The sequence below is a fragment of the Quercus robur genome, chromosome 3 (assembly GCF_932294415.1).
Source record: "Quercus robur chromosome 3, dhQueRobu3.1, whole genome shotgun sequence".
In the NCBI taxonomy this organism is placed as follows: Eukaryota; Viridiplantae; Streptophyta; class Magnoliopsida; order Fagales; family Fagaceae; genus Quercus; species Quercus robur.
The window spans coordinates 4150192-4205700 of NC_065536.1; the positions used below are offsets into that span (position 1 = coordinate 4150192).

Below are 55509 nucleotides of genomic sequence, written 5' to 3' on the forward strand. Positions count from 1 at the left end.
CACTATTTAGTATTAGAAGAATTAGCTTTGCAGAAGTATTAATCATATTTTTTAGTGGGGAGAAGTATTATTGTTATTTTTACTTTTTTCAGTCTCAGTATCAGAAATTATATATATATATATATATATATATAATCATGTGAAGCATTAATCATGTGATAAGTTTTCTTCTGCAAAAGTCTTAATCACGTGAAGCACGAGTATCGGCCTTATCTCTTTGAATCAGAATTATTCGATTCGGTATTAGTTTTCATCAAATAAATCAAAATAATTCAAGCTTTTCACTATTTAGTATTAGAAGAATTAGCTTTGTGGAAGTATTAATCATATTTTTTAGTGGAGAAAAGTATTATTGGAATTTTTACTTTTTTCAGTCTCAGTATCAGAAATTATATATATATATATATATATATAGAGGCTAATTGTAATTCTTGTAATTCTGTGGTGTATTAGACTTTGGTTAATGTGCCTATATAAAGGCCTCTCTATACAATTTTATGAGCGATTGAATAGAGTACAATGTGTCCAAGTTCAATGTTCATTGTAGCATGTATGGGTTAATTGTATTTCCCCCAAACTGTGGTGTAGTTTCCTTGAACTTTAAAATTGTTAATAAGAACTTTATCTCTACTGTTAGTATTTCCGTCAAACTTGATTCTAAAATAAAATTCCATCAAATTTAATGGAAAAGGTAAAAAAATTTATGGAAAATATGCGTAAAGAAATTTGATGAAAACGGTACAGGAAAAATCGTTTATTACCGATATTTGAAGAGAGATAGTATTTAGTTTTTTAGTTTAATTTATTCTGTACAAGACCTATGTTGATTTTTTATATGAAAACCGCAATTATATACTATTATAAGCAATGCAACATATATCATTTTATTATATTTTAATAATATTACAAAGAAGAACTATGATTTGAATCTTATTCTATACTAGTGTATAGTTTCGTAAATATGCATGAATACAATTAAAAACGATCATAATTATACATTTTTTTTATAAGAGATTCAAATTATACATAATATTCGTTTACAATTTTTTTAAATTATATATTACACTTTTTTAAACTCTCTGATTTTTCACCCAATAATTCATTTGTCACAAAAATTTTAAAAAAAAAAAAATAGACATGTGGCGCAAAATTGAACTTCAACTGAAATCCAATTTAAAATCTAATTGGATTTGGACCCTTTAATTTTTACATTCAATAATTCAATGGGTACAAAATTAAAAAATAAATAGGACACGTGACACAGAATTGAGAATCAAATTAAAATCTAATTGGATTTTTTCTAAAATTTGGCTATTAATATATATATAGATTTTTGTAACAGTCAAATTATAAAAATAACTAGAGAATAATTTTATTTAAATCGTATTAGAAAAAGTTTTTCTTATTATTAATTTCAAAACAATTTAAGAAATCATACGTTTAAAATACAATAAAAAAAATTAAAAAAGATCTAAAAGATCATCACAGTAATTTAGAAGGGGAAAGATATTTCATATATCCTTCAAACTAATTAATAAAAATAAATTCCATTGAATTTTAAAAAAAAATAAAGGAGAGAGAGAGAGAGAGAGAGAGAGAGAGAGAGAGAGAATGAAAAAGAGAAGATTGGCGCACGAAAACGAGAGGGAGGCAAATAAGAGAAGGGCATGTGAAATTGTGAATATAGTAAGGACGCGTGGTTCCCTCTCCCCTTGTCTGTGATTGCTTTTAAGCTCTTCTTCCCACTCACCTTCCAGTTCCAATTCCATTTGGAAAACCTTTTCCAATCCCATTTCTCTCTCTCTCTCTCTCTCTCTTTGATTCATTCTTCAATTTTCACAAACAAAACCTCCACAATTCTCAACCATCTCAAAAACCAAAACCTCCCAACAACAACAACAACAAGGTATACATATTACATACTAGTCTCATGTAATTTCCTCAATTCATGTTTCTTTTTTTTTCTTTTTTTTTTAATCTAAATAATTCTATCATCATAAAAAATCCGACAATATCAATGAATTACAAAACTCTGTTTTAAATTTCGGCCATATCATGTGACTTTTTCAAAACTTTTTGTATTCTACGAGTTTCTCGTGAAAGTTTCACACTGAAACCACAAAACTCTCGTGTTCATATTATCAATTTTCACAATTTTCTTTTTTTATCTGAACCACGAGTCTCTCGTGTTCATATTATCAATTTCCACAATTTTCTTTTTTCTTTTCTTATCTTGAGTATCATTACGAGACTCTTGATTTGAGTATCATTACAAGACTCTTGATTTGATTATATTTTTCTTTCAATCCACAGGTATATTGTGAAATTGTTTTCTTCAATGGAGTCGACGATCTCAAACCCGGATTTCAACATAGAAGAAGAAGAGTTGAAGCGAACGAAGCGTAGAAAAACCGAGACGCGAGATCCGGAATCGGATCCAAAACCCGAGACGATCAGATGGAGATCCGAATCGGAGCAACGAAACTACTCCACAAAGCTCGTCGAAGCTCTCCGCCAAGTCCGCCGCAATTCCTCCTCCTCCTCCTCCTCGCCGTCGTCAGCCAAGCTCTCCTCCTCCTCCTCCTCCGTAGGACGACACCGCGAGATCCGAGACGCGGCGAACCGAGTTCTCGCCGTATCGGCCAAAGGAAAAACCCGGTGGAGCCGGGCGATTCTAACGAGTCGACTCAGTTCGAAACTCGCCCACAACAACACGAAGCACAAGAAAGGAGCGAACAGAGCCGGCGCCAAGGTGACCGGCTGTAGCCGGTTGAGTAGGCCGGAGAAGAAGAGGTTACCGGCTGTGCAAAGGAAAGTGAAGGTTTTGGGCCGGTTAGTCCCCGGTTGCCGAAAAGTCTCGCTGCCAAACCTTCTAGAAGAAGCCACTGATTACATAGCGGCTTTGCAGATGCAAGTGCGAGCCATGACCAAAATCACTGAGATTCTAACCGGCGCTCCGGTTAACCGGCTCGGTACGAGCTGACTCTAAAATTAAAAACAAAAAAACAAAAAAAACGTTGTAAACAAAGGTGTTTTTTACCCTTTTTTTTTTAATTTTTAATTTTTTGTTTTTTTAAATCTTTGTTTCTTTTTTTTTTTTTTGGTGGATTTATAAATTCATGTATTTTATTGTATACATGACTTCTTCTTTCTTTTCTTTCTTTTGCGGTTACTCTATCTCTTTTTTCTCTTTTAAATTTTTTAATATTATTTAAAAAATATTTTATTCTTTGATTGAATTGAACATGGTACCTAATTTGATGCTATTTGGGATTTAGACAGGTAGGATAGGATGATGATTGATGGGTCAATAAGGGTTTGTTTGGAAAGTTTTGGGGTTGTGATAAGAGACACTATTGGTGCACACACAAAAAAAGAAAAAAAAAAATCAGTTTAATATTTGTTTCTTTATTTTCATGTTGTTAGTGGAAATGAATAAATTTGTTAAAGTTTATTTTTTGGGTTTAAAAGAAATTAATAACCGACATAAAATTTAGTTACTTTATTAAAAAATGAAAATGAATCTGTTGAAGATATACGTTGTTGGTTCAAAGCGACAAATAGACAAACAACACCAGATGATAATATTGTGTGTGTTTTAACTTTTTAACGTATATGGAAAAGAGGCTGAATTGTGCATGTTCACGTTATAAATTATATAAATCATAAAACAAAATTATAAAAGTTGAAAAAAAATTGAAAAAAAAAAGTATAAATAGTTCATCATTTTTGTGCTTGATTTCTGTATTTTGGAATATTCTTATGGAATTTGTGCTACATGGAACATAATCATTTTGGGTTCAAAGTTGTGCATGGCACCACGTCATAAGCGTTGTGTTTTTTTTTATAAACATTTTTAACATTTTGTGTGAGTGGGGAACGGACAGAATAAAACAAGTTGACATTATAAATTTGAAAAATTAGTAGACATGAAATTATAAAATTGAAAAAAATGTGTGAAAAGTATCCATAGTTCATTGGTTTTGTGGTTGATTTCATATTATAAAGAGACATTTTTACAGAATTTGGTGCAGTTGGAAAATAAATAATTTTTGGGGTTCAAGTGGTTTTAAGTGGGAAGAGAATAATGCGAAATAGTTGACGTTGTAAATTAAAAATTTTCACCAAACAAGGATTAAAAAAAAAAAAAAGTAAAAGAGAGTGCAAAAACTATTAACAATTCGTTGCTTTGTCCTTGGTGCCCATAGAATTAATGGATCTTTCTGCAGGATTTGGGACAATTGAAAAGTGAATTTTTTTTGGGGTCCAACTATGTTCATTGCCACATGCAAACAACACGTTGCCCTTTTTATTTATTCAAAGATACCTTGGCCTAAGTGGGAAATGGTGGAGTAAGAATTGATTGGCATTGTGAATTTCAAAAATCACTAAAAAAAACTATCAAAGTTAAGATAAATAACCAAAAAGAAAAGTGTCAAAGGAAGGGATTCAAGGTTGTCTCCATGTGAAAAGCACCACATGCATGTTCTTGAGCTCAAAATCTATGTATGTTTTACTTTTTCTCCTTTACCAATCCTTGTAGTTTTGTGTCAAAAGTGAATCTTATCCTTTCAGTCAAAACAAAGATCATTGTCCCTATCTTGCCAACCATATAACAATCTAAAAATTTATCCTCTACTATTTTCACTTGTATTGATTAGCTAAATTTTACTCTTACATTAAGTTTTTACTGATTCTTTTCTACTTCTACTAAAAAAAGACAAATAAAGTTGCTTTACCTATTTTTGATGGTAAAATGTTTCCTGATATGGTGTTGACAATTAGATTTTGATGTCTCATTGCTGCTTAAAAAGCATTTACAACATAACATGTTTTTGGTGTTTAAGACTTCCAAAGTCCTTTCTGTTTATTCCCCACTAGGGAAGGAACAAAGATTAGAGGGCAGGTGAATCTTCTGGCAAAAGATAATTCCTTCCTGAAATATTTATTGTCCCCTATTGCTTACAAGTAATCAAAATAAATGCATTCTGAGTTGTTGTAACTTGTAGTCCTAGAATAATTTGCACAAGATTGGAAAGAAAAGAAAAAGGAGGGGATGGTGAAAGTTAAGACTGAGATCCTTTGGTAGATTTGGATAAATTGAAAGATCTGAATTGGTAAGAAGTTATCCCCACATTTCCAAAAGTTAGCACATATAGGCCAAATTGGTCTAATGAAAGCCAGCCTCACATCATGTGCCTTAGAGGCCCTACAGTTTCAAGTGCACTGACCCTTAACCCCACCCTCCAACAATGGCATGCATGTGAGTATTGAAACCTTCACATGCTATTTTAAGAATAGGGAAATGCTTGGCTTTTGAAGAAGTTGTTGCTGCTGCTGCTTCCACATTGTTCTAAGAGTAGAACATTATAGGTCCTATCCAAGACAATGCAGTTTTGGGGACCCAAACCCCACCATCATAGAGGTAGAAAATTGAAAAAAAAAATGGTCACTCTAGGACAGTGCTTTTTTCCCCAATTTTAAGGGCTTACACGTGCACAACTAAGGGTAGCTACCCCATCTGTCAATTTTTATAAATCAAAGACAGATAGGTCTTGAGTGGCATCCCTATCAAAAGGGTTTTTTTTCTTTTCCTTTCAGCCAAAATTGGTCATGATTGTTGAAGCAATTTAAGGACCACATATGTTGTTTTGTTTTTAGGCACTGCCTATCTTGACATTATTTGTGGTGTGTTCTTCTTTCATTCATTTCTTCCTTTCAAACATGTACACCATAATTCCACACATGCATCCATGTGCCTTCATTTAACAAGCCATCTTTTCCTTTTTCCTGTTCTTTTGTTTTCCTTTTCTTGAATAAATCTACAGATGCACCCAAATAGTTTTTTTTAGGCCATGGGCATTGCTACAGTGGGAAATTTCCAAAAAAAAATGGTCCACTAGCCTAGTTTGTATGGGTTGGCTAGCCTCCATTGGAAGATATCATACAAGGAATGTTTCTTTCAAGGAACTTTTTACCCCTAGTTCATGATGGCACCCATTTTAAAGAAAATTTTCTGGACTTTAGGCCAAGTGCTCTTGCATTATTATGGTTTCAAAGGGTAAAAAGCAATAATAATTCTATAGTCATAACTTTTCTCACAAATGTTTTCATAATTGCAAAAGTGACGAGTTATTATTGGTAGATAATGAAATAATATCATTGAGGTGCTTATACGAAAATCAATAATAACTTATCAACTTAACAATATTGATAAAATGTCTTTTAGGCACCCCTTATGTTCTTTGGCCTCAAAGAAAATTGTCCATTTTTAGTCAAACTTTGAACCATACAAGGAATATTAGGTTGTCCTAGAAATGCCCTTTTTTTTTCATGGTTTTGTTTGTCAAAAAATTGGGATGAACCTTGGGATCAATTAAATGCGGTAACTGATTTCCTTACCCAAGTTTTTCAAGTACAAGTTTCATTCTCATCATCATGTCATGGTACTTAAATCTTTAATTGTGTCTTAAGCTGTTTATCTGTGGTACCCATGATGTTGACCTATCTATATGTTGGGGGTAGTATCAATAATTAGCAGAGGAGCCTTAGTCCATAAAGCACCATAATCTCATAATCTATCACATGACCCATATTTTGAACTTTTGTATGAATCCAAAGTTGAGATAATTAGATGATCAAGCTGTCAAGTAAGTTTGATATTTATGCCTTTTCTTTTAAGGTAGATTTTGGTCATTTATCTAATACTTACCTAGCAATTGCTATTAGATAACTAATAATTAAGGACTATTGAAGAGTAAACCACCAAAATTGCCATTAATTTCAAGTCTCAACCCCACCAACTACTAATGGTTTCTTGGAAGAAAATCTTAGGCTTTGCTTTTGACTTGTTTGAATCTATGATCTAGCATATTCTTGCCACCTTGTATAATAGCATTAGTCCTCATCAGCCACCACTTGCTTAGGCCTTAGGGGCAGGTACATTTTATGATTTCAATTGAGCCATGTTTGAACAGTTGAAACCTTTAAAAAAAATCTTTTTGAAGAATGTCTATATCTATTTACTGACAATAGTATATTAATGTCTGGTTCTTAGGTGCACAATTTAAAGCCCCCATGTTAAAATTTATGTCGGTCTTCTCTAACGTTAGTTTGGTTTTATATTCGTACATTGTTTATTGCTCTTCCAGGACATATAGATATAAAGTATACAAGACTTTAAGGTGGCCACCAGCAGTATCTTCCACACATTCAATTCCAGAGTTAGGATGCCTTTGATTTTTCTTACTATATATCTCTATGGCTAACCTTTAAAAAAAAAAAAATTTAATTTAAAGGGCATTTTGTGTGTGTGATAATTTTATAGTTATAACAAGGAGGGGAGATCTGAATTCTAGATGTTTTTGTAAAAAATACTAGAAGATGTCAACCAGTTGAGTTACAAAATTCTTGGCTTAAGGATATTGATTCTTGACATATACGGTATTTACAACCAAATGAGAGACAATAACTTAGACAATGTGAGGCACCAATCTTGTGTAGATACGATAGAATTTCAACTTCTTAGTTATGGTCTAATGAACCAAATTCCCATTGCGTTACAAAAATAGGTCAATAATTATCCTTCAGGGTGATGAGATAAGGACAAAGACTGTTCACACCAAAAAAAAAAAAGGGTACAAAGTCTTATTTGCATGTGATTTGATTGGAATTAACATCTGAAATTTGACCCCAAGGAAAAATTCTTTGGATTCTAGTGAGGCTGGTTCAAGACTTCAAGCTTTGGTTAAACCCATTTAAGAAAGGGTCTGCCCCATCGTATCCTTTCTTTTTAGGGAAATAGTGTCTATTTTGTTTTAATGTCTGTCTACTTGCTTCTAGGCTAAGGTCTCCACACAATTTATTTATTTATTTTTTGAGAAAAATCTCCACACAACTTAATATCCTGTTAACCCTTTTTTTTTAAGGGAAAAAAAAAGTCTTATCATGGAGTATGTATATGCCAAAATTGCTTCTCTTTCAAGTTTATAAACCACCAATATTAGCGTCAGCAGCCGATTTTTTTTATTTTTTTTATTTTACACTCAATTTTGTTATTAAATTCCAACACATGCATGTTCTAGGGTCACACGCCACGTGTCAATTTCTGAGTGGTACTTGAATCTGACAATGGCATCATGTGGCATCTTTATTGCACTTAAAGAAGCCAAGTCACATGTCACAATTTTTGATCAAGACTCGCATATTCCTCAGCAATAGCCCAATATTCTTAGTTTTCTTTAAAAAAATAGAAATTTTAAAATCTAAACCAATAATTAACATAACATATATACACTTGGAGGTGTTCTTCACACGTCCAACAATTTAGGTAGAGTTTCTCTTTGTTTAATTTAATATTATAAGCTTCTAGATGTGACTCACTAATAAATCAATAATCATCAAAATCACATTGTTTTGCTTGGAATTGAATGTTTCCATTCCACATATTTTGACTTTTTTTTTAATAGCTTTTTGATTGGTCAACAACCAAGGAAAGACTGTTGAATTCATTATTTTTCATCTTGGTAATGTTTAGATCTCACTTACCCAATAATATTAAGGGATTTAAAAATTTTCAGGGATATGGGGTTTTAATTTTATCATTAGGAAGACTAAACTTTGGTTTGGATTAGCCTTTGCATCCCTAATTTGATACAATTGAGATAGTGCTAAATAAAAAAGAGGCACAAAACGACAGCATAGAGATGATTTTTGAGTTGTCAAAGGCCCCTACAAAAGCATTGGTCACATTTGGGTTGGGCCCCAAGCAAACTTAGAGACAAAACTGTGTGTCAAATCAGGGTTTTGATAGTTTTAGCAACATTGTATGTGGTGCAATAAATAAATTAACCTCGTGGCAAAACCCAATAGCAAATTGTCCTCAATAATGAATCCCTTGTGACCCCAAAAGTAAAATGTTGACTCTCATACATCAAATTGTGTTGTTTTAGGGTCCCAATTGTCACTTGCCACACGTGGTTCCTTGGTGGCTTGGAAAAGGACCCCCAATGCGGCTTGACCAAGTTTACCAATTTTTTTGCTTAGATTCACAGCTTAACATGGCATGAGGACCTTCTATATATTTGCATTTCCATATTTAGCTTATATTTGACTTTTTTTTAAAGAGATAATTTCAACCGATAATTGTATAACGTATGGTCTTGATGATTACTTTTTTTCATCAAATCAAAACATCAATTAGTTTTTTTATGTAAGCGGAGATCAAATCGAACCCATATTTGAGTTCTTTTTACTTTGTTATTACTACATCAAATCGTTATTTCGGTTAATAGTCCAATTTGACAATTTCCATCATGTCTAGATTTTTTCAACTTAATTTTTAAGTAAAGTCATCTTAGTAAGAAAAATTATCTATAATGTAGCCGTTATATGCATTCACCTTCTTATAGTGTGTGGACCCTCACAACATGTAAACCTCATATAATTCCGTGGGTGGCTAATTGGCTACATACAATTGCCCCATAAGATATCCTTTCCTTCTAGTAAAATATGTCACTTGTTGACATTGAAGTCATAAAATGGACCAAAGCTCTCAAAAGCACGTGAAAGAGAGTTAAGATGTAAAGAAATTCATAGTTTTGATCCTCTCATATAGACTAAGACAAGTCGGAGTTGACTTTAAATTTTGAAACCATTTATGAAATTAAACGTGACAACTGGCAAGGATTAAGAACTAATCATCTTAAGTTTCTATATCAAATTTCGAATTGCGTTAAAGGGCACATAGTAAAAACATCACACCTGTACCACAAAACAATCTAATTATTTTAACATGCATTCATATCCATAGTCAAAGCTAAAGATTCTATATGTGTTAGTCGGTAAGAACTTTTCTCTGCAATTATTTTTTTTAGAGAGTTTCAACCTAAAACATCTGCTTCTGATGATAGTTTTTTATAATTAAACCAAGACACCAATAGATTTTTGGTGTAGGTGGGGAATTGGGGATTGAACCCTAAATTTTTTATTCAACTATTAAAGACTTTACCATTTGAGTTAATTAGAACCCACTTTTCTCAGCAATTATTAAGAAAAAATTGGAAAAGGCTGAATATTTTGGAAATCAATTCCATGTGTTTCTAAGGACTTTGTGACCCAGTGATATTAACTGGTATCTTCATAGGTAGAGTTTGAGTTTGAATCTCCCACATAATGTAAGGAAAAAAAAATACACTCCTTGTGTTTTTTTTTTTTTTTTTTTTTTTTTTTTTTTTTTGCTGAATACACTCCTTGTGTTTTGTTTGTCTTCTTCATCTCTGTTTGACAAGATTGTAGAGATATCTTCCCTAGCCCATGTTTTTAAATGGTTCTGGAAGATGTCTCCATAGACCAAGATTGATGTATAATACACCATCTTGGGCTGGATTTGAGATTGAGAAAATGCCAAACAGCAAGTCTGTCTTTAGGCTAACTTGGGCCTAGCCTGGTTTTCGGGTTTCATCTCTAACTTGGGCCGAGCGTGGTTTCAAATCCAGTAGCTGTATTTGTCTCTAATTTTTTTTTCCCATGTAATACCATTATACCAACACACACAAGATCCAATAATCACGATTCAATTTTTCTCATGTCAAGGGCAGTATATAAGAAAAGGAAAAATATCTAGGGAGCAACTATATATTTTTAAATTAACATAATTATTATTTTTTTTAAATAGCATAAATCATTCCATAAACTCTAGAACAGACTTTCTTCTTTCCCTTTTTTTTTCCTTACAGTACATGGAGGCAATGACATAATAGATAATATTTAGTCGGAACATGAAATATATATGTTATGACAAGAAATCTAGAGTTATGGTTACGTAGTGGATATTAGTTAAAATAATTGATAAAATATCTTGTTGTCGAATAATAATCTTGGAATAAAATCCCGTCAATGCTAAGAGAGAGATTATGTATATTATTCTGGTAAGAATTTAATTTCTTAGGTAAAAAAAAAAAAAAGAAAAAAAAAGAAAGAAAGAAATTAAAAAAGCCTTACAGATCTTATTCTGGCAAGAATTCAATTTCTTAAGATTCATTTTTATTGAAAATAACTCACACCAGGGAAACAATAAAAGTTACCAATTAATGCTTCTTTAAAAAAAAGTACCCAAAAAAAAAAAAAAGTTCCCAATGCACGTTTTCGCCAAAAAAAAAAAAAAAAAAAAAATGCTTTCTCAATGCATACGGTGGCAACTGGCAAGATTAAAATTTAAATGCTTTCAATTTATTTATTTATTTTTGAGAAGATGCTTTCAATTTATTTTGGAAAGGAATCCAATATAGGATAGATAATCCTAATTTGGAAATATACTTGTTAACATGGTTGGGACCATTTCATTTACATTAAATAGTATATTTTATATGAAGACAATATAAATGCGCACTTCACATTTATGTTAAGAAATCCAATTTGTGATTATCTATTAATTATTTGCTTGCCAGTTGCCAACATTTTCACAAGGCATGTTGTTGTGGTATATACATTTATAGATGTAGATCAGAGTAATTATTCATAAGCAATTTTGATTATAAATAGACCCACTTCAACCTTTTCATTCATTAGAAACTTTTTTATTGATGTAGCCCCATGAGATTGTGTATTAGATAATATTGATCTATCGGATCAGTGATTTACCAGATTTGAACATTATGTTTGGGGGAAAATTATTAGATAATCCGGGAATACACAATAATTTACTTTGGGTAATGCATGAATATAACCCGGTTCATGCATCTTCAATCAAGTAATTAATAAATTTATCTTGATTTCTCCTTCTTTATGACAGTAAATATTAAGCTGTGTCTTTCTTACTCTTTATGTTTGAATTTTCGATTGCAGATTGTGTGTAAAACTTTTAGTACTAACTAGCAAAAAAAAAAAAAAAAAAAACTAGCAGTGACTCGCAAGATGGGCGGAATTAAGATCTTTATTTTGAACAATACTTTGGTTTGTCTAGGATTGAGCCCAACCTAATATAATCTGTTGTGAACAAACCCAGGTTTAATCAAATCATTGACATTTATAGTGAAAGTGTTGAATTAATATAGCTAATTATTATTGACTTATTTTGTTCAAAAAATAAGTTGGATCAGGATAAAAGTATTTTTACATCTAGAAGAAATGAAGTTTAAAAATCTGTACATAAATTAAATAAGAAAAAAAAAAAAAAAAAAAAAAAAAAAAAAAAAAAACTGAACAAAACAAAACAAGCACAAATGTATTCTGTTAACATTTTGAAATAAATTAAGAGAAATTAACGAATCGTGTTTTCTTTTTATTAATTTTGGCAATAAGATTTCGATCTATACACTCTTTGGTCAAAAGAAATAGGGTTATTAAAATGTTGGTGAAATCTATGCCAAAAGAAAAAGGAAAATCTTGTATATTAAAATTTAGAAGGATATCTTCATTTTTAAATCATGCAATATTAATATGTTTCATAGTGTGGTCCAAGTGGACAAGTTCTACTATAATATATATATATATATATATATATATATATATAGAATTATATTTAAGACTTATGCATGGAGCAAATAGAAGATAGATGCTATACATATAAAAGCAAAATGGAATATCCCTTATGCTTTCAATTTTCATTTCTCTAAACAAAGTTAGAACCTAAGAACCACCTCCAGTCCCATGCAAGGACTAATCAATAAGCTCATAAATCACGCATATCTTAAATAATAAAAAATCATATAAATCCCATAAAATAAGTGTACCACAGAAAACTTTTAAAGATATACAATCCTTACAACATAACGCTAGAGCAAACTTAAGAGATTGTTTGCAATAAGATAAGAAGCATAAGCATCATGAATGGCATACTTGACCTGTTCATGTGAAAAAACCCTAGCACCCCAATCTGAGAAAGTAACACTTTTTGGCTCCTCATAGTACACCCCAACTTCACTAGCTAACTCAACTAAACCACACCCATCAAGGTTAGGCTTCTTAAGCACCCTAGCAGCCAAATGACCCAGTTCCACACCAGTAGGGGTGGCAAATGGGCGGGTTGGGTCATAAATGGGTTGGGTCATAGATGGGTTGGATGTATAATTATCCATTTATCCATTTATGACCCGTATATATATAAATTAATTATCCATTACCAACCCAACCCATTTAATTAGTAACCCACCCATTTAACCCAATATGACCCAAATACCTCTAAAACTACTTGAATATACTCTTGACCTCCAAAATACCCATAAATACCTAAAATGATGCAAATACCTCTAATCTGCCAAAATTACCAATATACCCTTGGACATCCAAAATTATCCCCAAAATGTCCCAAAACTCAAAAAATGACCAAAATACCCCCGAAACCTAAAAATTACCAAAATACCCCCCAAAACCTAAAAATTGACCAAAATACCTCCAAAACCTAAAAATGACCAAAATATCCCCAAAACCCAAAAAATGACCAAAATACCCTCAAAACCCAAAAAAATGACCAAAATACCATCAAAACCTAAAAATGACCAAAATACCTCCGAAACCCAAAAAATGACCAAAATACTCTCAAACCTGAAAATGACCAAAATACCCCTTAAACCCAAAAAATTACCAAAATACCCCCGAAACCTAAAAATGACCAAAATACTTCCAAAACCCAAAAAAATGGCCAAAATACCCTCGAAACCCAAAAAATGACCAAAATACCCCGAAACCTAAAAAATTACCAAAATACCCCCGAAACCCAAAAACTGACCAAAATACCCCCAAAACCCAAAAACTGACCAAAATACCCCCAAAACCTTAAAATTACCAAAATGCCCTCGAAACCCAAAAAATGATCAAAATACCCCAAAACCTAAAAATGACCAAAATACCCCCGAAACCTCAAAAAATACCAAAATACCCCCGAAACTCAAAAAATACCAAAATACCTCCGAAACTCAAAAAATACCAAATATCCTTGAAATCCAAAAAATGACCGAAATATCCTCGAAACCTAAAAATGACCAAAATACCACCGAAACCTAAAAAATTACCAAAATACCCCCGAAACCCAAAAACTGACCAAAATACCCCCAAAACCTTAAAATTACCAAAATGCCCTCGAAACTCAAAAAAAGATCAAAATACCCCAAAACCTAAAAATGACCAAAATACCTCCAAAACCTCAAAAAATACCAAAATACCCCCGAAACTTAAAAAATACCAAAATACCTCCAAAACTCAAAAGATACCAAATATCCTTGAAACCCAAAAAATGACCGAAATATCCTCGAAACCTAAAAATGACCAAAATACCACCGAAACCTAAAAAATTACCAAAATACTTCTAAACCCTAGAAATTTACCGAAATAACCCTAAAACTAAAAGATGACAGAAATGCCCTCGTAACCTAGAAAATGCTAAAATACCCTTAGAATCTAAAAGATGATCAAAATAACCCCGAAACCTAAAAAATTACCGAAATTCCCTCGAAACCTATAAAATGAATGAAAGACTCTTAGAACCTTTAATTTGTCAAAAATATCCTTGAAACATCCAAAATATCCCGAAACCTCTATTTCGGTAATTTTAGATGTTTCAGGTGTATTTTGGTCATCTTACATGTTTAGGGGCATTTTGGTCATAATTTGGGTTTCAGGGGTTTTTATCGATCATTTTTTTAGGTTTTTGGGTTATTTTGGTATTTTTTTTAAGGTTTTTGGGGGTATTTCGATCATTTTTTAGGTTTCAGGGTATTTTGGTAATTTTTTTAGGTTTCTGGGGTATTTCAATTATTTTTTAGGTTTTAGAGGTATTTCAGTCATTTTTTAGGTTTATGGAGTATTTTGGTAATTTTTTAGGTTTAGGGAGTATTTTGGTAATTTTTTAGGTTTTGGGTGTATTTTGGTAATTGTTAGGTTTTGGGGGTATTTTGGTCATTTTTTTTTTCGGTTTTTGGGGTATTTTGGTCATTGTTTTAGGTTTTGGGGTTATTTTAGTAATTTTTTAGGTCTTGGGGTATTTTAATCATTTTACAGGTTTCAGAGGTATTTTGATCATTTTTTAGGTTTCGGGGGTATTTTTGGTAATTTTAAGGTTTCAAAAGTATTTCAGTCATTTTTAAGGTTTAGGAAGCATTTTGGTCATTTTTTAGGTTTTTAGGGTATTTTGGTAATTTTTGGGTTTTGGGGATATTTTGGACATTTTAGAGGTTTGGGGGGGGGTATTTTGCTCATTTTAGAGGTTTTGGAGGTATTTTTCTCATTTTGGGGGTTTTGGGGGTATTTTGGTCATTTTTTGGATTTTGAGGGTATTTTGGTCAGTTTTTGGGTTTTGGGGATATTTTGAACATTTGAGAGGTTTTGGGGGGTATTTTAGTAATTTTTAGGTTTTAGGGGTGTTTTGGTCATTTTTTGGGTTTTGGAGGTATTTTGGTCATTTTTAGGTTTCGGGGGTATTTTGGTCATTTTTTGGGTTTTGGTGGTATTTTAGTAATTTTTAGGTTTTAGGGGTGTTTTGGTCATTTTTTGGGTTTTGGAGGTATTTTGGTCATTTTTAGGTTTCGGGGGTATTTTGGTCATTTTTTGGGTTTTGGGGGTATTTTGGTCATTTTTTTGGGTTTCAGGGATATTTTGGTCATTTTTTTGGTTTTGGGGGTATTTTGGTCATTTTTAGGTTTTGAGGGGTATTTTGGTCATTTTATAGGTTTCAGGGGTATTTTGGTCATTTTTTGGGTTTTAGGGGTATTTTGGTCATTTTTTGGGTTTTAGGGGTATTTTGGTCATTTTTTAAGTTTCAAGGGTATTTTAGTCATTTTTTAGAAATTTAGATTTTATGTTGTTTATTTAAATTTTAGATGGGTTTAGTGGGTATTAGTGGGATTATCCATTTAGACCCATTTAATTAAATAACCAAATGGGTCTTTACCCATTTAACCCAAATATTCAAATGGGTTGGGTTAAGACTTATCCAAATAAGGTAGGTAATGGGTGGGTTCATGGATATGGATAAAAATTGCCACCCCTACACACCAGTCTTACAACCGAACATCTGGGGCCATTGTAGTATTTTCTTGACCTTATCCTTCACTCCAATGCCAACGAAACACACATTTGAATCACTCAAAAATTTCTTGATGGATTCAGGAAATGAATCCAAGTAGTATAATTGAACTATAAGACAGCGAGTCCCAATACAAAGGATCAATAACATTGCACCATTGCAATTGGGTTTGCACTTGATATCAAATGCCACAATAGGTGCAACCAAAGGCTTTTCAAAGGAAGACCTTAGCTCATCAATATGAGCATCTACTAGAACAGCACGGTCCACTACACTTGCCTTTACATAAACTCCTTGTATTTCTATTTCATACAGGCACATTTTGGATAGGAGAGAAATGGGAATCATAGTGTTTTTTTAGCTTCTAACCTTCACCCTAGCTAGGCATGATGAGGAAGCACTAGCTGTATTGTACGTGTTAGTTTATAGAAGTGAGAGTTTGGTGGTTTGGTGGCAACTGAACTTCAATTACTTTCTGCTCATTTAAGTTGTCTTATTAGTTTAATAAAGACAGTAAAATGTCTTATTATATAGTTGGTAAAATTTCTTGATGTTACACCTGAATCTCAGAGTTCTCTCATTTTTATTGAAACAGATAATGAAGAGCTTCCAAATTTTAAAAACAATGAATATTGAGTTACTTGGTAAAGTCTTTTAACATCACACATGAATCTTTCAATCAAATAATACTTTTGAAACGTAAATTCATAAAATGTCTTACTAGTTGGTAAAGTTTTTTGATGTTGCACTTGAACCTTAAAATTCTACTTTATACTAAAATGACTTGTTAAATTACTTTTCTCTTGGCGTTATACATAAATCGATTTCCTTCAATGCAATGATATATTCTCAAATATATTGAGAAATTAGGAAATGAACATTGAGGTGCTTCCCAATATAAGAGTCTAATGAGACTTCACGGATTAGATAAAGAACACAATAATGGCTTGTTAAGAAATTCATTGGAACTGGTTCAATTGACAAACAGACCAAATGCATGCACAAATTTCTACTCTGATTGTTTAATGAACAAACTTCACTTCTTGGTATCCCTTTCTATAAGCAACTCAGATGGTAAATTGTATGAGTATCATAACTTATCAAGAAAGCTGAAGTTCACATTTTACCTTCAAATCTTTTACATAAAGCTGATACTCATGAGGTATTGCAACACTGAATATCAAAACTCAACATTTTATTTCCATCATATCCAACTCAAGGTACATGAGCTTTGATAGAAAAACTATGCCAAAGTATCAAAGTAAATTTAAATAGTTAATTCCCAAGATTGATAAAGGCTACCTCTAAAATGTTCATTTAGTAAATAAAAAAATCCTCAGCATCATGCGGCTAGCAAAGGCATAAATTAATATACCAATATATTTAAAGGAGAAGATTAAAAAAAAAGAAAAGAAAAGAAAAGAAGTGACTTACATATGTTGTTGAAGATAGTAAAGGGACCCAAAATCATAAACACCAAAATAGCCCACACCGATTGAATGATAGAACCCCTCTCATAAAAAGATCTTAAATTGTAATACCCAGGAAAAAAAAAAAGAAAAAAGAGAGAGAGAGAGAGAGAGAGAGAGAGAGAGTTTAAAGGTGAGGTATTTAAGTAAATCTTTTTGTGGGGTCAATTTTATAATTAATATTATTAAGGGAGTTTTTAGAAAATTAGGTTAAAACTCTAGCTATATGTAAACTAATTAAATCCGCATATAACTATAGATATTTTTGAAGGAGGAATTTTTGGTATATATATTCATGTAGAAAAGGATTGACCGTAAGAGCTTAAGAAATCTCATCTTTCGTCAAATCTAAATTTTATATGAAATTAGAATATTTTTAGGTGGGTATTTTTGGCCAATAGTGAGACTATCTAAATATCCAATGAGTTTTATATTGTAAACAAAGAAGGATTTAGATTAGATTTTCTGTAATTAGACGCTAAGTACCTGTTATTGTCTTGGTAATTTAATATTTTTTCTATGCCCATTGTTGCGTGTAAGTGTAGATAGAATTGCAGATTGTTAGGCATGGTAGGTCCGATTTTTGCACAAGCTTCTCTTTAAGAAGTTGTACCGAAGTGTTGGATTGGAGTATGAAAAGTCTACAAGTGTAGGCTTGAAGTCTAACAAGCAATCAGATGTAACAAAAACAAACCAAAAAAAAAGAAAAAAAAAAAAGGGAAGGTACATTCGTATAGAAGAAGTTGAGTGGTGTTCTTTTACAATTGACTTTTAAGTTTTAACCATATATGGCTATATGTATTCTATAGGCTTTATTCGAATTCCTAGTGCACTATTAGTAGAGGTATGCAGAAAACCCACCAACCCATTAAACCCGACCCGACTTGCTGGGTTGGGTCAGTTTTTAAAGCTTGGTGGGTTGGGTTGGGTTGCAAAAATTTTTTATAGTGGGCCGGATTGGGTTTGGGTCATAAAATTACAAACCCGTCAAACCCGACCCAACCCACCCATATTTAATATATATTTAAAATATATTATATATTTAATAATTTTTTTTTTAAATCAGCTGTGGGGCTCTTATATATATATATATATATATATTATATTTAATAATTAAAAAAAAAAAAACTAGCTATAGAGCAGCATTTCTTCGGTTCCTCCTACTAATACTAATTTAATATATATAATATTATATAATTAATAATTTTTTTTAAATAACCAGTTATTCCTATCCTATATAAAAACCAATTAGTTCACACAAATCCTAATAAATTACTATTGTTGTTTAGTAATTAGTGTTGTTTGCCTTTAAGGAGTTACATTGATACTAATCTTTAGGTTTTTTTAATATATTAATATTTATATTTTTTTATACTCAATTTAATAATAATAATAATAATAATAATAATAATAATAATAATAATAATAATAAATTTGTCAAACCCATGGGTTCAACCCGACCCATGTGGGTTGGGTTGGGTTAGGTTAGGTTGAATTTTTTTTGACCCACCATGGTGGGTTGGGTCAAAAAATCCCCTCAACCCGACTCAACCTGACCCATGCATACTCCTAACTATTAGTGGCAAGAGTAAAGGATATATATATATATATATATATATTATTGATGGTTCCAAAATATGGATAGGCCATATGTGATGCTATTTTGTCCTATATGAGGAGAGTTAATAATGGGAAATCATTAGATATTTTTTGCAGTTTCTCTTTTGATCGGGTACCATTATAAGTTTTTCTTAAATTATTTGATTATTGAGTAAATGGTACTTGGAAAAAAAATTGTTTTAAGTGATATTTAAGGATTTCAGAGGAATTGTTAGGGAGAAGTTCTTTTATGGTGAGCTAGTTGAGGTAAGTAACCTTTCTTTATTGGTTTTACTTTTGCATATATTACTATATTTTAGCTACTGAAAATTGTTATACAATTGTTACAATTTTATTTTCAATTGTTAGCTACATTGATTTAAAGTAAAGAATTTTAGCTACTGTATATTGTTCTACAATTGTTACAATTTTATTTCAATTGTTAGCTACATTGATTTAAAGTAAAGAATAAAGAATTTTTCATAAATTTATTTGATTATTACATATATATATATATAATTTTATATATGTATTTGAATGAGATATATTTTTGTTTGAACTATGATTTGATATATATGATTTTGGACAATCTAACTATGTTTTGACTCTGATACCCAACCAATGGAGGTTATTCATTAGTATTGAAACTAGTTCTATCTGGGATATCATGAGCCTATTGTGTTTCTCGACCCAGCTGATAGAAGATATACATTAGAACGAAACTAGTTTCTTTTGAATCTGATGCCTAGTCACCTTAGTCATAAATATATAAGATTGTTAAGAATGTGAATATGTTTGAATTTATGAATTATTTTAAGTCTATGAAACTTCTTTAGTTTATTTTTTGAAAACCCATAGTATATTATAACTTTGACATATGTGAAATATTTTGATCTCATAAATTTATATTATTTTGTAAATCTATATACTTGTTTCAACTAGTTTGGTATTTAGTTACTTATTGAGTTGTCAACTTACACTCCTTTTCCCCTCTAATTTCAGATTATGAAGAATAACAAGTTTTGAGACTTTTGCTAACGGTGTACACTTGAATGGAGATTAGGAATTTTTGAAATAAGATAATCTTGTAATAATTAGTATATCTTTTGTTTAACAGTCATGAGGTTTGGATTGTAGTTTCTATTGGTACTTTGGAGATCTTTCGATAGTTGCATTATTCAGGATGATTGTGGATTTATTGATGAAATTTTCTTTGAGGATAATCTTTAGTTGCTAAGAAGGTCTTACACATTTGTAAGTTGAAAACTTTATAAGAGTGCAGTCATTGTCACGTGCCTATCTATATTGTTGGGTTCAGGATGTGACATAAACCCTAAACATCACAATAAAATGCTTTGACCTCTCTCTGCAAAATTAACCAAAATTAACTCTGCCAATCCCTAGACATTAAGACTTAGCTTCTTGACAAGGCAACTCACCCATAAACACAATATTATTGCTCTCATTGGATATATATATATATATATATATATATATATATGTAGGTTTGAGAGACAAGGAACCAGATCCAAGCTTGATGCATCTGAATGATGATGGCAATGGGGTCCAAAACAAGTTTAATATTGGAGCACCTAGGTAACTAAGCACTGAATGACCAACAACCAGCTTTCCATGCAATAGCATAGCCACATATAGAGCCGGGAGGGCATGGCCCTCTTAAAGTTCAAAAGATTAATCCCATGCCATATTATTGTTAGGGACTTAAGAGTGCTAACTTTCTGAAACAGTGAAACCTTTTCATTATGGTACTACTATTAATTTTCACATGCATTTTTGTACTAGTGTATATGAATTTATTATATCTCTGTGAATATATTAACATTTTATATATACCACAGAGACGTGGACTATGATTTTTTAGAGAACTATGGGTTACAGTTGTTTTAAGTTTCTATATTAAACTTATAATTATATATATATATATATATGTTCCTTGTATTGGGTTTATTGTAAAATTCAATTCAAAATTCAAAATAATAAAGATATAGCATTTACAAGTTTTCATTATAGACTAGGGATGTAAGCTGGTGGTTAAACTACGATAATTTTTTCTCTAATATTATTTTCTTTTTACTTTAGCAATTAACATGGTATCGAAACTAATGATTTGTTTGAACTGAGAGAGAGAATGTTAATAGGGTAGAATTAACAAGAAATTAGTCTATTTTTGACCAACTCTACTTTATCTACTTTCCTCTCCTGCCCCCTTTCTAAATGGCCCCCAAGTTCCTATTTGGTTTCCTTTCGGCTTTTTTGGGCCTCAATTCTAATAGTGATGCTTCTTTCCAGCATTATCAAAGTCGTTCAAGCACTACAGTACTATCTAGATCCATCCCCTCTAGATATTGTTTCCAACCACACATATCAATCACGTGGAAGTCGATCTACACAGTACCACAGAAATCACCCACGCACACGCCCTCATATGCACTTCATCTGATATCTCCAGCCTTCACACGATATCATGTGTTATGTACATGTCCACATGTGCCTCCATCGTCGTTGTTGGTGTCAATGAATTTTTTGGCAATCAGTGTCAGCCATCACCTAGTCATACCAACTCTCCCTTGGCCCGCATTTGTTTGTTTGCGCCGATATCTATCTCATGCATGTGTTCACACTGTTGGGAATTAATATGCACGAATTCCCATATATTTGAGAGGCAAAAAAAAAAAAAAAAAGATAGAAAAATAATATACATACACATCAATCACACTGCACAAAAAATTATGTAGTTCTTCAATTTATCTATGTCCATAAAGTTACAATAATTCATTATTTATAAGAAAAATTACAAGATGCAGCAATATAGTATTTTTTTTTTAAACCACACAACAAACCCTAATTTAAAACAAACGGTACTTATATCCTACATAGAGGATCTATAATAGGCTAAAAGTAGGCCAAAAATTTCTTTAAAACCCAAGCTTTCACTCTATGGATTAAGACTCAAAATCTCTCATTAAAACCATAGCACTTTTACATAAATTCAGGTCATAATCCGGATCAAATACAAACTAAATTTCACATAGCGGAACACACACTCAATCTTTTCTAACATTTTCATATTTTCTTTGCTGATCTTACCGTCTAACCTCTAGGGATGTTAAAATATATTAAGAGTTTATCATAAATATATCAACGGTCTACATGACTTTGTGGAGAATGTATATAATGTGTTACCTCATAAATCATAATAGAGTGATCATAATTGAGGGCCACTGAATGTTTGTTCATGTGGTGGCAGTTGGGCCTGTTGAGGTCCGGGTGACAATATAAAAAGCCTTCTTTTTAGCGATTGGTTTCCTCGATTAAATTAAAAAATTTTAATTATTATTGTTTTTGACATTCAAACATTTAAACTATTTAAATGTCCTCTTCTTTTTTATGCTTTTAAGTTTTTTTCTTCTTTATTTCTTTTGTTTAATTTAACGGCCAAAAAATAAAAAAGGTGGTGACCAGTGAAACACCTAGACCTTTTTTAGATGTGAATCATGTGATCATACTAATTTCTACCTACTTCAAAACACTGTAAATTCTTTATGCATTAAGTTTTTATATTTGTTCTTCTAAAAAAATAAAACAAAATTTTTTTATATCATCGTAGCATAACATAAGTACAACCAATCTTAAGCTTGTAAATGAGTGAGTCAAGTCGACTATTAAAAATTTATTAGATTATGAGTTATGACTAGTTCATCTAATTTTATTTTGTACACATATTGGGCTTGACTTACTGCCAAATCAGATTAAAAGATATATTTAGTATAAAAAAATATATATTAATAAAAACTTCCTTGTGCCTTGTTTGTCTCATTCATCTCTGCTTACAAGATTGTTGAGATATCTTGCCTACCCATTTTTATCCTGGAAGATGTATAAGTAGTCCAAGATTGATGTATAATTGGCCATCTTGGGCTGGATTTGTGATTCAGCAAATGTCAAACAGAAACTCTTTCATTAGGCTAACTTGGGCCGATCCTGGTTTTCACCTTTCATCTCTAACGAGCCTGTATTGAAGTCTATTGGTTTGCTGCATTCATCTCTAGTTTTCTTTTCTTGTTTTTCATGAAGAGCAACGTACGTGTGCAAGGTTTTCAGACCCGGACCGTTTATTGAACCATAAAAAGGAGACGTTCAAGGTTTTTGAGGTTAAACCGAGGTCGAACCGTGATGACATCATAATTAATTTAATAATTAATTAAAACCTAAATATAGATATTAAATTTATAAAACTAGCAAAATTGACAATATATCTATATATGTGAGGGAAATTTAATGATTTTCAAGCATATATTTAATAATTAAATAAGAAAGTTAATAAAATAAAATAATAACCATGAAAACATTAAAATTTATGATTAATTTTTGAAGTAAAGTTGAATATCTTTGAAGGATTTTAATTATAATTTTTTTTAATTCCTTGTAAGAGATGGATAATTTAATTAAGTAGAATAAAATTGTGTTAAGTTGTTTTTATAAAAAAAAAAAAAAAAAAAATGCTAAGGGGTTCACGGTTCTTGCCATCAGTTCGTGCGGTCCAACCTCGCTTTTAGGGATTCACGAAATTAACAAAAAATCCGATTATTTATGCTTAAAAAACCGATTTTCATCCTGGTTCCCGGTTTTCACGGTACGACCTCCCGGTCCAAATCTGAAGACCTTGCCCGTGCGTGTAAAGGTCCAAGAATCATGATTCAATTTCTCATCTCATGTCAAGATCCTAAAATAATAATAATAATAAAGTAAATAAATAACCTCTCATGTCAACTGTCAAGGGCAGTATATAATAATAATAATAATAATAATAATAATAATCTTATTGTTTCATGTCTAGGAGCAAACTATATATTTTAAATTAAAATAAATGATTTGATGATAAATTCTAGGACACATTTTCTTCTTTTCATCTTTTCTACTTTTGTGAGAATTAAGAGCATTCACCCTAGTTTCCTCAAATATTTTGTTAAACTAATTCAAAAAAACTTTAATTTTACTAATTTAGCTATCTATTATTTTCATACAGATACAACAGTCTCAATACTTTAACAACATTGAAATTTAATGTAGCAAGGATAAAGGCTCACTATATGTAGAGATGAGATTATCCTCTTTAAAAAGTTTAGTTCATTTAGTGAGGCTGATGCACGCTTGTTTTGGTTGAGTTTAGATAAATTTTTGCTGAAATATTAAATTAGTGAGACTGATGTGAATACTCTAAGAAAGTTACAATTGACCATTAAGGCATTGACATAATAGATAATATTTAGTAGGAACATGAAATATGTTATGAAAAAAAATCTAGAGTCATGAATTCTAATTATCTTAATTAGGGTCATTCTACTATACCCCTTATATTTTTTAGGGGGTACGGTACCCACTCAAATCTATACCATTAATTGATGTTATTTTAATTGTGACCGTTGATTTAAGTTTAGTACGAAACCTGTCACCGGGAGACTAGGTTATTATATAAAAGCCAAAAAAAAAAAAAACGAAAAACAGGTGATTCTCTCTCAACTTCATATCCTCTCTCTCGTGTGCTCCCTCTTTTTCCTTCTCTTAAAAAAACCTCAGATTGCTTCTTCTTCCATGTCCGTCAACTTCACTTCATCCCATCAGCGTCCTCATTTACTCACCACTGAGGGTTTTTCAAGGGATCAAATCCTTTTGATTTTGTTTAAGGTAAGAATCAAACAAAACCCTAATTTCTCTGTCATTGTTTTGTGCCCCTTTTCTTTTTTGATTTTTGAGAAAATTTTGGAATTTCGCTCTTAAATTTCATTTCACTGTAACGTTGGCAAATTTCTGTGCTGGTGAGGTTCCAATTTTGTTCTTTCATATAAGTGGCACAGAAAGTGCTTGTTGAAATGCTTTTTAAGGATTCAGTTTCCAAAACTTGTGGCTTTGTGTTTTGCTCATCAGGGGGTGTGGGTTCTTGTTAGTGTGGTGTTGAAATTTTATTTGTATTTCTTTTATTTTATTGGTTAGCAGAGGAAAAAGGCAACGACTATGTATTTAAGGGGGAAGGGTTTTTATAAAGAAATACTTTTTTTCTTTTATGTCCTAGGGAGGACATGGGTATAGAGTTGCTATTTCTTTGTTTCTATTTCATTTCTTTTCTATGTGGTGTACAACTAAGTTGAAATAATTTTTTTCTTTTATGTCCTAGGGAGGACACGGGTATAGAGTTGCTATTTCTTTGTTTCTATTTCATTTCTTTTCTATGTGGTGTACAACTAAGTTGTAATTCTGTAGCTGTTGCAGCATCTCGAAATCAAATTTTGAATTTTGTTTTGAGTGTTTTCTAGTTTTATAGTTTTAGAGTTTGAGAGCTGTTGTGTTGCATTTTGGCTAGTACAGAATTGGGTTTTTTGTACTTTCGCTTGCTATTTGCATCTCAGGTTGTTTCTGGTGTCTGTGCTAATAAAATTTTCTGATTTATCAAATAAATAAATAAATAAATTAAAGAGATTGTAGATCAAAATAACGAAATTTTTAGAACCATCCTGTTATTTTATATTGAGATGTTGAATCAGTCAATAGCATTTTTTGATGGCCAACTAGAATGAAATGGACTGCTACTTTTTATGCTAGATGGCAAGGTTTTTTTTTTGTTTTTATATTTTTTTATGACTGTCTCACTAGGTAAATTTAGTTGCTCATGTCAAAGACCTGCTCATGTCCAATTTCAAGGCACACATTACCTCTCTCCCTTTTTTTTTTTATTTTTTTTTATTTTTTTTTTATAAAGAAAAAACCTCACTGCCATATAGCACTTTGAAGTGATGTGATTATCAACTTGAGACCAGGCTTAAGTCGATTCACCGAGACTTTTGCAGCAACTTGTTCCTAGTCACTCCAATGCATTGCCCATATGCCTGCTTGAGTCTTGATATTCTGTTATTTGGGTAAATATTAGTGCAAACCAGTTATTGCATACAACTATGCACACACTTCTTGCACTGAAATCATGACAGTTATGTGCTACAATTGGTATGTGTCAGTATGAAATAAACATTGCCCATATTATTTACTCTTCTTTTCTTCACCAGCCTATGGAAGTACTTGTTTTATAGGGTTTTGACTTAAATTAGCACAATCCTATTTACTAAGCAAATAGCACGATTTTTACATTCCATCCATTGATGAGACTGGCTGAATCAACCCTTACAATTGGAACTGTTGCTGTTTCAATCAATCTGACCATTTCACATGCCACTGAACTGAGTTCATCTATCCCCTGCATCTCAGTATCATTCTGCTGAATGAACTTCAATGCCTTAGAATCGCTGTCCTCCATATCCTGAAATGAGTCTCTCATAATAAGCTGCAAAGATTGAATTGCATTAATTTCTGAAACCTCCCATGGCAAGCAAATAGGCAAAATAGCCAACAACCTCACCAACAGATTCCCTCACGCCTTAAACCATTGCACTTCTTATTCTTCTTTACTCACCAGATCCTAGGACTTTTTCTCTCCCAATTTAGACCAATAGATTGAGAGGAGGTCAAAAGCTAAAGCTAAAGCTATAGCTAGGTAGCTCTATACTATACTTCTTTGGATTTCTATTATGGTGCCTGCTTTGCTTGCTTTACTTCTAATCATAACATTGTCCCTCCATCCCATGTGTGTTGTTGCAGTGAAAATTTGCATAGCGTGTAAATATATGAGTTCCAAGGTCAGGTTGCTACTGGCTTGGTCTTTGAGAGACTTGATTAAAGAGGTGGACAAAAAGACACCCATATTTCTACTCATAACTAAGATTTTAAGAAAGCTTTTGCGGGCCATATTGGCCTTTTCTTTAATTTAAAAAGCGAACACACTTTCTTAAGTGTTACTCTAATTCAAGGGAATATTTGAATCGCTTTATTAATTAACTTCCTCATTTATTTTTTTCTTCTTCTTTGGCCCTTATGTTCCTCCTTTGTTTAATTTGATTGAATGTTCCTATTGCTGTCCGGAACTTGAATTTTTTTTTTTTGTTGTTAACTTCCCCCTCCCCCTCTCATTGTTCGACAAATAATAGACACCATCTTGGAAATTTGGGTTGGTGGGGTTGCAATCTCTCTTTTCTCACACACATTTTGGCATGAAATGAGGCTGGAGAAAATGTAAGATATTTGAAACTTTTTTTTAAGGGTGATGGTATGTTTCAACCATGCATGGCGTTTAGGCCAAACTCACTTGTCTGCTTGTGGAGACAAGAAAGACACACTTCACAAACTCCAGTTTCCCTCTCTCTTTCTTTCTCTGTCATTACTATTATGCCCTGTGTTTCTATGTGTGAGACTTCTCTGCTCACACATGCAGGTAGGCTTTCCTCCTAGTAATTCCCAATATATTTTCTCAGCAATGAGTGAAATGGAAGAAGCTTTTCACTTTTTGACAGGTTGAACCAATAATGTCAGACCAAAAAATAAATCCACAAGGCCACAGACTACAAGTGTTAGTGTTACATAGGTTCACCAATTACCATACCTAAAACCTTATGGGTTAAAGGGGACATAAACTTCCCCTGAACTGTCCTCTGTCGCAAATCTGGAGGGAGGATTTAGAATCTAAATGTTTTAGGTTAAGCAAGTCTAAAATAGAGTACTTGGAGTTTAAGTTTAGTAAAAGGAGATTTAAAGATGGAGTGTTATAACTTGTAGGACAAGAAATACTTTAGAGTGAAAAAACATTTCTAGGATGTTTCAACTATGAAATTTATTTACTTTTTAATGTATGTTATTGCTTACCTTGTTTTTATTTCAAGCTATATTGAGATAGGAGTATGAGGAGAGTGAAGAACATTGAAGAGCAAGATGCTGTTGAAGAGCAAGATGCTCTCCAAGTTAGCCCTCCGAAAAGACCATTTGGATCATTTTTAATTTATTAGTAAGATTCACGCAATTCATTATATATTCACTTGTTCTACAGTTTTCACATAATTTGCTTTAACTGCTTCTGCTTCTTTATCAACAGTGTCTACTTTTTGTAGGAGAACTGGTCGGAACGTTTGCGATACAAGTTGGCATCAAATCTAGTGCTTTCAAAAGAAAATGAACAATGTTCCAAAATAATAGAAAATGCTAGAAATATTCCACTACATGATTATTTTCGGTCACTCAAATGACAGTGACTTGTATAAATTGATGACTGAATTTTTTGGAAAATGCTGCAATTTAGTGAATTTTCTCTTCTATTGAAAGGGAGATTGAATTTGTATCATTCATGAATCATGATTACAAATGTATGTGTTGTATGCACACATGCAATGTTGTTGACAATTAGATTTGTGATGTTGCCCGTGTGAGGTTGGCTAGGAGTGCTCATGTTTACTGAAAACAATTGAATGTAATTGTTAACTGTTGATAACATTGCATTTTGGCAGACTTTAAAATCTAAAATTATTTTGAAATGTAGCTATAGCTTGCTGTTGATTAGGTGTGTTTTCGCTTTTGCTTGGTTGCTTTATTTTGTTATTTCCTAACAAGAATATCATTAGCTATTTTAATTAGAATGCATTGTTTATTTGCTTCTAAATTTTACACTCTTTCCCTTCATATCTAGGATATCAAGTTCTTCAAGAACATGCTTTAAGGCCTAAATTTGTTTTAGATTTCAATTTCAAGTTCTTCAAGAAAACACACTGAGGCCTAAATTGTTTTAGGTTTCAATTTTTTTTTCTTCTTTATGGTTCACAATTACATCATTGTATGGTCTAAATATATAACTTCTTTGGAATCATTTAGAGGAGCAAATGTTTCCTAACAAATAACGTTTGCTTTGGGTCACCTTTTTTTTCATTGAGAAAATTTAACACCATAAAAACACCAAAAAAGTTGAGATGTGTTTGATTAAATACTCATGAGATGTCAATAATCACCAAGTTGTCTTGAAAATCTCTAACATGACCAAAATATCTTTACAATCACTAAAAAAAAAATCCAAGATATCACTCTAACATGGCCAAATTGAGTGGTTTTGACGCTATTATGGTCATTTTCAAAATATTTAGTATTGTAATCATTCTAGGTATTTTTAGCACTACTTTGTTCATTTTCAGTGATTTTTTTTATTAATTTTGAAAGTTTAAAAATGTATTCTAGTCATTTTATATATTTTTAGGTATTTTTGTTAATTTTCAAGCTTATAACTATTTTGGGAAAATTCATTGTTAGCATTTTAATTATTACCAAGATTGTTATGAATCAATAAAAGTATAAGTGAAATTGGTATTGCCTAATGTGACTAAAAAATAATGGAACTATTGTTTTGTTTTTATTATTTTGAAAAAAATAATAGAACTATTGAATATAACAAAAGTATGATCATATGTGATTTGATACTGCCCAATGTGACATTAGAACTATCAAATGTGAGAAAAGAATAACGGTACCACCAAATGTAACAAAAATATAGTCAGATGTGATGTTGGTATTGCCTAATGTAATGATGAAACTATCAAATGTGAGAAAAAAGTAAAGGTACTATCGAATGTGATAAAAGTACGGTCATTTTTAAGGTTCTATGCGTATTTAAGTAATTTTTTAGGGTTACGAGGTCATTTCGGTCATTTTTTAGGTTTCAGTGTCATTAAGTTATTTTTTAGGTTCTAAGGGTCTTCTAGTAATTTTAAAGGGTTTCAAAAGTATTTTGGTCATTTTCAAGTGTTATGAGGTATTTTTGGACATTGTTTTAGGTTTTTTGGTTATTTTGATAATTTTTTTTTATGTTTTAGGGTAATTTTGGACATTTTTTTTAGGTTTTAGGGTCATTCGATCATTTTTTAGGTTCTAAAGGTATTTTGATCATTTTTTAGGTTCTAAGGGTATTCCGATAATTGTTGAAATTTTTCGGTGTATTTTTGCCATTCTCAAGTTTAATGAGGTATTTTGGTCATTTTATAGGTTTCAAGAATATTTCAAATTTTTTTAAGGTTTTAGGGTCATTTCAGTAATTTTTTAGTTTTAAAGTGCATTAGTATTACGGTCATTTTTTAGGTTTTAAGGGCATTATTATCACTTTTTAAGTTACAAGATCATTTCAGTCATTTTTTAGGTTTCATGATCATTTAGGTAATTTTTTTTGTAACTAAGGGTATTTTGATTACTTTTTAGGTTTAGAGGGTATTTTAGTCATTTTTTAGATTTAGAGGGTATTTTAGTCATTTTTTAGATTTTAGGGTCATCGCGGTCATTTTTTAGGTTTTAAGGATATCCCAATAATTTTTGAGAATTTCGGGGTTACTTTTGGTAATTTTTTAATTGTTAGAATGCATTTTGGTAATTTTCGTATATTTAAGGGTATTTCGGAATTTAGAGACTTTAAGAGCATTTTTGTTATATATATATTCTTCGATTATTAGGTAATTTGGTGGGGTTGGTAAGGGTTGGCTATGCTCATATGTAATGTTGGTACGACTTAATGTGATGATGGAATGTCAAATGTGACAAAAAAACTGTTACATTATATAGTTCTAACATCACATGTGAGGATAAAACTGTCAAATGTGATAAAAAAATAAGGAAACCACCAAATGTGACAAAAGAACTGTTACATGTGATGTTGAAACTGCACAATGTGAGGATGGAATCGTCAAATGTGAGAAAAAAGTAAGGGAACCACCAAATGTGAGAAAAAAAACTGTCACATGTGATGTTGGAACTATAAAATGTGAAGATGGAACCGTCCAGTGTGAGAAAAAAGTAAGGAACCATCCAATGTGACAAAAGAACTGTCACATGTGAAGTTGGAGCTGCACAATGTGAGGATGAAATCGTCAAATGTGAGAAAAAGAAAGGGAACCACCAAATGTGAGAAAAGAACTGTCACATGTGATGTTGGAGCTGCACAATGTGAGGATGAAATCGTCAAATGTGAGAAAAAAAGTAAAGGAACCACTAAATGTGAGAAAAGAACTGTCACATATGATGTTGGAACTACAAAATGTGAAGATGGAACTATCAAGTGTGAGAAAAAAGTAAGGGAACTACCCAATGTGACAAAAGAACTGTCACATGTGAAGTTGGAGTTGCACAATGTGAGGATGAAACTGTCAAATGTAAGAAAAAAGAAAGGGAACCACCAAATGTGAGAAAAGAACTGTCACATGTGATGTTGGAGCTGCACAATGTGAGGATGAAACCATCAAATGTGAGAAAAAAGTCAAGGAACCACTCAATGTGACAAAAAAACTGTCACATGTGATATTGGAACCGCACAATGTGAGGATGGAATCGTCAAATGTGAGAAAAAAATTAAGGGAACCGCACAATGTGAGAAAAGAATTTTCACATGTGATGTTGGAACTGCATAATGTGAGGATGAAACCATCAAATGTGAGAAAAAGTATGGGAACCACCAAATGTGAGAAAATAACTGTCACATGTGATGTTGGAACTGCACAATGTGAGAATAGAACTGTCAAATGTGAGAAAAAAGTAACCTGGTATAATAGGTTACCTACTAGTGGGTACCGTACCCCCCCTTTTTTTAGGGGGGTACTGTAGAATTACCCTCTTAATTAATAAAATCTCTTATTTGTCAAATAATGAATCAAGATTATTTTTGCCTTATGGTCAAGAGTAATTATCATAAAATAATTGTTATAGATTCAAATATTATCTTTTAGCAATATTACACCACTAAATATTTGTTTTTATTGTATGTAAATTTAACAAATCTACTGTTGGATATACCTTCCATGCTTGCAAAATTTTAAGATGATTGGATAACAATGACCATCTCATCTATAAAATGTTTAAAATTCAAGTTTTTGTACATACTTTTATAATATGTACTATAAAAGTAGGCATCAAAGTTGAGTTTATAGATTTAATAGTAAATAACATTTAATTGATATGAAATTTGTTATACATGTTAAAAACATAGAGAATATGTAATTCAACTATGAGATTTCCAAAATATTAATCTCATAAAGTGGAACATCTATTTATTTATTAATTTGTGGATTTCCGTTATTCCAACTGGTAAAATCTTTGATAGTTGAATAAGAAATTTGAGATTCAATCCCCATCTACACCAAAAACCGATTGGTATCTTGGTCTAATGATAAAAGGCATCATCACGAATTGACACCATAGGTTGAAATTCTCTAAAAGAAATTATTTATTAATTTATTACATATACAAGATAAGATTTGATCTAATTCCAGCAATAATTTTATCTGCCTAGTAAAAAAAAACAAATCTATTGATCTTATTTTGGAAAGCATATAATTTCCCATGATTCAAATACCTAATACCAAGGAAACAACTAATTACCAACGCATATAGTGGCAAGATAAAAAATTAAATGCATACGATTTATTTTGGTAAAGAATCCAATATATGATAATGATTTGGAAATATACTAGGAAACATAGTTGGAACCATTTCATTTACATTTATGTTAAATAGTCTATTTTATTTGGAAACATTATAAATACGCCTTACATTTATGTTAAGAAATCCAATTTGTGATTGTCCATTCTTTATTTGTATGCTGAAATTTGCATATGGCATGTTGCTGTGGTATTTACTTTTATAGATGTCAAGAGAATTGATATTCATGAGCAATTTTGATATAAATAGGCCATCTTCCACCTTTCCTTCCACTAGAAATTTTTTATTGATATTGCCTCATGAGAGTGTGTTAGATGACATTGATCTATCGGATCAGTGATTTACCAGACTTCAACATTATATCTAGGTTGAAGACTTTCTGGGTAATGCATGAATATAGCCCGGTTGGTCTTCAATAAGGTTAGTTTATCTTGAATTCTTGTTCTTTATGATAATCAATCTAAAGCTATGTCTTTATCACTCTTTATTTCTGGATTTTTGGTTGCAGATTGTGTTAGATGATTTAAATCATCCATTCAAGAACTTTAAAATCTCTACCATGTGCTATTTATCACAATCACATATGGAGCATACCTACCTTGAAGGACATAAGAATGTTCGTGAAATGTAAATAAATTATTTGACCTTTGTAGTAGAAATGGCTAATTAATATTATGCAAAAGAATGTACCTTATTGTTTATCTCGCATTTTGTTGATAAGTGAAGCTTGGGAGATATAGTGGATTAATATTTGATTTCACAACCAACTTGTCTTTGGTCATCTTCCCAAAAAAAAAAAAAAAAAAAAACTGCCTTTGGTCTCAACTCACAACTCAGATGATGTATATATGTTATAATCAACTTGCCTAATAGCAATTCTTTTTCCCCACAGAAAATTGGATAAACGTAGCAATCCAATGCTTTTGAACTTTTGATAGGTAGGACACAATAATATGACAATAAGGTTGGTTGGTTTGTTTGTTTGTTTGGGTGTTTTTTTTTTTTGGTCTAACTACATTCCTTATGACATCATATTATTATTATTTTGTTTTTGAAATAAAATATCAAATTTTTAAATAATTTAATAGTTACAATGTGAGAGAAATGATTTGGACCTTATATTTTTATGTTGAAAACACATAGAGATGCCAATTGAGCTATAAGACTCATGGTTAATGGTAGATTCACTTGACTACTTAGTCCTTATAACATTTTAAAATAAATAAATAAAACCTTTTAGAATCATGTTTGATTTTTATTAATTTTGGCAATAAAATCATGATCTACATGTATACTTTTTTGTCCAAAGAATTGAGAATTCTTCTCTAACACAGATTAAATGTTGGTGAACTCTATAGAAAATGATAATCTCCATTCAATATAGATCCATTGCATAATTTGGATTGACCATTACGTTTAGGAGTATATTCAATATAGTGTCATTCAGAATTTTAATTAATGTGATAATATGTGTATTGTTAAATATATAAATAAAATTTTAATTGTAAAATGATTTTTTTTTTTTTTATAAACGTAAAATGGATTTTTTTTCTCGATTCCAAGTGAAATAGAGAGTCTATGCCAAAAAAAAAAAAAAAACACAAATCTTGTATTAAAATTCGGAAGGATACCCTAATTAGTAGTTGACTTCAATATTTAAAATCATGGCATGTTGCATAATGTGGACAACTTCGGACTACTATGGAATTATTAGATATTATGCATGGAACAAATCGAAGATAAATGTTATAAAGCAAAAAGAAAGAAACAATAAATCGCTAATTAATTATTCTTTCTATTTTCAATTCTCAAAACAGTATTTGAACAAGCTTGGAACTGCATCTCCAGTCCCATGCAGGGACTAATAACCTCATAGATCCTTAATGTCTATAGTCAGTAACTATGGGGATTTAATATATATATATATATATATATATTTATATATATGTATATAGGAATCCAGACCGAACCAGCCTGGGACTTTATTAGCAAACTATGGGGATTTAATTAAATGTTCGAGTGAGTGTCAATAATGTCTTACAGTAACATAAATTCCACCAGGACCACCACACTTTTATTAAAAAAAAAAAAAAATTCCACTACACAATGTCTTAAACGATACATATGCAATGGTCATGTATGTTGCAGATGACCAATTTTAAGCAATACATATGCAATGGTCATGTACGTTACACATGACCAATTTTAAGAAAGATATTTTTTATTTATTTAATTACTTAATTTTTTTAATAAAAGATAAAAAATTCTATATTAGACTTAATCTAAGAGTATATGGGTATAAAATTTCTTCCTATAAACTTAAATCCAATCTTTAACCTCCCATCCTCACAAGAATTTTATACTTGTGAAATGACCATTTTGCCAAAAATGTGTTATTTATGGAGTGATCATCATGCCAAAAGTACGCTATTTTAAGAAAGATTTGGTTAATCTAACGTTAACAATCTCTCTCTCACACGGCATCTCTCTCTCACATACATATATGGCAATACAAATCACTCTCTTTCTCTCTCATCAAAACCCATCAATGCCTATCTCTATCTCTCTCATCCTCCTCCTTTGTTATTTTCAAAGCCCATTAAACCAGCAAAAGAACCACTCTGCATGCTCAGCTCACCGATCCCACTAACCCAAGTCTCTACCTTTCCTTCTCTTCACCCTCTTCCCTCACCGCCAAGGACCACCACTCCTACCACCTCATCTTTTCATGACTCCGATTTTTTTTCAAGTTTGTTACCAGATCCCTTTGCCTCTCTTGTTTATTTTTGTCCTTTTTTTTTTTTGTAATTTACAAAATATTAGGATTACCATATTTGATATTATTTTAGTTTGTTTTGTGTGATATATGTGGATGATTTAATTATGGATTTTATTGTTGTGAAAATTAGATTTTGAAAATTGAATGAAGTTTATAATTTAAAGTATATATATATATATATATATATTACCATTCCCAACAGGCTAGGGCCTTTCCTATTCTTTGTTTTTGTTTTTGTTTTTTTCCTTTTCTTGAATAAATCTACAGATGCACCCAACAGTGTTTTTTAGGCCATGGCATTACTGCGGGGGGAAATTTCCAAAAAAAGGGTCCACTAGTCCACTTGTCTAGTTTGTTGGGCTGGCTAGCCTCCACGGAGGATATCATACAAGGAATGTGTTTCTTTTAAGAAACTTTTTACTCCTATATATTTGCGTTATCCATATCTAGTTTATATTTAAGTTTTTTTAAGAGATTATTCCAATTTATGTCATCTAATTCTTATGGTTGCTTTTTATCATTAGACTAAAATACCAATTGCTTTTTTGATGTAAGCAGAGATCAAGCCCGTATTTGAGTTCCTTTTACTTTGTTATTGCTACATGAAATCATTATTTCAGTTGATGGTCCAATTGGCAATTTCCATCTTGTCTAGATATTTTTAACTTTTCAAGTAAAGCTGTAAGAAAGATTATTTATAATAAAGCAGTTATATGCATTCACCTTCTTATAGTGTGTAAACCCCTCACAACATGTAGACCTTATATAATACAATGGACAGCTAGTTTATTTATTTATTTTTTATTTTTTATTTTATTATTAAAGAATAAAAGCTTGGAATTTCATTGAAAGCAAATCAACCGTTGTCTGCTAAAATTAAGACAGAATAAAGGTGTACATTCTCCTTTATCCACACCAAAAAACCTCTAACATATTTAACATGTTTAGCTAGGTTGTGAGTAACAGAATTACCAAGTAAGTGACTAATTGGTTACATACAATCGCTCCATGGGATATTCTTTCCTTCTAGTAAAAATGTCACTTGTTGATATTGAAGTCATAGAATGGACCCAAGCTCTCAAAGTGAGAGAGTTAAGATGTAAAGATCATGGTTTTGACTTTTGATCCTCTCATAGACTAAGACAAGTCGGGGTTGACTTTAAATTTCAAAGCCATTCATGAAATTAAACGTGACAACTGGCAAGGATTAAGAACCCATCATCTTGAGTTTCTAACTTGTACTAAATATATTTAGGACTTGAAGGGCACATAGTAAAACCATCACACCTGTACCACAAAACAATCTAATTACTTTATGATACATTCATATGCATAGTCAAAGCTAAAGATTCTATATCAAATTTCAAATTGTGTTAGTCGGTAAAAACTTCTCTCAGAAATTGGAAAATGCTGAATATTTTGGAAATCAATTCCATGTGGTGCTAAAAACTTTGTGGACCAGTGATATTATCCGGAATCTCGTTCATCTCAGCATAGCAAGATTGTTGAGATAACTTGCCTAGCCCATTTTTTCAATGGTTCTGGAAGATGTCTACATTGTCCAAGATTGATTTATAACACGCCATCTTGGGCTGGACTTGAGATTGAGCAAATGTCAAACAGAAACTCATTCATTATGCAAACTTGGGCCGGGCCTGGTTTCACTTTTCACCAAATTCAACTTTCAAAAAAAAAAAAAAAAAAAATCATCCTTTAAGATCATGATTTAATTTTCCACATATCAAAGACATTATTAAAATAATAATAATAATATCACCACGCACCCTTGGCATGATATTCACTTCACAAATATAAATACTTGTAGGGTGTAGGGGGTAAGAGTCAGAGTTCAAGTCTCCAGAAGGGAGTTTCACACACACATACACTTAGATTAGGCTAGAGTAGAATTTTATCTTGTATAAAATAATAATAATAATAATAGTAAATTAAAATTAATAAATAAATCTCTTATGGTCTTGTTTAGGGAGCAAATATCTTTTTTTTTTTTTTTTTTCAGAAAAGATAGAGGGGGCAAATATCTATTTTTAAATGAGCATAAATGATTCCATAAACTCTAGAAGAGATTTTCTTCTTTTTCTTCTTTTCTTCCTTTGTGGGCATTAAGAAAGTTACAGTTCATCGTTGATGCATTAACATAAAAGATGATTTTTAGTCGGAATATGAAATATGCTATTACAAGAAATTTATAAATAATTATAGATTATAAAATCTCTTGTTGTCAAATTATTAAATTAGAATCAAATCCATTCTACACTTTAAAAAAATAATCCTTAGAATTTTTGCCTTATACTAAATAGCAATCATTATGAAATGAACGCAATAAAAAATTCTTAATTACTATTAGAGCATAGAGAAATAATGCTCTTTCTTCTCACATTTATGATGGATTTCACCATAAATTTGATAAGTGGACCATATCATGAATGTAAGAGGAGGAAGTACAATTACCTATACTCCGAAAGTACCTAAGAATTACTCAAACGTGATATGCTCTAATACTAGTTAACATATATAATCTATAATTAACTTATTATGGTATGAATTAAATTTCCCTGGTTTTTTTTAATGAAAAAACACTATAGATCTTATTTTGGAAATAATTTAATTTCCTATAATTCATTTCTATTGAAAATAATTCATACCAGGAAAGCAGTTCAAGACTTCAAGTTACCAATACATATAGTGGCAAGATTAAAAATTAAATGCACGCCATTTATTTTGGTAAGAATTATGTCTATGATTATTGATGATGCCGAAAATATCACCAATAGGTCACACAGTACTCGCGACTCAAAGTGAACCTGCACAACAAAATAACCGAAGACCTTAGAGAGCACCGGTGTGGTGCCGGCCAAATACTCTCCAAAGGTCAAGTTAGAATTATTTTCACAACTCTAGGGTGTTAGAGAGGGTAAATTATGCGTACCTTCTTTTGCGAGGGTATTGGAGATTTTATAGTAGTAGATGACCGGCTATTCCTCCTTGGTATGGAAGTCTTTTCCTTATAGAACTCTACTTGAATATTTCCGAGCGTGGTGAGCAAGGTTTTTCCTTGTAGAGGAGATCTACTTTCAGTGTGCGTGTCTTCTAGAATCACCCTTGTGCTCGGATTTCCATATTGGGATTCTAGGGCGTTTTAGGCAATGAGCGATAGAGACCTTAGATCAAGGGCCCTTACTGTGTCCTTCAGCGATGGGCCTTCAATGAGCGTTGGATCATCTCTACATTGGCCCAACAATTCCAATCTGGCAGACCCATTACCACAAGCCCGTCAGACTTATATTTTATCCTCTTCAGTTGCCCCCTTCACCCTAAGGGTCCGTCAGTTTGGAACAAAGGAACCATGGAGTGATGACCCTAAGGTAAGGGCGTGACAGATAATTTTTTATGACGGAATGAGACCAATGAGACTTAAAAAAGAGGTTTTAAGGTTACAGTTACATTGGGTTGACGGATTGATGCAAGCTAGGATGACGGTGCAAACGAGGAAACCGTCAACCATACCAACTACTGACAGGCTGTAAGAAAGTCATTAATGATGATGACACGTGTCGTAATTTGATTGGGTTTTATCTCGGATCGAAGTGTCGCTTCGGCTTCCGTGCATCTCCCTTATAAATAAGGGAGTCTTCCTTCTCATTTCTCCAATTTCAGCAGAAATTAACCTGTCAGAGCTCACCCGTCACACCTGTCAGAACTTATCCGTCATATTTTTTCAGAGGCTGAACCGTTTAGTTGCTTCAATCATCAGCGCTATACTTCCTCGTTTCACTCATAAAATTGGTAAGTGTTCTTTTCAAGACCAATCTTGTTTTAATTTACCTTACTATCCACACCCGTTATAAACATATAGACCCGTCAGAGTCTTAGGTTCTTGTCGTTTCGTGTAGGAAATGTCTAGTGCGTCCAGTAATCAGTCGGTTGTTCGTGACGGGCTGGATTACGAGGAAGTATATCCGTCCGGTCATAGAGAACAAGATAATTCTGGTGATGATAGGAGTCCGTCCTCCTCCTCCTCATCCTCAACATATGAGGATACGGAGGTGGTTGAACAAGACGAGGGCTTTGATGACGGTGAGGAACAGATTGTTAGATCCGTCGTCGGTGCTGATGGGCTCAGGGAGTTCGTCATGCTACCAGAGTGGACGGTGAATTACTTCTCGTCCATTATCAAAGAAAAGCACTTCAAAACATTTAGGGATAACTATCAAATTCCAGACAATATTTCCATCCATCTACCCCATAAATCAAAGAGATGTTATTATGAAGGGGTAGAGGGTGTCGAGGTATATGAGCAAATGTTGAGGGCCGGACTCAGGTTCCTATTGAGTTCGCTTCACTGTGAGCTCCTCCGATATTTGGAATTATCCGTGAACCAGATTTCCCCTAATGCTTGGAGGGTCTTCATAGCGATGGAGATTCTGTACGGCGCAATGTCCGACGGCGCCAAGAGGCTGACGGTTAGGGAGTTCCTTCATTTCTACCGTCCGGACGAAATTGATAGGTCTAGGGGAATATATAGCTTCGTTCCCAGGAGTCCGCTATTGAAGGTCATCTATGACACGCCGGACTCAAATAGGGATTGGAAGAGCCGTTACTTCTTCCTAGAGGGTGACAGTTGGATGTGTCGTCCAGGGGACACGGATTACATGCCTGTCAACACCACTTAGGGCATATTACACCCGTCTAGTATGGACCGTCCTAAAAATTTAACTTTATTTCATTATGTATGTTTTAAAACAATTTAACCGTCCTTCCTCCTTTGCAGTTAGACGACGCCCCCAAGTCGACATTAAGGAGTTCGCCTTCCTTGAAAAAATCTTCTCAAAGACCCAGCCGGAGGAAAGAACTTGGGCGAAGTTGGTGTCACTTAAGACCATTCATTGGTATTGTGACGGACCAGAACCAACACCAGCTGCCGTCAAGTATGAGGCACAGATTAGAAGGCGTAAGTTCGTCACCCTATTTTTGATAAGTTACGTATCTTATTTTGATAATTAACATTCCCGTCCACGTTTCAGAAATGGATGACGCCAAGAGGAGAGCTTTGATTAGATCCAAAGCCACAAAGAAGACCGGCGATGTTGCTCCCCCTGTGACGGGCCCAAGCAATCCGTCCGTCAAGAGGAAAACACAGCCCAAAGGGGATCGTCAAGCCAAGAAGGCCAAAGTGTCCTTGGAACCCGTCGTGGGACTTATGGCGGAGCCTCCGAAGACGGCCACTCCAATCAAGCACGGGGTCGGCAAGGGCCTCATGAAGGGGCCGTCGAAGGATCAAGAGAAGCCGCCCGTCCTTCTTCGGGAGGATTCTAAGCATGCCTTAGAACAGATTTCCTCCATCATGTCGGCGGAGGATTATGAAGACCTAGGCAACCATTCGACGGAGGCCATGGGTGAGACGGGCCTTTTTGCTATTACACAGGTAAGACAGCCCATCTACTTTACTAATGCTAATTACTTCTTTTTTTTATTTTTTTATTTTTTTCACTTCGTTTCATAACTACCATTATTATTATTTTTTAGGCAATGGTCATGATGAAGGGGCTGATGGGACGGTGCCTCAGCCATAAGACGGCCCTGGATCGTGTATGGGCGAAAGCGGAGCAGACGGAGGACGAGCTTAATCAGTTGCGAAATTGGAAACCCAAGATGGAGAAGAAGCTTGAGCTTTCAGAGAAGGCAAGAAAAAGTCTTGAACAGGTGACGGAAGAGGCAAAGAAGACTCTTGAGAGCAAGGACAAAGAGATAGAAGAACTGAAAAATGAAGTCCGTCAGGCTAAGGACGTCGCGGTTCGTGAGTACCGTGACTCCGACGCCCTGATTACTGAACTAGGTGACTCCTTCCATCAAGGTTTCGTGGATGCCATCCGTCAGGTCAAGCAAGCTTATCCGGATTTGGACGTTTCAAAGTTCAAGGTCGAAGACCCAGCTCAGACATCCGTCATACCTGCTGCTTCAGAGGATACAGATGACCTCTTTGCTAATGACGATGCCCTTGGTGATGGGGAGTCAGCACCAGCAAAAGTTGCACAAGCTCAGCCTGATACAGAAACGGTCCCTCAGTCTGTCGTTAATGAGGACAAAGTTCAGTAGCTAGATTTTTCTTTTTTATGTACTTGGAGAACAATTTTCATCCGTTGCTGATGATATGTAAACATTGCCTTTTAAGGGCCTATTTTTTGTCGAATGCATCCGTTCACTCCGTTTTATATGCTGAATGTTTTAATTTTTTGAACTTTTTAATTTTGTACTTGAATTCTGTCATTGTGGGACCTATTTACACCCGTCCACTTATTTGTTACTATTGGGTCCGGCATGTATGGGGATGGTTTTTGTCGGAAGAATTCATTTTTTGGAAACCCGTCCACCCCGTGGGATAGTTTTAAGTCCGTCCAAGTTGAACATTAAATTTTCATCCGTCCATTTTGTGGACTTGCTTTTATATCCGTCCACTTTGGACTAAACTTTTATCCTCTTGGGATGTCCCGTCCGCTTTGTGGACATGTTTTGTCTACGTCCATTTTGGGCTTTAAGTCGTCATCCTTTAGGATGATCTGTCCATCTTGTGGACTTATTTTGTATCCGTCCATTTTGGACTTCCAATTGTCATCCTCGTAGGATGATTCGTCCACTTTGTGGACTTATTTTGGATCCGTCCATTTTGGACTTCAAATTGTCATCCTCGTAGGATGATCCATCCACTTTGTAGATTTATTTTGGATCCGTCCATTTGGACTTCAAATCGTCATCCTCGTAGGATGATCCGTCCACTTTGTGGACTTATTTTGAATCCGTCCATTTTGGACTTCAAATTGTCATCCTCGTAGGATGATCCGTCCACTTTGTGGATTTATTTTAGATCCGTCCATTTTGGACTTCAAATCGTCATCCTCGTGGGATGATCCGTCCACTTTGTGGACTTGTTTTGTATCCGTCCATTTTGGACTTCAAATCGTCATCCTTATAGGGTGATCTGTCCACTTTTTGGACATAATAATAATAATAAAAAATCCATGTAGAAAATCAAAACTGTATCTGATTATTCTTCTTAATAGAAATGCGTAAGGGAAAAGTACTTGCCCCCTTGGGCTTAAAAAGGCACGAATAGATTGTAGCAAAAATAATTGAAGAAAAACTAATAATTAAAAAGCTTAAAATAAACTGGTCAATTGGGGGATCGTTGCTGTTCGCCGTGTTACTACTACTGGTAGTACTTTCTCAAGTGCTAGGCATTCCATGGATGTGGCAGCTTCTTTCCGTCTATTGTCTCCAGGTGGTAGGTTCCTTTCCTTTGCCATGACGTAACTTGGTAAGGTCCTTCCCAATTGGGGCCGAGCTTTCCCTGTGTAGGGTCTCTAGTTGCACCCATGACCTTCTTGAGTACGAGGTCCCCTACTTGGAAGTCTCTGTGTCGGACCTGAGAGTTGTAGTGTTTGGCCATGCGATCCTGGTATCTAGCGAGCCTTTGTTCCGCCGTCGACCTAATCTCGTCTATCAGGTCCAACTGTAGCCACATTGCTTCGTCATTCCTGCTCTCGTCATGGTTGTGAACCCTGTAACTTGTGAGCCCAACTTTGGCCGGGATGACCACCTCGCTCCCGTACATAAGTCGGAATGGCGTCTCTCCTGTTGGGGTCCTCGCCATTGTCCTGTATGCCCATAGTATGCACGACAATTCTTCAGGCCATATGCCCTTTGCCCCCTCGAGCCGAGTCTTGATAATTTTAAGCAGGGATCGGTTCGTGACTTCAACCTGGCCATTAGCCTGAGGATGGGCGGGTGATGAGTAGTGGTTCTTTATCCCTAGCTGTGAGCAAAAATCCCGGAAGTAGTCGTTGTCAAACTGGCCGTTATCCGAGACAAGGACTCTAGAAATACCAAACCTGCATATGATGCACCTTCAGACAAAACTTCTAATGTTCTTCTCCGTAATGGTGGCCAAAACTTCCGCTTCTACCCATTTTGTAAAGTAGTCAATACCCACTATTAGGAATTTTAGCTGTCGTACCGCCGTTGGGAAAGGTCCCATAATGTCTAGTCCCCACTGAGCGAACGGCCATGGAGCCGTCATCGGGGTTAGCTCTTTGGTTGGCTGTCTAATAATATTGCTGAATCTTTGGTATTTGTCACAGCTTTTAACGTAAGCCTCGGCATCCTTCTGCATGGTTGGCCAGTAATACCCAGCTCGTACCAATTTGTGCACCAACGACCTCGATCCAGAATGGTTCCCACAGATCCCTTCGTGTACCTCCCTCATTACGTAGTCTGCCTCTTCGGCACCCAGGCATCTTAGATATGGACGGGAGAAACTTCTTTTGTACAGGATGTCTTTTATCAAGACGAACCTTGCCGCCTGGACCTTCAGTTTTCTTGCTGCCTTCTTTCCGTCTAGCAGTACCCTGTTCTTCAAGTATGAAACTATCGGTGTGGTCCAGGTGCTTTTGGAGCATATCTCTTGCATGTTGTCGGGATCTATTAGTGGAGAAAGTTGAACAAAAGAAAGTACATTACCCGAGGTTATCATATGCTCTGCTGAAGCGGTTTTGGCTAGGAGGTCGGCGAGCTTATTTTCTCCCCTAGGGATTTGGATGATCTTGGCTTCTAGGTCGTCGATTCTTGCCCTTACTTGATCAAGGTATCTCTTCATCCTTTCCCCCTTGCATTCATAATCTCCGTTCACTTGATTGGTCACGACCTGAGAGTCTCAGTCCTACGGCTTTGGCTAGGTCGAGGCCTGCTACCACTGCTTCGTATTCCGCTTCATTGTTGGTGGTGGGAAAGTCGAGACGGACCATACATTCAATCTTGTCTCCTTCAGGTGACAGCAGTACGATGCCGGCTCCCCCGGCTCGTCTATTGGATGATCCGTCGGTATATTTGCTCCACTGAAGGGACTCTTCTGCCCCCTTGTCTTCGTCACGAGCAAAGGCGAGTTTCTCCATAGGTGGGTATCTTTCCTCAGCATCGCGGAGTGCCCGGCTGGGGTAGTATACGGGCTTCTGTACCCTGTTCTCTTCTCTGATTAAGGCCGCGCTGACTGCGACAAGGGAGACAGCCAAGTAGAGGAAGAGTTCTTCACCTAGTTGCGAGGGGCTCAGCAGAGGTGGTGAAGATAGATAGGCTTTTAACTCCTCGAATGCTCGCTGACACTTGTCCGTCCACTCGAAAGACTTCTTTAACGTGCGAAAGAAGGGCAAACACTTGTCCATGGCTCTCGACACGAATCTATTTAATGCCGCTACCTTACCGTTAAGGCTTTGTACTTCCTTCACATTTCTCGGGAGAGCCATCTCTATTATGGCTTGGATTTTGTCCGGGTTAGTCTCAATCCCCTTTTGAGATACCATGAATCCTAGGAATTTTCCTGCTGTTACGCCGAAGGCGCACTTTCCCGGATTGAGCTTCATGTTATAGGATCGAAGCGTGTCGAATGTTTCTCTAAGATCTTCCAGGAGGTCTTCCTCTTTTCGGATCTTCACTAGCATGTCATCGACATAGACCTGGACATTCCTCCCGATTTGCTGCGTGAACATCTTGTTCATTAGCCTTTGGTATGTTGCGCCCACATTTTTTAGGCCGAATGACATTACTTTGTAGCAGAAGAGACCTTGACTGGTCACGAACGAAGTCTTCTCCTGATTAGCTTCGTGCATGCGGATTTGGTTATAACCTGAGAAAGCGTCCATGAAACTTAGTAACTGGTGTTGAGCCGTCGAGTCTACTAGGACGTCGACCCTTGGAAGGGGATAGCTATCTTTGGGGCACGCTTTGTTAAGATCGGTGAAGTCCACGCACATCCGCCACTTGTCGTTTGCTTTTTTAACCATTACTACATTCGCCAGCCAATCGGGATAGTAGACTTCCCTAATGAAGCTTGCCTCTTGTAGTTTGCGGACTTCTTCCGCAATTGCTTGGTCTCGTTCCGGGGCGAACACTCTCTTCTTCTGTTGGACGGGTGAAAAGGAAGGCAACACATTTAATTTGTGTGCCATGACCGAGGGATCTATTCCTGGCATGTCGTCATGACTCCAGGCGAACACGTCTTGATTGCTCCTTAAGAAAGTTATGAGCTCTTGACGGATTGCAGGGTTAGTGAGCGTTCCGATCTTGGTTGTTCGATCCGGATTGGAGCTGTTAAGAGTTATCTCCTCTAGCTTCTCTGTTGGTTTCGTCACCGTTCGGTGCTCTTCTATGTTCAAGGCTTGGATTTGGTCTTTCATCTCCATCATGGCCATATAGCATTCCCGTGCGGCCATTTGACTTCCGCGCAACTCTCCTACTCCATAATCCGTAGGAAATTTGATCATTAGGTGGTAAGTTGAGGTTACCGCCTTCCACGAGTTGAGCGTGGGTCGTCCGAGGATAGCATTGTAGGCATACGAGCAATCGACCACTAGGAATGTTACGTTCCTGGTGATTTGCTGGGGGTAATCACCTACCGTCACCGATAACATGACCGCGCCCAAAGGGAATACCCGGCTTCCTCCGAAACCAACGAGTGGGGCGTTCGTCGGCATTAATCGCTCCTTGTCCACCCTCATTTGCTGGAACGTTGGATAATACAAGATGTCGGCTGAGCTGCCGTTGTCGACCAACACCCGGTGCATGTTGTAGTCTCCTACCCGCATGCTGACGATGAGAGCATCGTCATGTGGATGGTGCAGGCGTTGTGCATCTTCTTCTGAGAACCCGATAATGGGGCCTTCTCTCCTTGCTATCTTCGGCACGGTGCCCGTCAGCTGAACGCTCTGTACCATCCGGAGGTACGTTTTGCGAGCCTTTTTGAAGACCCGGCTGCAGCTGTTCCTCCGACTATCATCCTTCTGTCCTCTATGGGGGGTCTTGGTTGCTCGTTCTCTCTCTGGGGGTGCTGTTCTTGTGGGGGTGGATCTGTTCTCTCCTTGTCGGATAAGGGTTTTAATCTGCTGCTTCAAGTCGTAGCAATCGGTTGTGTCGTGACCATGGTCACGGTGGAAGCGGTAATATTTGTCCTTAGATCGTTTGTTGGGATCACTCTTCAGCTTTCCAGGGAACGTCAGGGCCCCTTCGTCCTTTATTTGCATTAGGACTTGGTCTATCGGGGCGGTTAATGGGGTGAAACTTGTGAATTTTCCACCCATGGGTTTAGGGCGTCTTTCCTCCCTTCGGTTTCCTACCCTGCCTTTCTTCCGCCCCTAGTCCTGTCGGGTGTCTTCTTGCCTCTCGCTTTTCTTGGGCCTCTCTTCTCGGGCCAACAGCGCGTCTTCAGCGTTCATATATTTGGTAGCCCTGTAAAACACCTCTGACATGGTCTTTGGGTCGTTTTTGTATAGGGAGAACAAAAACTTACCCCCCTTCAGCCCATTCGTGAATGCTGCTACAAGTATCTTGTCGTCGGCTTCGTCGATCGAGAGCGCCTCTTTATTGAAGCGGGATATGTAGGCCCTTAACGTCTCTTCCTCTCGCTGCTTGATGTTCATTAAACAAGCTGTGGACTTCTTATACCGATGTCCTCCGATGAAGTGTGTAGTAAATTGAGCGCTTAGCTCCTTGAAGGTGCTGATGGAGTTGGGTGCTAGCCAACTGAACCAAATCCTTGCTGCGCCCTTTAGGGTTGTAGGAAAGGCTTTGCACATAATTGTGTCTGCCACTCCTTGAAGGTGCATCAGGGTCTTGAAGGTCTCTAGGTGATCTAGAGGGTCCTTAACCCTCTCATAACTATCCATATGTGGCATGCGGAACTTACTTGGCAGGGGGAAGGAGTTGACGGTGGTCGTAAATGGCGAGTCAGTCCGGTTGACAAGGTCGTCAAGATCACTGGACACTCGTCCCTTGAGAGCGTTCATCATCACTTCCATCTGTTCCTTTATCGCCTGCATCTCCGCGATGATGGGTGGCGGAGCCGTATTTGCAAGAGAAGGAAGGCTCATGTCCCATCGTTCTAGTCTGCTTGGGGCGTTGCTAGCCTGTGGTCCTTCTTGATTCCTCCTTTCAGCGCTGGTCCCTTCTTGATCTGCTCCTTGGTTATTGGGAGCCGCATTTTTCTGGTTCAGCTGCTCTTCTAGGTCGTGGTTTTGTTGGTGAGGCGCTCCACGGCTGTGGCGAGCGTCCTGACCTGTCTCTCAAGAGCAGTCGTGGGGGCTTCTTCTTCTTGAACGTCATTAGTGGTCGCCATTGAGCAAGTGAGTACCATGTAACTCTTTTGTCTAGGAAGCGATAATGTGCTACGTTTCCCACAAATGGCGCCAATTGATGATACCGAAAATATCACCAATAGGTCACACAACACTCGCGACTCAAAGTGAACCTGCACAACAAAATAACTGAAGACCTTAGAGAGCACCGGTGTGGTGCCAGCCAAATACTCTCCGAAGGTCAAGTTAGAATTATTCTCACAACTCTAGGGTGCTAAAGAGGATAAATTATGCGTACCTTCTTTTGGGAGGGTATTGGGGATTTTATAGTAGTAGATGACCGGCTATTCCTCCTTGGTGTGGAAGTCTTTTCCTTATAGAACTCTACTTGAATCTTTCCGAGCGTGGTGAGCAAGGTTTTTCCTTGTAGAGGAGATCTACTTTCAGTGTGCGTGTCTTCTAGAATCACCCTTGTGCTCGGATTTCCATATTGGGATTCTAGGGCGTTTTAGGCAATGAGCGATAGAGACCTTAGATCAAGGGCCCTTACTGTGTCCTTCAGTGATGGGCCTTCAATGAGCGTTGGATCATCTCTACATCGGCCCAACAATTCCAATCTGGCAGGCCCATTACCACAGGCCCGTCAAGCTTATATTTTATCCTCTTCAATAATCCTTTGGAAATATTCTTGGTAGCATAGTTGGAACCATTTCATTATTGTTTTTATTTGGAAATAGTATAAATGTGCCTTACATTTATGTTGAGAAATCCAATTTTTGATTCTCCATCTTTGTTTGCGTGCGAACTTTTGCGAGAGACATGCTGATTTGGAATATACATTTATAGATATCAAGATTAATGATTCATAAGCAATTTTGATTATAAATAGACCCTCTTGGACCTTTCTTTTCACTAGAAAATTTTCATTGACGTAATCTCATGATAGTGTTTGTTAGATGAGATTGATCTATCGGATCAATGATTTACCAGATTTGAAAATCATGTCTAGGTTGAAAACTCTTCGGGTAATGCATGAATATAACCCAGTTTGTCTTCAATCAGGTTAGTTTGCTTGATTTCTTCTGCTTAATTAATGACAATAAATATCAAGCTATGTCTTTCTTATTCTTTATTAATTTTTGGATTTTTCATTGCAGATTGTGTCAAGCGATTTAAATCATCCATTTGAAAACTCTTGAATCTGCATCTTATGTTACTATTTACAGGCACTTATGGCGTGTTCCTGACTTGCAAGATGTAATAATCTATGAGAACTTGTATAATTTAATTCAGTTGTAATTGTAATAGAAATATTTTACAATCATAACGGAGTCTTAATCCCAAATATTTTAGGAGTTTGCTATGGATCCTCAACAATATTAGTCTATAACAGTATTTACCTAATCCCCTATCTTTCTTAAACATTCATTGAATTAGTCACATAACATGTATATCAGTATATGAACCCATATAGCACAACAATCTCTTTTTTATTAAACCTCTTATGGTATTAGATTATTTTCATTTCATTTGACTAATTTCCATTAGATCCTTTAATGATTTTAATAAATAATGTATGGAAGTAACACTATTCATACTTTATTGGTTGATATAAATATGTGTTTATTTTAGCCAAGTAATAAATTTAAATATGTGTTTTAATTTATTTAGAAAATTTTATGAACAACACCTAAAGAATTGTATATAAGTTTTACCTATAAAATATTTTCACAAGAGTCACAGCTAGGAAAATTCCGTGTGTAAAACTTTTAGTGACTAGCAGTGAGTCAATGACTCCAAGACGGGGAGATCTTTATTTTGGAGAATAAATAAATATTGGTCGAAATTAAGGTGCCCACCCTAATAAATCAAGTTTCAGCAAATCATTGACAATCATAATGTAAGTGTTGGATTTTTCTTGTATAAAATAAGTATAAGGAAGTTCATCAAAAAAACAAGTATAAGGAAATCGTTGACACAAAATTAGCTATACTTGCAAGTATATCTAATTTTGATTCTCAAAAAAAAAAAAATTATAGCTAATTTTCTTTTAAACATAAATAAATAAAGAAAAAAGAAAAAACAGAATTATAGCTAATTCTTATCGATTTAATTTTCTTAAAAAATAAGTTGGATAAAACTCATAAAAGTATAGTTACGTCCAGAAGTAATGAAGTTTAAAAGTTGCACATAATCAAATAATTTTTTTTAACAAAGAAGTAATATTTTGAAATAAATATATAAATTTACGAATCATGTTCTATTTTCAATTAATTTTAGCAATAAAATCTCGATCTATATTCTTCTTTGTCAAAATAATTTTTCTCTCGATCTAAAACATTAAATGTTGGTGAAATCTATGCCAAAGAGGAAAACTCTTGTATATATTAAAATTTGGAAGGATATCCTAGTATTTTTCATTTCAGATCGTGCAATATTAATGTTTCATAACGTGGACAAGTTCTGCCTCATATATGGAATTATATATTAGATATTATGCACGGAGAAAAAAGAAGGTATATATATCTATAGTGAAAAGTCAATGGAAGAAACAATGCCATCGCTTATTCTCTTTCATTTCTCATTTCTCTAAACAATATATGAATCTTTTTTTTTTTTTGTTGAGAATCACAATATATGAACCTAAGAAGGAAGAACTATCTCCAATCCCATGTAGGGACTAATTAATAAACTCATAGATCACTCATATTTAGGGGCGTGCATAGGTTGGGTTGGGTCGAGTTGGGGGAATTTTTTGACCCAACCCACCATGGTGGGTCAAAAAAAATTCAACCCAACCTAACCCATCACATAAGTCCAACCCAACCCACATGGGTCGGGTTGGATCAGGTTGAACCCATAGGTTTGACAAATTTTTTATTTATTATTATTAAAGAAAAAAAATATAAATATTAATATATTAAAAAAACCAAAAGATTAGTATCAATGTAACTCCTTAAAGGCAAACAACACTAATGACTAAACAAAAATAGTAATTTATTAGGATTTGTGTGAACTAATTGACTTTTATATAGGATAGGAAGAACTGGTTATTTAAAAAAATTTATTAATTATATAATATATTTTATATATATTATTAAATTAGTATTAGTAGGAGGAACCGAGGAAATGCTGCTCTATAGCTAGTTTTTTTTTTTTTTTTTAAATTATTAAATATATATATATATATATATATTTAAGTGCCACACAGTTGATTTTTTTTAAAAAAATTATTAAATATATAATATATTTTAAATATATATTAAACATGGGTGGGTCGGGTCGGGTTTGGCGAGTTTGTAATTTTATGACCCAAACCCAACCCAACCCACTGTAAAAAAAGTTTTGTAACCCAACCCAACCCAACCCACCAAGTCTTAAAAACCAACCCAACCCGACGGGTCGGGTTGGGTTGGGTCAGGTCGGGTTTGGCGGATTTTCTGCACACCCCTACTCACATCTCAAATAAAAGAAACAGAAAACATATAACCTAGAAAGCCCATAAAAATAAGAGTACCACACAATTTTAAAAGAACATAATTTTAGAGCAAACTCAAGAGATTGTTTGCAATAAGATAAGAAGCATAAGCATCATGAATGGCATACTTGACCTGTTCATGTGAGAAAACCCTAGCACCCCAGTTTGAGAAAGTAATACTTTTTTGTTCCTCATAGTATACCCCAACTTCACTTGCTAACTCAACTAAACCACACCCATCTAGATTAGGCTTCTTAAGAACCCTAGCAGCCAAATGACCGGCCCAGTTCCACACCAGTCTTACAACCAAACATCTGGGGCCATTGTAGTATTTTCTTGACCTTATCCTTAACTCCAATTAATGCCAACAAAACACACATTTGAATCACTCAAATTTCTTGATGGATTCAGGAAATGAATCCAAGTAGTACAATTGAAATATAAGGCAGCGAGTTCCAACACAAAAGATCAGTAGCATTGCACCATTGCAATTGGGTGTGCACTTGATATCAAATGCCACAATAGGTGCAACCAAAGCCTTTTCAAAGGAAGACCTTAGCTCATCAATATGACCATCTACTAGAACAACACGGTCCACTACTCTTGCCTTTACATAAACTCCTTGTATTTCTATTTCATACATGCACATTTTGGATAGGAGAGAAATGGGAATCATAGTGGTTTTTTCTAGCTTCTAACCTTCACCCTAGCTAGACATGATGAGAAAGCATGCGCACTAGCTGCATTGTGTTAGTTGTAGAAGTTAGAGTTTGGCGGTTTGGTGGCAATTGAACTTTAATTACTTTCTGCGCATGTGTATTTATTGCAAAGGCAGTAAGTTGTCTTATTAGTTGTATAAAGACAGAAAAATGTTTTATTATATAGTTGGTAAAGTTTCTTGATGTTACACCTGAATCTCAGAGTTTTCTCATTTTTATTGAAATAGACAATGGAGAGCTTTTAAATTCTAAAGACAATGAATATTGAGTTACTTGATGAAGTCTTTTAACATTACACATGAATTTTCAACCAAATCATACTTTTGAAATGTAAATTAATAGAATATCTTATTAGTTGATAAAGTTTTTTTATACTTGAATCTTAAATTTCTACTTTATACTAAAATGGCTTGGTTGGAAAGCCTAGAGGCAATGAAATGATAAATTTACTTTTCTCTTGGCGATCTACATAAATCAATTTCCTTACAATGCAATGATATTTTCTCAAATATATTTTGAAATTAGGAAATGAGCATTGAGTTGCTTCCCAATATATGAGTCTAATGAGACTTAACGGATTAAATAAAGAACACAATTATGGCTTGCTAAGAAATTCAATGGAACTGGTTCTATTGACAAACAGCCCAAATGCATGCACAAATTTCTACTCTGATTGCTTAATGAACAAACTTCACTTCTTGATATCCCTTTTTATAAGCAACTCAGAAGGTAAATTGTATGAGTATCAGAACTTATCAAGAAAGTTGAAGTTCGCATTTTACTTCAAGTATTTTACATGGAACAGATATTCATGAGATGCAAAATATCGAAACTCAAAATTTTATTTCCATCATATCCAACTCAAGGTACATGAGCATTGATAGAAAAACTATGCCAAAGCCCCGAAGTAAATTAAATAGTTAATTCCAAGATTGATAAAGGATACCTCTAAAATGTTTTTTTTTTTTTTTTTTTTTTTAAATCCTCAGCATCAAGCAGCTAGCAAAGGCATAAATTAATATACCAATATATTTATATACACACACGCATATGTGGAGGGATAGATAAGTAACGTAACTTACATTAATTAAAAAAAGAAAAGAAAAGAAAAAGATAAGTGACTTACATGTGTTTGTAGAAGATAGTAAAGGGACCCATAAACACCATAATAGAAGCCCACATAACACCGATTGAATGATACAACCCCCCTCATAAGAAGATCTTAAACCCTAAACATCACAATGAAATTCTTTGACCTCTCTATGCCAAAATAACACCTCTCCCCAACAACCAATCACCATTAGTTCCCCCCAGTTAACTCTGCCAATCTTTGCTCATTAAGACTTAGCTTCTTGACAAGGCAACTCACCCATAAACACAGTATCATTGCTCTCATTGGATATATATGGTATGTAGGTTTGAGAGACAAGGAACCAGATCCAAGCTTGATGCATCTGAATGATGGTGGCAATGGGGTCCAAAACAAGTTTAATATTGGAGCACCTAGGCAACTAGGCACTAAGGCGTGACCAACATCCAGCTTTCCATGCAATAGCATAGCCACATGTAGAGCGAGGGGACCATGGCCCCCCTAAATTTTGAAAGATTTCCCATGCCACGTTATTGTTTGGGACTTAGTGAAAACTTTTAAAAGCAATGTTAATTTTACAATGGTTGTTGCACATAACCATACATACACTTTCATTTAGTACTGAATTAGTTTTATAATGAAATCATGACTTGAAATCACAAGTAAAGATATAGTGTGTATATGGTTGTGTGCAACGACTGGTGTACACTAGCATTTACCGATCTTTTAAATCCTACATTGGGTTTATTATAACCTACAATTTGTAATAGTAAAGATATAGTCATTTGGAGTTTTCTACGGTAGATATAGACCATCAATCCAAATTACTTTATACATCATATAATATGCTCCTCTATTTTAAAAATATCATTTATATAAGTTCATTAGTATATTAACTCATTAGCAATATCATTTATGGTGATTATTATTTTTTCTCTCATTTCGTCTCTCTACTTCTCTTTACATGATATTAAGAAAGAAATAGTATATGGAATTATAACCTATCTGCGTTGATTCTTTTCATTTTCTTGTTGTTGCTTTAACATAATTTTTTCACTCTATATATATAATTAGTAATAAATTTCTAGCTGTAGCACTGTTTTCCTTGCTTAGAAATGAACAGGAGGACAACGCAAATGTGTCTGTTATAGCTCATAATTAATTAAGCACCGTACTTCCATGACCTTTACATGAATAGCTAGTACTAATTGATTATCATAAATGAATTTTATATATTACCATTGACGACAAAGACAAAGTATATATCATCCTTCCTGCTCTAATTCAATCTCACACAATCTCTTGAAGCTTAATTTTGAGAAAAAGTATGAAAACACTTATTGCATCAAGTTGTTTAAACAGGTTAGGCTACACCAATTTGTAGAGAATGTGGAGAATGTGTCACCTCATAATGGAGTGATCATAATTGATGGCCCTGGATGTTTGTTCATGCAGTGACAATAAAGAAAAAAGCTTTCTTTTTAGTAATTGGTTTCCTCGATTAAATTAAATAAATATTAGTTAAGTGTCCTCTTCATTATGCTTTTAAGTTCTTTTTTTTTTAACGGCCAAAAAAGAAAGAATGTAGGAGGTGATTGGTGAAAGGCCTAGACTTTCTTTAGAGGGGATCACAGTAGTATCCCACTTCATAACACTAATGACTTGTTTGAATTGAGGAGAGAAACAGGGAGAATAGAATAAAGTTAACCAAAAATTAGCCTAATATCTGGCTAACTCTACTCTACTCATTTGTACTCCCTCTCAATCCAAACAAACTATAAAATGTTCTTTATACATCAAGTTCTTATATATGATCATGACATAAGTATAGCAACCTATTTTAAGGCTATAAATTAATGAGTCGAGTTGAGTATTAGTAGTTTATGACTGGTTCATATAATTTTATTTTGAACGCATATTGAGCTCGAACTTATTGCCAAATCAAATTCTTATTGTTTATTTCGTTTCCTTGTTGAGAAAAATTAATCAACACATTCTTTGTCAATATATATAGTAAACAACAAGATTAAATTTTTTTTTAGTCTTAAAAAAATTTATGCTTGAGATTATATTTGTCAATCTTGTATTGTTATAATTAAATTTATAGAAAAATTAGATTATCAATCTTTAATGGTTAAGAATTATACATAATTTTTACTTGAAAATTGAAATGAACTGTTTATATTATCAATAAATTATAAATTATAATTTGAAATCTTATGATTACAAACTTATACAAACCGATCTTAAGCCTATATGAGTATACATTTGTACAAGTATGCATATAAATATATAATATTATATATTATATACACTCAAACCAAACCTCATACTCACAATCTTGTTCATGAATATGTTATTAATATTTGAACTTGATTCGTTTAATAGTTAAGTCTAAACTCAGGTTTAAATTTAGCTTGTTTGTTAAAAGAAATGAACATAACCAAAATTTTCCCGAATTGAGTTAGATCTGTTCATAAACAACTCAATTCAATTCTAGTTGTAGCCCATCCTTTATATTTTCAATCTCATTTTTAACACGAAACAAAAATGCAGTAAAAGGCTGGATAAGTTAGAGATTAAAAAAACTCTATATATATACCACCTTCAGATTACAACAATTGGCCCATGAGGTTTGCAGGTTCACATTTGATAAGCCCACACTGTTGGCTTGCCAGGACTATGGTAGCAAGTCACTGATCACTGAACATATCAAGTCTGCCACTGCCTTTGCCTATGCTCGTTAGTTTTTACATTATTGGGATCAAGCTTTTTATGCCTTAAACAGTTGATGAAAGGCACATCACAAGTGTTACACTTACACATGCCAAAACTAAACTTTAAAAACCATATTTTTTCTACCAAGATAA

General features: G+C 34.1%; 2 protein-coding genes and 1 long non-coding RNA gene across 4 annotated transcripts; 2 read left to right on the plus strand and 1 right to left on the minus strand.

The window, feature by feature from the left end:
• Nucleotides 1-1641: 1641 nt before the first annotated feature.
• LOC126716764 (transcription factor bHLH149-like) lies at nt 1642-3152 on the plus strand. 2 transcript variants are annotated; one of them, XM_050417742.1, is made up of 2 exons: nt 1642-1932; nt 2314-3152. In XM_050417742.1, coding segments are annotated over exons 1-2 (672 nt in total). In that variant the 5' UTR covers nt 1642-1930; the 3' UTR covers nt 2984-3152. The 2 variants fall into 2 exon arrangements, with proteins under 2 accessions (XP_050273699.1, XP_050273700.1); XM_050417743.1 differs by having other exon boundaries at nt 1646-1906.
• Nucleotides 3153-12736: 9584 nt separating this feature from the next.
• Nucleotides 12737-17601, minus strand: LOC126719108 (uncharacterized). Its single transcript, XM_050421697.1, has 2 exons — nt 15988-17601; nt 12737-13018 (listed from the first exon to the last, which is right to left on the minus strand). Exons 1-2 carry the CDS (start codon nt 16364-16366, stop codon nt 12774-12776), a joined length of 624 nt encoding a protein of 207 aa, XP_050277654.1. The 5' UTR covers nt 16367-17601; the 3' UTR covers nt 12737-12773.
• A 6992-nt stretch (nt 17602-24593) lies between these two features.
• On the plus strand, nt 24594-28515 carry LOC126716766 (uncharacterized). The gene is made up of 3 exons (XR_007652271.1): nt 24594-24792; nt 27867-27988; nt 28092-28515. It is a non-coding gene; the product is annotated as an uncharacterized LOC126716766 (long non-coding RNA).
• Nucleotides 28516-55509: the final 26994 nt, after the last annotated feature.

Bases quoted from the DNA above. Each gene is read 5' to 3' on its own strand.
- LOC126719108 (XM_050421697.1), bottom strand. From the start codon at position 16,366: ATGATTCCCATTTCTCTCCTATCCAAAATGTGCCTGTATGAAATAGAA. The intron at 13,019-15,987 runs GTGTGTAGGGGT...ACCCAACCCGCC, and splicing joins GATGTTCGGTTGTAAGACTG to CATTTGCCACCCCTACTGGT.